Here is a 72,089-nt window from a genome sequence, read left to right as displayed (position 1 = left end):
TTATTGGACCTTATAGCTTTGTATGTTTGTCTTACTTTAATCTTATTCAAACAGGGTATATTACATTTCGTGATAGTTAATCCATACACATACTCGAAATATTTATTAAGTGTGTATGAACTAATATGTACTGAATTTATTTTACACATTTATCATGTTTGACGGCAACTACTAAGACTATAAAGTGACATAAACACTAAAAAGTAATCGTCATTCTAAAGTCTAAACGAATAATTTGCATGTAATTTGTTAATTTTCTTTCTGCATAACCATGTTAGTGCCAAATAATGATAGTCAATATATAAAGGGATAATACCATCGGGAACTAATTTTTCTAAAATGCTCCTCCTTTCCTCCAGTCTTTCCCCTGAGACAATTAATATAAATAAGAAGATGTGGTATGAGTGCCAATCAGACAACTCTCCAACCAAGTCACAATGTATAAAAAGTTAACAATTATAGGTCAAACTACGGCCCTCAACACGGAGCCTTGGCTCACACCGAACAGCAAGCTAAGTCGATACAGGTGATCCTACAAGTAATATCATTTTTTTTGCCTGTTGATTACATTATATAGACTGCTTTTTAAATGAATCAAAACTTAAAAATTCGTTTGGTAATCGAACTTATATCACCAAAACACTCTCTAAAATGAAACGATTGGGACATTCCTAGGTCTGTTTTATGTTCCTTTCACATTTTTCACTGTGCTTGATACCATGATAACTTGTGATAGAATACATACGATCAAAATATCTCTCTCCGTGTAGAATTTTCGCAAGGACTCTTTCCGACGAATGAAGTTAATGAATAATTTAATTTCACATTCTTTTATACAAATTACGTTTTTTGTAACAATTCAGAGTTTGGTGACTTTGCTTGCCTTTAAACTTGAAATCAAGGATATCACAGATAAAGATGAGTCTGCTTTTTACCTTGACCTACACTTAGAAATATCGAGAGCTGTTGAACATTTAATTTTACAACAACAAAAAAAGAAATTTTCGTGTAGAGAACTTTCTTTTTAAATATTTCGGCAGCACATATTCTGGTTATGGATCCTGAGAATGTATTGCCCGTCACTGAATATACATATATATCACAGAAGACAACGGATATGTATGTTTTCTGATAATTTGTTTTTACTTGTTTTACTATTTGTTAATTTATATTTCATATTTGCTGTTTTTGAAATCAATGTGCCGCCCAAAAAAATCATTTAATGACAAATGAAAAGAGAGGGAAAACAGCATCGATAAAATTGTGTTGATAATACCGAACCATTTACTGGTATCTTTAATTATAAAAATAAGAAGATGTGGTATGATTGCAACTGAGACAACTCTCCACAATAGACCAAATGACATAGAAATTAGCAACTATAGGAAACCGTACGGCATTCAACAATGAGCAAAACCCATACTGCATAGCTATATATAGTCAGCTATAAAAGGCACCGAAATGACAAATGTAAAACAATTCAAACGAGAAAACTGACGGCCTTCGATGACAAAGATTTTACGCAAACATATATATTTTGTATATCAAAACTGGGACATGATATATTTAAGTATAATTGTCCCAGATCAGTAAAGAAAGTTCGTGAATTCAATGATAATCAAAAACAAAGTTTACTCCTGTAGTATTTTTCTTTTTCGAGTCTACCACAAGTCAATTTTATGACCAAGTATTGATTTATTGTTTTAACCTTGGCAGTGATAATGTATGTTGTGCATTTTATTATTTCAATCAATATGTACCACTATAATAAAATAAATTTACTATATTATTTACTATTTTTTTCGATTTATTGTTTTATATGCCTTGAGAAACCTTTGACAAACGTTTACCCGATCTGACCCATCCAATTGGTGGCCACAATGGTGTCAATGGATAGTCATAACTATAAGCAGTTACGAGTGTGATAATAGTGTCAATCACTTTTTCAAATTACTAAAAAATTGTGAATTTTTTTATACAACCGTTTACACGAAGCACACGAACAGTATGCAAATATAGAGTTGATTTTTACATGAGCGGAGCTAATACTGCTATGATCGTTGGTTGCTTTCATACACATGTTTATCTTTGATCTTAAATTTGTATGAAGTTGTATCTGGATTTAGTTGGATTGTTCAGACATTTTGACAAATTGTGCAGTACTCATATTTTGTATTTTGCAGAAAGCCGTCTTTATTCAATTATCATTTCAGTCGTATGATTTGTTGACAAATTCAAAACCAACGAAAGATCGGCATTTTAACTAATTTAACACCTTTGATTTCCAAATGAATTCAACATGCCATGGTTATTAAACACCTTTCCTGGTGTACATACTTTCAAAGAATTAATGACAGGTTAAATATATGTATTTATTTGCACGTATTCATTAAGCAAGTAAGCAATGTGGTTTTTTTTGTTGGTTTATTTCTTGCTGGAAATTTGTAAATTTTGTTTATTTTCATCATTTTGTTTCGCTATATGTGTGTACTATGTACATTTTGTCAGTCAAGAATGAAAGGCAATAGATAATATGAGTATTTATGCTTTCCGCCTTCAACCCAACCAAATAATCAGAGGTTTAACACTGAATTTCACTTGAATGAATCAACAAGTAGCTCACGTATTTAATATTCTATTGAGCCATTGGGGCAATACATTAATGAAAGAGAAACAAGAAAGTGGATTGATATATATATATATATATATATATATATATATCCCGGCCAGGGAAGAACAAAAAATTTGCTTCCGCAAATTTACAGATCTAACATTGTTGGGCTGTTATACAGACGAATTATGTATACAGAATGTGTTTTCAGCCTTGTATCACTGGTGATCCGATGGTCACTGGTTCAGACGTACTTATATATATATATATAAACAAGTCTAAATTGAAAACAACGTTCAAACTTATGATTGCGTTGGATAAAAACCGCAATTTTTATACGTGTGCATGCCAAATAAATTTCTTGGTACAGGGGTCTAAATACAGCACAAAAAACATTTTCCAAATGACCAAAAAGCGAAAAAGTATATTTTAACAAAACGCATTTGACTAACAGGTCGAACAACTGATGTTCTTAAACCCTGCTGACTGTCATGGCGATTGCCAAATAAACGTATCACAAGATGTAACAAAATGGATCTTAATTATTAATTTAATATCAAACAGAAAACAATAAACTTGCGGAAAAGATGGTATACCGCAAACATGAGGTGCAAAAATTTGTACACCATATCCGGATTTCGACAATTATTGTCTCTTCAGTGATGTTAGGAATCGAAACGGTATTTGGAAGGCCATATAATTTACCTCAATTTAGGATAGACTCTTGAATTTTGAAGAGTAGAAATAGGATGAATGGATCATATAAACCCGAAGGAAAATATAATACAAGCCCAAACGAATAAATATAAACAAGTCTAAATTGAAAACAACGTTCAAACCTATGATTGCGTTGGATAAAAACCGCAATTTTTATACGTGTGCATGCAAAACAAATTTCTTAGTAGAGGGGTCTAAATATAGCACAAACAACATTTTCCAAAGACCAAAAAAGTGAAATAAGTATATTTTCACAATACGCATTTGACCAGCAGGTCGAACAACGGATGTTCTTAAAACCTTGCTGACTGCCATCGGCGATTGCCAAATAAACGGATCACCAGATGTAACAAAATGGATCTTAACTATTAATTTAATACCAAACAGAAAACAATAAACTTGCGGAAAAGGTGGTATACCGCAAACAAAAGGTGCAAAAATTAGTACACCATATCCGGATTTTAACAATTAATGTCTCTTCATATATAAAGTGCCTAGAAAATCAACCTGAAAATGTTGGAGTAGATCTGATTCTTTACTTCCTCCCCGACCGGGGCTGGAACCTGTACTTTTCACTTCATACTTCTACGACAACACCGCCTAGTATTGCGCAGACGCCTTATCCCCTCCTCTAACTATAGCTGATAATAATAAGTTTTCGTTTCGGGAAGTGTTACCTTCTCGTAGGACTTAAACAAGGAAATCTAACACAATACACGAGGTACATATATACATTTGTCCAACAAGATAATAATGAATGCAAAACATAAAGCGGTAATAAAATAATACAGAATACAATAATACAATAGCTTGGCCTAGGAAAGGGTCAACTAAGCCATATAAAGATATATAAATGCAAAGTGTAACACATGCAACATAAGCATTCAAAAATGGACATAACTACAAAAATACATTTGTAATGGACACAAAGTATATATAAACATCTAACAAACATCAGAATAAAATGATGGAGGGTGGGAAAATTTATAAAATCCCAAAATAAAAATCTTGTTTACAAAACAAGAATGTGTAATAAGATACATTATGTAGAAAATTGACCAATGGTCATCCAGCCAAAAGATCGCAATACAGGGATTCCCCAAAGGGTTAGGAAAATAAACAAATTAATGGTTTTCGTCGTTTGCATAAAATTTGTTATCAAAATAACTTGCCAATATGTTCTACATGTATACATATTTTATTTATGTAAAATCCTGGTATCTTAAATGAGTTTTTACAACAACTGGGCGGTGGACGTTTCGTCACTGAGGGTTTGGTAGTCCGCACTCATGTGCTTGCATGGAATAACACTAATACGGTAATTTTTGTTTAAATATTGTGAGTAAAATGTAATAATAATACGACACCCTAAAGTTATTTTCCTCATAGGCATAGATGATCTAAGGCAGATTGGCACATTTTTTGTTATTTTTGTTTTTGTTTTCAATGCTCTTAAGGTGGTACCTAACACTACAGGGAGATAACTCTGTAAAAATCAGCTAAACGTTTTAATTACGTTGTATTGTTAAGGAAATATTAAGCTTCTCAATGATCAAAATTAGTGTTTGTCAAATTGCTATATAACCAAAGAAAAAAGTGGTTTGTTCAAATTTTTTGAAATTTTTATATTTTTGTCAAAGGGTCAAAGTAAACATTTTGTCAAAATTTTATGAAAATTAAACGAGCCAAATTAATATTAGTCAAGGTGTTGGGTACCACCTTAATTCAACGTAGTTATTGATTGGCCCATACAGCTGTCTATATTCGTGACAAGTCTTGTGTTCCCGAATAGTGCGTCTTGGGTAGAAAATTATCAGCTCGGTATCTCAGATGAGTTTTTTTATTAAATACTTGTATAATACGTGACATACAATGACTACAATGACTTATAAACTGAAAGAGGTTTTCCCTGAATTTAAACGTGCATGTAAGAAAAAATTAAAAATTAAAGAACTGATATCTGACGGATGTCTTTTGAACGTCTAGGTTTCAAAACCTTTTTTGAATTTGACCGTGCAAGTGTTACAGATTCAAGGGAAATTGGTCATACTTCTTTTTTTCCCCAAACCATAAGACAATATCCCAATGTGCAATCAAATAAAATGAGGCTTCACTTCAAAAATAAATTGTGTTGTTATATATATATTACGACCGATGCAAAATACAATGAAAGATATACGTGGTTTTCTAGAAGCAACTTTCCAAGAAGGTGATGTGATAGATTATTATGATTACCCCTTCTGTCTCTTCTTAGCTTGCGCCACAGACGATATCGGTTATGTTCAATAAAAAGCACTAATCTTTTAATATTTACAATCGCTTATCGAAAAAAGCTTATAACATGCAACATAATTAAATTAATGTATTTTATATTTTCACTTAAACTTATTACATGTAATTATATTAGAGGACAGATGAAATCAGTTGTTTACATGTTTTGCTGATCATTTCTCACATTATGAAGACAAGAAAACTCCAATAAGAACTTAACCTAATCCTCCACAGCATTCTAACCAAGATAATATTTTCTGCATTTTATTTTCCGATTCTTATATTTGTGAATATATCAACAATATTGTCAATAATCAAGTTTCCTTTGTATGTCCCCTTAAAGCTCCTCACGTAGCTTGATTTTTGTGAAACAATAAATCTGATGATTTTCAAAATTGAAAACAGCTTTCTTATAATCTAAATATGTACAAAATGCATTAAATCCATTAAGATAATGAGCTTTGCTCTCAATTTCAAATACAAGTTTTTGAAAATTAAAGATCAATTACTGAGGCTACTTACAAATTTAAGTCAATAGTCGAATCTGAAAGTGATCGTTAAAATCATGAAGAGAGTCTTTGCATTGTTCAGATTTTATACAATTCAAGTGTCAGAACTAAAAAAACAATAAAATCTGCAAATTGTTATAAACAAACAGAGCTTGTCTTTATATTCTACAAACAACGCATCGTGTAAACCTAATTCGTAACTAGCAAAATTGATTTGAGTTACAGTGGGAAGAGGTCGTAAATACGGACAAAAGTATTTCGATGTTCGGATAAATCAACTTAACAGTCTAATTTCGTTTCAAGAATGAAAAAAGGAAAACAGCGACTGAATACGAAAAATAAAAGACAGTCGTTCAGACATCAAATTTGAGCTTACTCCAAAGTGTATTTGCAAGATCAGACCAAAATGAAAGTGCTGTAAAAGAAATGCTAATATACTGTGCATATATAAAAAAAGATCCCCATTTCTAAAATTCATTTCAGAGAGCTTAGATTTCTCTCTACAATCATCATTTGAACGGTTTATTCCATATTCTATAGAAAATAGTATTATTTCAATGTCCGAAGAGCAATGGCGAAAACAGATATTGACTGTTAAAATAATATTGCCACTCACACTATGTAATATGTGGTTCAAATAGATTTCTTAACTACTTAAGGTCTTTTTCTTCTAATCAAAGTAGATCATAAAGGAAATCTTGCTATTAAATCCCAGTGACATGGCGGTAATACTTGTACAAATTGATAAGTAAAATGTAGTTGGAACTTGTGAAACGACGTCCTCCAAATGGTTTTTAAGGAGTACAACTTAAAATTCTTGTACTTTTATCAATGTATTTTACCATATTTAGTGATTGGCATTATATTTATTCTGCATGTTTTAAGTCAAAATAACAAGACAGTCATAATGAATAACCTAGAACTGAAGATAAGTGAATGATATAACAAAAAAGTTAAACAATTTTAAAATAACATCTAATTGTTAAAATAAAACACTAAAAAATTACGTAGACAGACAAAACACAAGCTATCAATAACTAAGGGTTGGTGTCATATGATCGATCGTTGACAAAATAGTATTTTTCAGGATGGCATGAATTTATCGCTGATAAAACAAACTAATCTGACCAATGAAAGCGAAAGCCTCCGCATCTCTCGATAATCCGATTCTTACAGATAAACTTAACTACGTCATTACTGTATTCACATAGTCTGTATTCAGTTGTCGGTTCACAAGCGATGCCACCAATGATAGTCATTTTGAACCCGGTTCAACTTTGTAAATTTTCAGCAGTTTTCAAACTTTTGAATCGTGAGATAGTTGACATTGTATACTCTATGAGTCGTAGAGTTTTAACACAGCACTTGGGCTTAAGTCGCAAATTAGAAAAAATGTTGAGTATAAACATATTTAATTTTTGGTAATGATGTGTATGAAATATTTATACATTCCTCCTTTTGAATACGTTTGCCTCCTCAATCAAATAATTTGTGGTACAAAGCCCTATTTTTACTTTCTGCTTTCAATCGAAGGCAACAGCAAATACCTACATGACTATCATTGTCTTTTCTCCGAAAAGTTTTATTACTTTTAAAATTGGCCGCCCAAAACGTCTAACATAAAATAAAAGAAATATTCTAATACAAATCAATATTTTCAATTGCTTTTGGCTTATATAAAACATTCCGTGACGCCTATTCTTGGTACTCACAATTATTTATGTGGTTCTGATATATGGAAAAGGAATATTTGTTTTTTATTTGAACTTGTCTTCAAAGAATGAATGTTATTTTATCTATTTTCATTGCTTTTAATCTTTTAATTTCTTTTTCTTTTTTATTTCATGTTACAACATTTGCCCATTAAATACTTCTGACTGATGCATCGATATTTGCATTCGTCTGTATTTGGGCAAAATGAAATGTACAAAACACATAGATTTCAACCGAATGCTCAAGTTATAATCTCGGAGTAGTGGTTTTGAATCATATAATCTCGTGAAATTAATCGCAGAGCCAGGGGTGACTTTACATCATCAGATTTTACAATTCAGGTATTACCAAATTGCTTGTAAAATTTTGCAATTGCATCATGTCTATGTATAGAAAAAAGACATTGAAGAAGTTCATACACTGTATCTTTCTTTAAAATGGTATTTCAATGGAATTTAGGAATATCCATCTTCAAGACCGCACATCCTTTGCACCTACAAAATTCCATATTTGTTCATTTCAGTTACCCCCTGCTGTTTGTTCTGGTTTTCTTGGGTAAATCAAGGAAACTCTCTTTTGTGTTTGCTTCCAATTGGTTCTGGGTTTTGCTAACATCATTCATTGAACCTGCCAACTGCGGTTTATTTTCCGGTTGAACCTCGTTTGTTACCATCGGAAAGGTCATTCTTCCTGATCGCGTTTCTGTAACTTTGGTTTTTTATGAGGATATGTTGTTGGCCTGTCGCTCAATACCCAACCTGGAAAGCCAGATAATTTTTGCTCTGTGTTTCTTTCCTTTAGTTCAGTTGCCGACAAAGACTGACTAGTCAAACTACTCACATTTTAAATCAAAGTTTTCTTCACTTAGATGAATTACCTCCCAAAGCTAACGACCTTCATCTATCCGGCTATTAACACGTAGCTGGGACAAGGTTAATAAGCGCTAGGGCATATCCACAAGCCGATTGGTCCACACTCTTCATCTCTTAGGTTCTTGCTACTCCGAGATTCTCTACATTTATGCATAGTGCACAAGGTCCGAGTTACCATGTTTTGATAGTGCGGAGGCAATTTACTGACCGGAAAACTTACGCACTCTTCTTTCTCTTTACCTACAAATTAAGCTAGCCAGCGGCAGTGAAAGAGCCATTCTAACTACCACCTCTCTAGAAGCATACACCAATATACAGCATCAGTGTGTTACACTAAAACATTTGCACCTTATGCTAGAACCTGAAAATTTAGAGGTCAATCGCCTTTGGTCGCCATCGAGGAACGCTATTAAACTGCGAATGATAAATGTACTTGTTCAAAATGTGTGCTACCTCACATTGTAATAGTCCACAAAAAGAAACAGACACATTATTATAACCCGAGTCATCCAATCTATGCTCTTACTCCTGAATATCGTGTGTTTGGCGGACACGCAGCAAAACGAACTTGAAAGTTGACAAAATCATGAATTAACACAATTTGAGATCATCATCATTCTTAATACAGTAACAGTAGGAGAAACCCCTTAAAATGCAACAAAACTGAACATGAATGGAATTACTAGGACAATAAAGAAAGATTTGATCAGCACTTTCTGTGTGAACATTTTCATTGTCCATATAAGATGTCGCTTCGTTGTCATTTATCCCATATCCATCCATTTGAAAGCGCTAGTATTAAAGCAAAACCCCTAATTTGTTACATTTGTTCTATATATATAACAGAATAAAACGAAGACGATTACTACAGAACCGGAAACAAATATTTATTAATAAATAATATTGGTTGACGATTAGAGGAGTATCAAATTAGAGTGCCCGGTCTGTGTTTTTATTGCCCCGCTGACTTATAGCGTTATATAGTTATACAGACTTTTTTTTCTTAACGCTCTCACATATTGAGCTGACTTTTATCATGTAAGTCTACTATGATGAGTTACAGATCGAGTTTATGCTTGGGTCCGCTGATTTTTGCCGAAATTGCGGGCTTCGGACTTTGAAAATTTCGACTCCTAAAATGCTTCAAGCTTTTTTTGCGAGCGATCGTTCCGACACATCTAGTTGTTAAATGTTTTTCTGCTTTGTATCGATCTGATGAGTTAAGCCCTTTTCAACTGAATTTTTTAGTTTGTTCTTATGTTGTACTGTTAGGTAAGGGGAGGATTGGCGCCTTCAAACATGTTTAACCCCGCCACATTCTTTATGTGCCTATACGGTATGGGTTTTTCTCATTGTAGAAGGCCATACGGTTGCCTATGATTGCTCACATCCACTTCATTTGAACTTTGGTGGATAGTTGCCTCATTGGCAACATCTCCTTATTTTTATAATACATTTAAAATGTATGTCTATAAGAGGATAAATGATTTGGACTTCGATTTGAGATTGTAACATCAGAATTCAGACGTCGATTAGAAAAAGTTACCGGATCTGAGTCTAACATACCATCCACGGAAAAGGTTCTAAATCTATAAAACAGTTTTACGATAGTTTTCAATGTCCAAAGAAAACTGACCAGATTTTTTTTTCTCAAAACTAAGTTCGTTTTGCGTACAAAGCGGCTCATAGTGGTAGACTGTTCCTGTAACTTTTTGTCATCTTTTCAAAAGGTTTTATCCATGTTTCCATGATATTTGATGAAATTGTAAATTGAGAATTGTATATTACGGCCGCAGAAGTTTGATGCCAACTCAGCGGTAGGTAACGATAAATGCTTTCCGACCCTGAGAATATTTTCAAGTTAATAATTCGTTGAGGTGCAAAGTAAATAATATAATGCGGTAAGCACGACTGCTTGGCGGAACAAATCTTCATATTCCCATAATACGAAGGAAAAATAAATGAACAATGTGTCTGTGTCTTCATTGCAGGTAAACTTTTAATCGCGTATCGTCTCTCATGTGCACTTCCTATGAATAATTTGTTCACGAAGTTAGTTTAATAATTCAGTTATCAATTATATGAATGACAAAATGCATTTCAAAAGAGATGTTTGTTTGATAAATGTGGAATTAAATATCCATAAATCACAATTTCGATTTTCATTTGTTTTGTTATCTATTTCTGTTTCGTTTTAGCTTATGTATTTTATTTTTAATAGTTTTAATTAAAAATAAATAGAAATTTCGTTTGTTTGTGTTCTGTTTGTTTTTCGTTTGGTCCTGTAGTAGAATTTTATGATTATTATCATATTTGGTAATGTGTTCTTTCAAAATTTAATCATGTTTGTTTAATTTGTTTGTAAATTGCTTGAAACACCATTTTAAGTGTTTTCTTTATCGTGAGCTAGTACGCTGCGTTGTTATTTAATGACTAAAAATTCAATTTCCTGCATGGAGATTTCGTTTTGTCTCGCTGGAGTAAAGACGTATTCGTCATTATTATACGCAAAAGTTTATGAAAAGAAGCCTATTTTTTGTCTTTCATGCCTAACGCCAGGTACTAGTATCATTATTCGTTGTCCAACTTTACGGCAGATTAGAATACAAGCGAGACACCTTTGCTCGATCCATTATATTGTGACGGGATTGCTTCCCTTCTTTAGTAAATTCTTAGTCAGCCGTAAGCGATTGAGCTAGGGAAGTACTTCTTTGGCTCAGTCGGTTAGAGCGCTGCCTTGTAACACAGAAGTACCGGGTTCGAGTCCAGGAGGAGACAAAATGATTTTGTAAGACGTCATAGCTGTATTTATACGGAAATAAAATATGATATTGGATTGCCTTGCGAGTGTTGTCAAGCCAATCAGATTCTAATAAAACATACATATATATCGTAATATACAACAGCTATAACTGCACGCGCTTCAAACAAAAAGTGCCTCGGTTAAAGCTTTCACACCCAAATAAAATTATAAAAAGATGCATTAAATTCTTAAATTAAGATTTATCATAACCTATACTCATGCACACGATGTTTATACCAGGTGAAAATGTGTAAACATTTAACATCTACTGAGTGTCACACATGTATGATAGATAAAAGCGATAGTACATGTTTTAGCGACTGACTCGTCAAAATGGCAGTATATAAACTAACCTACTTTAACATACGAGCACGCGGGGAAGTGTCAAGACTGCTATTTGCTGCGGCTGATCAAGCATATGAAGACTGCAGAATTACCTTTGAAGAATGGCCTTCAATTAAACCTAGTAAGATTTAGATTTAACATGTATAATTTACCTTGATTATTTGCGTAATGTTTATGTGTAATTGTACTTAAAATGTCCGTGTTACTACTTTTAAATTAGCATCTCATCTCCACACACTGCATATTATACAGTCTCCATTTGTAAAGAAACGTACACATATCGTTTACTGTGCACATTGTTTTTAATAACAATTGTTGATTTACAAATTCGTTTTATCATAACACCTATTAACCTAGAAAATTAACATCTACATAGTTAACTTTTTTGTCAAGTGAACCGGCATTCTTGTAGTTACGGGACATTATCTTTTTTTCATTTATTGAATTCTTTCCGAGAGTTTAACTTTCAACTTATATATAAAGTAAATTGTATCACTGCCTGTAAATGCCTTTATGGATTTCTATGATTAAAAGTATATGTTAGATATACTTGATGTATGTATTGTCTGAGATATATTTCAATTTTTCTTATTGACAAAGTTAGCTTACAAAGTTAAAACATATACTAGTACACAAGTCCATCACAATCTAACTAATTCAAGACTTCAAGGAAAATCACATCCTTACATTATCACAGCTGATACACAATCTGCCAGTATCTTGACCAACTGACCTTTTTATCAGAAATTTGCTCAAATTTCTGTGTCATTTGGTCTCTTGTGGAGAGTTACATCTCATTGGCAATCATACCATATCTTGATTACTTTCACTCTAGACAAAACAAATAGGCATAACTAAATTGTATTACCCTACACCCCAAGACATCGTTACTTGTCTTAATTACATCTGACAGTTCATTGTTAACTGCAGATAATAAAACTAACCATTTGTCAAATTAGCCTTGCGTCATTAATTTTCTCTGTACACAAATAAACAGTTATAAATCCAAATTAACCAGAGGTCAATATTTACAAAATATAAATATTACAATTGGAACAAACTATAGCTATCAGAAAGTGCAAAATTAAACTCAGCCGACACTGGGACTATTATACTATATTAGTATAATAGTCCCAGGCCGACAACTAATTAGAGGATGCACTCATTCACGAATTGCTCTTTAAAACATTTTTTAATTTAAGCTAAACACACTTAATGTTTTTATCTGAACATCGTCAAATAGTTGAGGGATTTCCGTATCTTGTGAAGATATGAAATTCTATGTTCTTGCATTTTGGGCATCCGATCGAAAATGTTAATTACTACACATAACATGACGTATTCATTTTTCATTTTAGCTACACCACTAGGACAAGTCCCGATTTTATCAGTAAATGGGAAGTTGATTCCTCAATCAAGAGCTATCGAGAGGTATCTCGCCAGAGAATTTGGTAATATAAATAACTAAACAAATCACCGACTAAACCTCAAAATATATTGATAGTTTTGTATGAAATTACATGCAAAATATTATTGTATCATATCATTTATAGTGTCAAATAACTTCCTCAAAAGACTCACACGCTAAACCCTAATTGCGTGTGGAATCTGTGTTAATTTTCCCATCCGGAGATGGTTTATACAAAGAATGTTCATCTCTGGAGCCGTGGCCCTTTAAAAATTCTGACCTACCATAGAGACCACTATAGTTTAAGTTTTACGTATCTAGTTTCTTAACATACAAAATATCGACAGTTCAAGATTAATTACTGATTGATAGTAATTTAATAGATATTTTGTTAGTATGATCAAGGAGGTTATATAACTTTCTTGGTATGATGGACTTTGATTTCAAGGAGCCAGATCATTTAATTTCACACTCAGATGTATTGATGATGTTCTTTCCATTAACAATCCAAACTTTTCTGATTGGGCTCCATTAAAATATTCTCCAGAACTAAAAATTAAAGAAACAACAGACAAGGCATCATCCGCCTCATTTTTAGACTTATATCTCGAATTTGACATAAGCGGTCATCTCATTACCAGAATCTATGACAAACGAGACGATTTTAATATTGAAATTATCAATTTCCTCCACCTTAGCAGCAGTATACCAACTTCACCTGCATATAGGATATACATTTCCCAACTCATTCAGTATTCAAGAGCTTGCAGCTGCTACTCAGACTTAATAAAACGTCACCAGTGTCTGAGCAGAAAGTTGATGAACCAGGGTTATGTCAAAGAACGTCTCGTCCTTTTTCTAGAGAAGTTCATCGGAAGATACCAAGACCTTATTGATAAATATTCCGTATCAACTTCACAAATAATACATGATGGTCTTGAAGTATAGATTCTAGGTACTGACGTTGTTTATCATCTTAGTTACGTGTTATAGTGTTCTTTTATTTGTCTTTATAAAATAAGAAGATATGGTATGATTGCCAATGAGATGTAACTCTCCACAAGAGACCAAATGACACAGAAATTAACAACTATAGGTCATCGTACGGCCTTCAACAATGAGCAAAGCCCATACCGCATAGTCATTTATAAAAGGCCCCGAAATGACAAATGAAAAACAATTCAAACGAGAAAACTAACGGCCTGATTTATGTACAAAATAATGAACGAAAAAAAAATATTATATACAGCAACAAACGACAACCACTGAATAACAGTTTGTAGATTATTAACCTTTACTGATTAGTCTATTTTTGGTAATATCCTCTTGGCGTGGCTCGGTATTTTTACAGCCCGGCATTGTGTTATTGTGCTTTGGTCATATTTTTTTGTATTTTTGTCTTTCATTTTTGCTTATGTGCTTTGCCATTTTGTTTTTCTTTGTTGAAATAGTTGTTTGCTTTTATAGTGATTAAGATTATAACACAATGTTGACTGCATGCTGTATCCCAATTTTTGATATTTTTACCTAATATGTCGGTTTGTTTTGTTCACACATTGTTGTCAATATAATGGAATTTTATGCTACTTTCATGCAAGTGAGATGTTTAGCTACCTATAAAACCAATTTTAATCCACCATTTTCTACATAAGGAAATGCCTGTACCAAGTCAGGAATATGAAAGTTGTTTTCCATTCATTTGATGTGTTTGAGTTTTTGCCGTTTGATAAGGGACTTTCCGTTTTGAATTTTCCTTGGAGTTTGGTATTTTTGTTATTTTACTTTTTAATAGTGTTTTGCTTTAATTTTAGTCGCAAATATTCCATACAAATTCCAGACAAGATTAAAAAGAGGGTATGTTGGATAGGGCAGACATCTTGTTTTGCGATAACCCGCCATACACGTTCGAACAAACCTAATAATTTTTTTAATATGCTTTTCCGTGTAGAGTGAGTACCATGCTCTCTGTTCGTTTAAAAACTCTTGCTTGTTCAAACAACTCTTCGAGGGGTCCAAAAGAAATAAAATTCATATATGGTGAACTTTAATTGTGGGAGTTTGAGCCTTAACCTTTTAAAATTATTCCTTAATTTGTCAACGAGGGATTTCAGAAAAAAAATGTTACAAATCATGTCAGTACAGAAGCAGCACGGACTACGCAGCTTATGCTACCCTCGGGGACTAGCAGTCAACACTTTTTTTCGACCCAGCGCTAGTGAATAAAAACAAGACATATACATTTTGTACACTGTTTTAGGACTTTTGACTGGATCGGAGTATTTGTCATTAAACATTTTTAAAACCACACTCCTTCTTGCTTCAATCCCCTTTGGCAAGCATGTGACAAATGCACTTATATTGCGAAGAGAAGAGGTATGAAATCAAAAAGATAATTTAAAATGGAATAACATATATTTATAACGTTGATTCAACTGTAGATATAAAATAAGAAGATGTGATTGTCAATGAGACAACTCTCTACAAGAGACCAAACGACACAGAAATTAACAACTATAGGTCACCGTACGTCCTTCAACAATGAGTAAAACCCATACCGCATAGTCAGATATAAAAGGCCCCGAAATGACAAATGTAAAACAATTCAAACTAGAAAACTAACGGCCTGATTTTTGTAAAAAATAATGAACGAAAAACAAATATGATATCCAGCAACAAACGACAACCACTGAATTACAGGCTCCTGGCTTGGGATAGGCACATACAGAATGTGGTGGGGTTAAACTAGTTTGAAGGCGCCAACCCTCCCCTAACCTGGGACAGTGGCGTTACAGTACAACATAAGAACACATTATAAAAATCATTTGAAAAGGGCTTAACTCATCAGACGGATACAAAGCAGAAATACATCTAACAAAACATAGAGTGGACTTGGCAGGGTACTTATACATCCCCACAACGAAAAGACACTAAGTACAGATCTGAGTGTACTCGCAGAATTCTTTTTTGGTCCAACCGTATATGTTTTCATACCGAAGTGTTTTTTGCTTGGGTCATAATCAAATGTCATTTGGTAAAAAAAAAAATAAAAGGCAGATCCAATTTTAAAATTCTTTGAAAATTAGCAAATTATACAATGCAAAACAAAATAAAACTTACCATGCTAATACCTAAGAAACAAACAAACCAAACAGATCCGATCTGATTATTTATTGATTTTACACTATCGACTTATTTCAGGTTTATATGGGAAGACTAATATGGAAAATACAATGTGTGATATTATCATAGATACTATTCATTGTGATGTTAGACCAGAACTTCGAAAGTACATTTTTGAAAAGGATGAAGCTAAAAAGGTAAAATATAACAGTTAATTGGGGAAAATATTTTAAATTTTAAACATTTTTTTTCCTGAAATGACATTATTCTATGTGTATTTGATAAAAGATAATATAAATTTGCTACTTCTTTTTCATAGAAAATTTCTATATGAAAATGAGGAGTTATGGCATGATTGTCAATAAGACAACTATCAACCAGAGTTAAAATGAAGTGATAGTAAGCAATTATAGACCACTGTACGGCCTTCAACAATGAGAACAACCTATACCGTATAATAATATATAATAGGCCCCGACATGATAATGTACAACAATTCAAACGAGAAAACGAACCTCTTAATTTATAACAAAACAATTATGACAGACATGAACCAACGACAACCACTGAACTACAAGCTTCTGACTAGGGACAGGCATATAAAGAATGTGGCGGGGTTAAACATGTGTGTGAGTGTTCAACCCTCCCCTAACCTGGAACTTTGGTGTAACAACACAAACATAACTGTAAAAATCAGTCGCAATTGGCTTAAAACTCAAAAGATCGGTACGAGGCACAATACCAACTAACATAAAAGCAATAGACACAAAGCACCGAAATAAGAGTAGTCGCAGTTACTGAAATTTAGTTCAAAGCCAATTACAACTATATAATGAATAAATCATGTTTTCCCAAACTAAAGTATCACTTGTATACTTTCATCGAATTAAGTGTAATGGCGTCATAAATAGTCTGAGAAACGCACGACTTTGTGCAATGTCAAAATATAAATAAACAGTATTGACAGGATGTAGGATCATTCGTTCTCATAACTGTACATATATAGCTATAGATATTTAGTTAATGTTTTAATTTTTCAAAAACAAAATCAATTACATATATGTGATTAAGGTCTGTGTTTACCATTTTTAACATATTTTATGAACTGAAGGAATGTTGAAAATATTTCAGGCAGACATTAGCAAACATCTAGCTGAGGAGATATTGCACAAATTTATGTTATTTATCGAGAAGACGTTAAAAGATAATGGAGGAGATTATCTTGTTGGAAATGATGTAAGTAACAATTAATTTTGTTCTTCAAATATTTTTATTAACTTTACTCACACCAAAACGAACATGAAAATAAACATAAAGTAAAGTTGTTTGTTGCTGTGAAACATATTTGTTTTTCGTTCATTATTATGTACATAAATTAGGCCGTTAGTTTTCTCGTTTGAATTGTTTTACATTTGTCATTTCGGGGCCTTTTATAGCTGACTATGCGGTTTTGGCTTTGCTCATTGTTGAAGGCCATACGGTGACCTATAGTTGTTAATTTCTATGTCATTTTGGTCTCTTGTGGGGAGTTGTCTCATTATCAATCATACCACATCTTCTTATTTTTATGTTTGTTACTCGGATTTATTTTGTTTTCGCTTAATCGACTTATAACTATTGAAAAGCGGTATACTAGTGTTGCCTTTATTTACTCCATTTGTCAATATCACTACAGTATTACTAGTTGATATGATATTGAATGATTGATTGCTTTTTGTTCGCTTAATATCCAGCCGCCAATATTTCATGCATATTCTAGATGAGAAAAAAATGAAGAATGAATTGAAAATATGGATTTGAATATCAAAGCTATACTTCTCGTAATTGCATATTTGACGTTAATGAAAACATGTGTATTTTTTGTTTTGTGAAATCCGACAAAATATTTAAAATATGTTTGTCAAAAAAGACGCTTATATTTCACAAACGGAAAAAGAATGCGAAAATGAAAATAGTGTCATATATTCACCTGACAGCCTATATATTTTTTTTATAGTTTATGTTATAAGCAGTCTACATTTGAATTAAGTTCAATGTATATCGGGTGTTGTTTTTTTTTAGTTAACATGGGCAGATCTAGCCGTATTTGACTTCACACAAGAGGTTTTAGCCGTTTGGAAACACGAAAAACTGACTTTTCCAGAGGAATTCAACAAACATCACGAAAGAATCAAAGCTGTTCCGAAAATCAAAAGATGGTTGGAAACGAGACCAAAGACAGAACGGTGAACCCCGAAATTTTTCACTGATACGTTTATGTTTGGTGTTCAAGTGTATGTCTTTGTTTACATGTACAATTAATGTTACCTTTGTGTGTTGATTTTGTCATTTATCAGAAATCATTGATCAAAATAAAAATTATATCGATCACCACTGGCACTTTCCTCTGTATTTGTTTCTCTTACAAAAGCAAAATTTGAAAATTAATGAAATGTTCTTAGGTCAATTATGAGTACGTCGACATATGGTCTTCAACAATACTCAGTAGACAGGCGGCTAAACAATATTCCTAGCCCTAAATCTTGTCTGAAACATTGTAAAAAGATTGTGAATAAATTAAATAGAGATTATCAAAGAACTACTTGTCAGCACCAAAATGTGCCATGTATGTACATGTTATAAAAAGAAGAGTCTTTTTCCTCCTAAACAAATGGTACCTTGATCAATCTTTTCAAACTACATTGTGTTCAAATTGAAACGGAAATTATAGTTTCGATTCATACATACTAGAACACACATGTTTCGGGGGTCCGTGACTGAATTAAAGTATCTTATTGTGTATAAACCTTATTTTTAGCCTGGATTTTTAGTATTGGTATTGTCATCTGATAAAGTCATGCTGATTATTAGATGCACGGTTTTCTCTGCTTTCAATATATTTCTGTTTGAACCCGTCGACCTGAAACTTATTATTGTACCTACGCCTTATTTTAAGTCTGGATTTTTAAGTATTCGTATTGTCATCTTATAAAGTCGTGTTGATTAAAATAATACAACCGGAAACAATGTGGCAATGATTGAAAAAGTAGTGTCAACCCTGTATAATGACGAAGTTTATGTGTAATTATGACCCGTGTATATAGCAAATCCCAATAGTGCTCCTGACACATGCGGAATGTACGGATTAGGTAATAGGTAACTATTGGTATCGGTATCGGATTCGACCCGGAACTTGTTAACTATTGGCAATACAAGTAATAGCTTTTCTAAAAAAACTTGCCGTATTTTAGCTGATTATATTGAGATAGGTGGTTTGTGGGTATAGGTTTTTTTATTGGAATCTTGCACTCCAAGCAATATGAATATATAGTGGTTTTTTTTTCTCCTGGTTTCTGTTTTTAGTTGTAGTATTGGTGGATCAGGGTTATGATGGAAGGAGGCTTTATAGTCACATATGATATGATATATACATATATATGTTTGTGCTGTATTTAGACCCCTCTACAAAGAAATTTGTTTTGCATGCACACGTATAAAAATTGCGGTTTTTATCCAAGGCAATCATAAGTTTGAACGTTGTTTTCAATTTAGACTTGTTTATATTTTTTCGTTTGGGCTTGTATTATATTTGCCTTCGGGTTTATATGATCCGTTCATCCTATTTCGACTCTTCAAAATTCAAGAGTCAATCCCAAATTGAGGTAAATTATATGGCCTTTCCAAATACCGTTTCGATTCCAAACATCACTGAAGAGACATTAATTGTCGAAATCCGGATATGGTGTACACATTTTTGCACCTCATGTTTGCGGTATACCATCTTTTCCGCAAGTTTATTGTTTTCTGTTTGGTATTAAATTAATTTAATTAAGATCCATTGTGTTACATCTTGTGGTCCGTTTATTTGGCAATCGTCATGGCAGTCAGCAGGGTCTAAGAACATCCGTTGTTCGACCTGCTAGTCAAATGTGTTTTGTTAAAATATACTTTTTCACTTTTTTGGTCTTTTGGAAAATGTTGTTTGTGCTGTATTTTAACCCCACTACCAAGAAATTTGTTTTGCATGCACACGTATAAAAATTGCGGTTTTTATCTAACGCAATCATAGGTTTGAACGTTGTTATCAATTCAGACTTATTTATATTTTTTCGTTTGGGCTTGTATTATATTTGCCTTCGGGTTTATACGATCCGTTCATCCTTTTTCGACTCTTCAAAATTCTTATAATATTATATCATATGTGAGTTTATATATATATAATAGCTAGATTAGCAATACAAACACTTTTCCTTTGTTTTGAGGAATATGATTGTTTACTGTTTATGACAATGCAAGTAGTTTTAAAATGCATACTGTGTCTTGACAGTTATGTAATAGTTTGTGATGTTATACTCAACTTGATAAGAAAAACGTATTACTTACTTTTGAGGATTACTGCTTGACAAAATGGACTACTACAGTAGGCCGTTCAAATATGAGAATATTACATCTTATATGTATAGAAGTGATGAATATCTTATCTGGTTTTTGTCTTATAATAAGCAATTAGTTTTGACGGTACAGGTTAAGTGTTGTTATTACTAATCTCCAGATGTAGTAATACTGTAAGATGTTTTGTGAAAATGGATTTGGAATGAAATATTAATTGCAAATAATTTTCTAGAACATGTTGTCAGCTGGCTTCTTATATCTTTTAATGTATTACGTTGTGGTTTGTAATCTTGACAATGTTTGTGTAATTCTATAGATAAGAGCCTCATATTGGTATTAGCATCTAGTGCTTTATATTTGGTTGCATGTGTAAGCATATGCTTTTGTTAGTTGGAATGTTTATATTTTCATTTCTAATGGCAACCAGTTCATGTAATACATATAGTCAGGATTATTAGTAAGCGATAGTGGTTAGTTTTATTTGTCAAGTTATGTTTATTGTCATGATTGTATTCACCATAATTTTTAAAATAACGTAATTCAAATAACATCTAACTTTTTAAATTTAATCAAAATCATGAAAAATTTCACGCGAGATTCAGATGAATCTCAATTCACGTGAAATTCACATGAAAATTTTCACGTGAGTATCATGTATAAGCTCGTTTGAGGTGAATCGCATGTGAAAATTTTCACGTGAATTTCATGTTTGATACATGTTAATTTCACGTTAGCAAATTTTGCCTGTATAGATGTGTCGGAACGAGACGAATGCCCCCTACCCCTTGTAAATTTAGGAATGAAAGCCTATATAACTGTTATTTTCACGAAATTTCCATAGTCCGAAGCCCGTAATTTCGGCACACATAACGTAAACACGATCTCTAACTCATCATAGTAGACGCACATACTAAAAATCTGCTCAATATGTGAAGGCATTCAGAAAAAATTCGGTATTACTGTTATTTTCACAAAATGTTCAAAGTCCAAAGAAATAAAATTGAGAATGGAAATGGGGAATGTGTCAAAGAGACAACAACCCGACCATAGAACAGACAACATCAGAAGGTCACCAACAGGTCTTCAATGCAGCGAGAAATTCCCGCACCCGAAGGCGTCCTTCAGCTGGCCCCTAAACAAATATATATACTAGTTCAGTGATAATGAACGCCACACTAAACTCCAAATTGTACACAAGAAACTAAAATTAAAAATAATACAAGACTGACAAAGGCTAGAGGCTCCTGACTTGGGACAGGCGCAAAAATGCGGCGGGGTTAAACATGTTTATGAGATCTCAACCCTCCTCCTATACCTCTAGCCAATGTAGAAAAGTAAACGCATAACAATACGCACATTAAAATTCAGTTCAAGAGAAGTCCGAGTCTGATGTCAGAAGATGTAACCAAAGAAAATAAACAAAATGACAATAATATATAAATAACAACAGACTTCTAGCAGTTAACTGACATGCCAGCTCCAGACTTCAATTAAACTGATTGAAAGATTATGTCTTCATCATATGAATATCAGGCACAATCCTTCCCGTTAGGGGTTTAGTATCATAACATATATGAGAAGAACATAACCCGTGTCATGCCAACAACTGGTTTTTAAATAAATGTGTTTAGTGCCGATGCAAAGACCCTATAAGTGAATCAATATTAACGCCAAAATATGCAATCTTTAATGACCTGACAACAGTATCGTAACTATATCCCTTCTTAATAAGTCTATTTAAAGGTTTTGTTAGCTTCAGAGGTGAATACTGACATTTTTGTGATTTATAAAGAATATTTCCATAAAAAATTGGATGTGAAATACCTGAACGTATAAGAAGTCTGCATGTTGAGCTATATTTACGAATGATGTCCTTATACCGATGATAAAATTTAGTAAATGTTTTGACTAGTTTTTTCAGAAAAAATCAATGGAGAGGAACCAAACGTAAACTCGATCTGTAACTCATCATAGTAGATTCACATACTAAAAATCAGCTCATATGTGAAGGCGTTAGGAAAAAAGTCCGTATACCTGTTCGTTGCGGAATGACAGAATGACAGAATGACAGAATAACGGAATAACGGATTGGGATCCGACAACTTTGTTGCGGGGCCATAAAAAATGGAAACGAAGCAATTGTATGTCAGTTATAATATAAAAGAGTTAAGTATCAGATTACATATCCGTTACTGGACGCTCCTCAAGCCACTTTTGTACCCCTGGAATGTTTGCTACTTTTTCCAAATGTTTTTTTCATTTTCGGTGAAGATTCAAATACAGAATCGCCTTTCTTTGCTGTAAGTCTGTTCTTACAAAGAATGCCAAATCTGCTACAGATAGCTATAAGAAAAAAATACATGGGTAACTGTCTACAAAGAAATAATAATACTTTACCAAGTATTCAAAAGTATCACAGTGCAACCTACCCCGACGACATAAACCGTAGGGTCTAGCTTTATTTCGACAATACAGCCTACAACGAAGACAGAAACTGTAGGTAGGCTCTAAACTACAACGAAGACATAAATGAAGGTAAATCCAGGAGGTCGCTTCGCACGCACCAAAACTATATTCTTTTTTTATTTTTTAGCACTGGGTAGAAACCGCTGCTGGATAACTACTAGTCCTCGAGGGTTATCAGCTCAGTAGTCATTGTTCGGAACTGACACGATTTATAACATAACTTTCATCATAAATTTTCCGGGGGAAAATTTAGAAATTTTTCACAAACTAAGGTTCTTACTCCCTCAAGCAAAGTTGACCTTAAGTGGATTTCAGTTGTATATTCTTTTATATCCCTTTTGATCATATAGCTCTTGGGATTTGAGCGTTCGTGATGAAAATAAATTCAGAAAAGCGTTTAGGAACCGAAATTATATAGTGTTAGTTTCATGGTTCAATGCTCGTAGAAAATTTCTGTATATAGTTTTTTGTTATATTAAGCTCTGCACTGTCTCGAGTTTAACAAAAGTTTTGAACAAATTAACCAGAAACTATAAAATAACTAATCACCATTTCATATCTAACAGCAAATGTTATACCTTATCACCAACCAACCATTCTCCGTTGTTTTTGTCTAGCAACTTCTCCAGATGTCCAAGGAATCGTGGATAAATAACTTCCATTAAGTTTTTCTCTATATCAGGCTATATATATATATAAAACAATAAACATGCATTGGTCTTAGTTTAAATTCATAGACCTGAAGGCCATAACTGATGTAAGTTATTAACTTTTGTTAAGTTTTAAAACAAAACAAATAAAAAAAATTATAATGATAAAAGGAATACGTATAATAACCATTTCGACCCATCCATATGAGTACAAATGTATATATCTCTGCCTTTGAATGTTAATTCTCATGTATCTCGACATGTGATTCTAAGACTTATCTGAAACAAAGCCTAATTATGAACTTGTAAATTTCAAATAGTCTAGACTTCAGCTTGCCAACATATTTGGTGATTGTTGTGGGTGTGGTTAAAAATATTCTGCGTATTCCAGAGTATATATATAGTACTACTTTTCCCAACTCTTCTATAGAACACGACATCATAGACAACCATTCAAAAAATGAACAAAAAGTACACTTACAATTTCAGTTTCCACCATACGAATGATATCCTTAAAAGTGAAACTTCATGAATTGACGAATTGCTGGACGACTCTTTTTTTAATTATTTCAATGACCAAAGAAATATGAAGATGTGATATTATTGCCAATGAGATAACTATCCACCAAAGTTCAAATGAAGTGGATGTTAGCAATTACAGGCAACTGTACGGCCTTTAACAATGAGAAAATAAAACCTATACCGTATAGTCGGCTATAAAAAGCCCCGACAGGAAAAATATGAAGCAATTCAATTAAGAAAACTTACGACCTAATTTATAACAAAACAATTTACGAAAAACAAATATGACAGACATGAACCAACGACAATCACTGAACTACAGGCTCCTGACTTGGAACAGACACATATATAATGTGACGTGGTTAAACTAGTTTGAAGGCGCCAACCCTCCTAAACCTGGGATAGAGGTGCAACGGCACCACACAAGATCAAACCATACAAAACAACAAACGAAAAACAAATATGAGAAACAGCAACAAATGACAATCCTGAATTACAGGCTCCTGACTTGAGACAGGCACATATATAATGTGGCGGGGTTTAACTAGTTTGCTGGAGCCAAACCCTCCCCCTAACCTGGGACAGTAGTGTAATAGTACAACATAAGAACAAACTATAAAAATCAGATGAAAAGGGCTTAACTCTTCAGATCGATACAACGCAGATATTAAATATAGTAAGGACACCACAACAGCCTTTATTTGTGTTTTGTGCTTTTAGGATTACTTGTGAATTAACATTTAAAGAGCTGTAAAGTTTAAAAACATAACAAATAAAGACAATAGAAACAAGAATTTTCATATTTCCATACTATGTATTAACGAGATGTCGGGTAACCATTAATGAGACAACATTCCAAAAGACACATATAGCCAAAACACATCTGGATGACAACAATAGGATTGTGTCTTTAGAATTTTATCAAGCACAATCAAAGATCTGCCATTTACATCTAATTTTTCAAATAACGAAAAACATTAAGCTATGACGTACGACAACTTTTGACGAGGTTCATGAAATCGGACTGGCGCAAACAAATGTGATGGGTACATTAATAAACTTTTTTTTTTAAATTATGAACCCTCCCCCTTTTTTATTTCCATCAGCAGATTAACAAATCGCACATAACGGAACATACATTACAAACCAGTACAGAAAAAACATTACAAACCAGTACAGAAAAAACATTACAAACCAGTATAGAAAAATTACTTAAAATAACGGTATAACAGTGTTGAGAATACCGCGGGAGTTAAGACGTCGCGTTTTACCTATTGTATCTAGGGTTGACGTCAATGCGGGACGTAGCCTTAGCAGCTCGAATATATATGAAGTAAACGTTAAACTGTATGGTTGTGTTCTTTCTGTATAACGATAGTTGAGTTAGCCCCGACATTTATGGTGCCGTAACCAAAGGATTACATCGATGGAGAAGTTAAAGAATATTAGGACTGGAAATAGAAGTGCAGTGACGAGACTTTTCCGAAAATTCGAGGAGGCGAAGGAAAACACGGACTTCGACAGAGATGAACTACTTGCAACGTACGATAATCTTACGCAAAAGAAGAAATTGTTGGAAAAACTGAACGAACAGATATTGGAAGCAACGGATTCAGACAACGTTGAAAGTGAAATAGTAGATACAGATGAGTATTCAAATAATTTAGACACTAAACTTAGACATTTTCGTAATTTTATACAAATTGGTCAAAACCGTACACCAAGTTCCAATGTAACACAATCTTCATATCAAGTACTCAATGTAGAAAGCCCTCCTTTCCGCCCGGCAAATGTTGATAACTTTCAAAACGCAACACCATTCTATGCTTCATCCGCCGCTCAACCACAGACAAGCTACAATGGCTCTGATACAGGTCATATTGCTCCACAAAATATAGCTAGTACTAGTAACCATCGTTTACCCAAGTTATCACTACCGAAGTTTAATGGCAACATTTTAGATTGGCAAACGTTTTGGGACTCGTACGAATCTGCTGTACATTTTAATCCTACTTTGACAAACATTGAGAAATTTAATTATCTGAAATCGCAACTTGAAAGCGAGGCATTAAATACGATAACTGGATTTGCGCTTACAAATGGTAATTACATGGAGGCTATAAATGTACTCAAGGAACGGTTCGGACAAACACACAGAATTACGGAAGCCTACTTACAAGCTCTTGTAGATATTGCCCAACCACGATACACCTTAACAAGCTTAAGATTATTTTATGACCGATGTGAAGCCTACGTAAGAGGTTTAGATTCGCTCGGACAACCTGAGACGTCATATGGAACTTTACTGGTACCGATTATCATGAGAAAGTTACCCAGTGAAATCAGACAACACTTAGCCAGAGAACACGGACCGTCCAGTTGGAATTTGAAAGATTTGAGGAAGAGTATACTTAACGAAATTCAAATCATGGAGGCAGGACAAAATACGGGCACTTATCTTGATTCTATAGACCACCAGTTTGCAAACACATCTATAAGTACATTTCACACAGGAAATAATTCACCACAAGGACACATAGAACACAACGCGAAGAAAGGCCAGCCCCGGAATATTAAGGAGAGACCATGTATTTTTTGTAAAGACATACATGCGCCAACATACTGTACCAAGGTTAGTGACCCTAAAGCCCGCATATCTATAGTTAAACGAGACAATTTATGCTTTAATTGTTTAGGGAATCATCATGCCAATGAGTGTAAATCAAAAAGAACGTGTAGACACTGTAACAAGAGACACCATTCCAGCTTGTGTAATGTAGGTAACCATGGTAACAGGGAAACTGTAAGCAACCCAGAGAAACAGAACAATCAAAATCATAATCAATCTACATCTGTCAATATCATTAATAATACTGAAAATAAGGAAGATACGAAAATTTTACATTCTTCGACACAGATGCGCACAAATGTGCTATTGAAGACTGCTGTAGCTCCTGTATGGTCAGGTAGTATGTGTATGGATACTAATATTTTATTTGATGAAGGTGCACAAAGATCTTTTTTAACTGATGATCTAGCGAAAAAATTGAATTTGAAAACTGAAGGAGTTGAAATTGTACATCTATCAGCATTTGGGAAGGATAACACCAGCACGAGAGAACTACGTAAATCCACCGTACACATTGAAACAGAGAATAGGCGTAAATTTCCAATTGAAGTTTTAATTGTACCTACCATAGCAGTCCCACTTCAGAATCACATGCGCTACGTTAAACGAGATATGAATTATCTGAAAGGATTGAGACTCGCTCATACAGTTACTAAAGAAGATTCTTTTGAAATTTCTTTACTTATTGGTGCCGACTATTATTGGGATTTTATTGAAGACGAGGTTATACGAGGAGATGGACCGACCGCGGTAAGATCAAAGCTTGGGTATTTGCTATCAGGACCCTTACAATCAGGTAGAGCACATTCGTCTACGACAGCTGGCATCTTTAACGTACTAGTTTCGCACAAATCAGAAGAATTTAACTTGGAATCGTTCTGGAAACTTGAATCGATAGGCATAGATTCATCCGAAAATCATGAGAAGGAGACAAATTATTTGAAAGACTATCAAGATTCATCAATTGAATTTCTCGGAGATAGGTATTCGGCGAAATTACCATGGAAACAAGATTACGAAGAATTACCGTCAAATTATGATGTAGCCAAAAGGAGAACGGAGAACGTTATCAGAAGAATAGGCAAAGATGAGACCATGCTAAAGAAATACGGAGATATAATAAAGGAACAGGAACGTCGCGGATTTATCGAGAGGGTTGATGAATCAGAACCGACAATTAACAAAGTACATTATATACCACACCATGCCGTTGTCAAGAAAGATTCCAGTACAACACCAATACGCATAGTGTATGACTGCAGTTGTAAGATGTATCAAAATCAACCTAGTCTTAATGATTGCCTAATGAGCACTCCCCCAGAGTTAAATGACTTATCCAAGATCTTGGTAAGATTTCGACTTCATCGTTATGCTATCACTACCGATATTGAGAAGGCATTTTTACATGTAGGACTCAACAAAGACGACCGAGATGTAACCCGATTTCTATGGTTAAGTAACCCTTCAGATGTAACCAGTCCGTTAATGACATATAGATTTAAGGTAATATTATTCGGAGCAACTTGCTCACCATTTATCTTGAGCGCCACCCTATTAAAACATTTGCAGCAAACCAACAGTAATACCGCAAGAATGCTTGAACGGGATTTATATGTGGATAACATTTTGACTAGCATAAACAGAGAGCATGACGCTTTAAACTTCTTTGAGCAAGCAAGAAAAATGATGATTAAGGCAGGATTTAATCTGAGGTCTTGGAATTCGAACAGCGAAAAGGTACGACAACAAGCAGTATCTCAGAATGTTTTAGATACGGACACAGACACGAAAGTATTGGGAATGAGATGGAATAGCCACACAGATTATCTTTTCTATCCACACAAGGAAGAAATTACGACAATACGTGTAACCAAACGAGAAATATTGAGATATTCGTCAGGAATTTACGATCCGCTAGGATTACTGAGTCCAGTTACAATTACGGCTAAAATTTTATTGCAAGAAATATGGAAACTTGGATTAAAATGGGACAGTTTAATAGAAGGGGACCTATGTAACCAATGGATCAGTATACGCGATAATATTGAGACCGCAACACAAACAGTATTTCCTCGATATTACTTCTCTGAGACTACAGGATCAACAAATCACAGTCTTCACATATTTGTTGACGCAAGTACAAAGGCATATGGTGCGGTAGGATATATATGTAACGGACATGAGACAGCACTTGTAATGGCAAAGTCACGAGTAGCACCATTAAAGGAAATTACACTCCCACAACTTGAGTTAATGGCAGCCGTAATCGGAGCACGCTTAGCTAAACACCTTCAATCAACGATGGAGTGCGAAAACATCACTTTTTGGTCGGATAGCCAGATCGTTTTACACTGGCTTAAGTCAACAAAGACATTAAAACGTTTCATACAAAATCGCGTGAATGAAATAAACGAATTGACAAAATCATGGGAATGGAAGTATTGTCCTACAAGCGATAACCCAGCTGATCTAGTAACACGAGGGATAACGACCGAGCAATACACAAACAGCACATTATGGATTAAAGGTCCGCATTGGTTAACAGACCGTTCAACTTACCCAAAATCAACATCAATCGACACGTCTTTATCCGTTTTGTTAACAGAAAATGACAATACATGTATTAGCCAACCAAAGGACGATTCGATTTGTCAACTTGGAATTAACTTTATTATTGATATTGAACGATATTCGTCGTACCAGAAACTGTTACGTATCACGTCATATGTACTACGGTTTATAGAAAACTGTAGAATTGAAAAGACTTTAAGGACACTAGAACATTTAAAACCAAGTGAACTATCCAAATCGGTTGAGGTATGGATTCGAAATTGTCAGGAGACGGCTTTTGCTACGGAATATAACGCATTGAAGTATAACAGTAGAACACGGTACAGTTTACCGAGAATCAGACAATTAAGGTTATTTCTTGACGACAGGAGCATCATCAGATGTGGAGGAAGAATTCAGAATGCGCCCTTATCGGAGTCCACAAAATTTCCGTATATCTTACCTAACGATCATACAATTTCTAAACTTATTGTATTAGATGCCCATGAAAGAATTTGTCATTCCGGAGTAAATGCCACTATCGTACATTTGAGACAAAGTTTTTGGATACCTGCAATCCGACAGTTTGTTCGGAAAACACTCAGGAAATGTGTTACTTGTAGAAAGGTGGTTGGACTACCATATGTAGCACCGGATCCACCGCCACTGCCTAAGATTCGTCTTCAAGAAGCTGACCCTTTTACAGCTACAGGGATAGATTTCACAGGCGCATTACAAGTAAAAGATAACGATAATGTCATAAAGAAAGTCTACATATGTTTATTCACTTGCGCCTCTACGAGAGCGATACATCTTGAAGTCGTTACAAATTTGTCAGAAGAAACGTTTTTACAAGCTTTTCGGCGCTTTTCAAGCAGAAAATCTTTACCGAAAGTTGTTATGACCGACAATGGTTCTACTTTTGTATCCGCTTCAGAAGACATCAAACAACTTTGTAATTCAAAAAAGTTAAAAGAAACATTATCAGCACAAGGAATCGACTGGTTTTTCATCCCTAAACGTGCTCCATGGTTTGGTGGATGGTGGGAGCGTCTTATTGGAATGACGAAAACGAATTTAAAAAAAGTCCTAGGAAAATCACTTGTAAATTTAGAGATTCTTCAGACAATTGTTACAGAGATAGAATCCGTCTTAAATGATCGACCATTAACATATGTTTCTTCAGACCCCGAGGATCTTGAACCACTTACTCCAGCTCATCTTCTTTATGGACGTAGGATAAATACATTACCGTACATGGATACTCGTGAAATTGACATGTTTAATGAGACATTTATGAGCAAAACAAGTTTTATCAAACGTGTTCAAAGACAATCATTACTCTTACAACAATTCTGGAACCGATGGAAAACCGAATATTTAACGTCATTGCGTGAATTCCACAAGAAAACGGGAAGCAATTCCACGATAATCAGAATAGGCGATATTGTTCAGATTCATGACGAAAACCGAAGAATAATGTGGAAAACCGGGATTGTGGAAAACCTAACTAAAGGAAATGATGGACTAGTTCGTTCCGCTATTATTCGAACCAAAACTGGAACTACATCACGTCCGATCGTCAAGTTGTATCCTCTTGAACTTTGTACAGACATCGAAACATCAAAGGACGAAGAAGCTCGACAGAAGGAGGAACCAAGTGCGACAACAAGCCGGATATTGCCAAACCGAGAAGCAGCCAGAAGAGCCAGGGAAAATATTAAAAAATGGACTAAATAATGCGTAACCGATGAACAGTTCTGATTTATTATGGACTTTTACAAATATGCTTGATTTTAATTGACTAATTGCAAAAACAGATTATATGATAAAATTGCATTGACTATGTGAACAGGTGCCAGGAAAATATAGACACTGTTATCTGTGTACGTAATAGACTCATTGTGATTTAACTAAAAGATAACTAATCTGGAAGTTAGTGACTGTGCTAAAGTTATTAAGTTTAAGTTTTGAATTTGAGAGACAGTAATTTTAATTCATTTTTACTTTATTGTAATTTAATTTTAATATTTACCTTTAGCGGCCCGGAGAATGTTGAGAATACCGCGGGAGTTAAGACGTCGCGTTTTACCTATTGTATCTAGGGTTGACGTCAATGCGGGACGTAGCCTTAGCAGCTCGAATATATATGAAGTAAACGTTAAACTGTATGGTTGTGTTCTTTCTGTATAACGATAGTTGAGTTAGCCCCGACATTTAGACAACAAAAAGACAAAATGAATAACAAATTATACTATATTTGAGAATGCTCGAAGTCTCATTAACAGCAAGCTTGAAGTGCTTAATTTGCTGATAAGAAATCATGTCGTCCTCGGATGAATATCAGTTGCTGTACTTCAAAGAAGATTTCATTCAACAACATCATATTAAACAGTCACAACACAAAATATACAGAATAAACAAAAGAAACATTTTGATATTGCTTTAAACTTTAAATTAACGAATTTACATTTATCCGAAATATATTATACGAGACGCAGTGATTGAATAACAACCGTATAATAATAACCTTTCTCAATAAGTCTATTACGCAAAGGACACATATCTAAAGGACAATTCTTAAATTGGTTGGCTTTAAAACAATGTTTTCGTAAAAATATGAGAAATACAACGCCGTTTCTTGTTTATTGTTACGTTTTCATTTACTGTGGGAAGCACAGTTGTGTTTTTCAAATGAGACATCTGTAAGAGTAATTGCTCAGGTTGCTGGAGCAACGGCATTTTGATTCTGTTCGTGACGCTGATTCTTTTATTGTTGTCCCTTTTTGCGGTCATACTTTAAAATACTTTATTCTCTTTTTTTACCGACCTTTTTTAGCGGTCATTGTTGCTCCTTACTTTTTAGTGATATAAATTTGGATTTGTTTTCTTTGGTTTGTTGGTTTGTTGGTTTGTTTTTGTTTTGTTTGAATGTTATACTTTATTCAATTTTCGTACTAAATTTTTTTCCTATTATTTATATATATATTCTTATTTTTAGAATTTTGAAATGTGCGCCTATCAATTTACACATTGAAAATAAATGAGCATAAAAAAATCTCAATGAGAAGGATCTCCACAGTCTGGTTTGTCGCTTATTTAAGCTTATCTTTTTAGTTTCATCCTGTTCAAGGAATGATTTTACGGTTTCTGTGATCACGTCATTAATAAATTCTAATACAACATCACACATTGTATTCTCCATATTATCTTTTCCGTATAAATCTAGAACGTGAAATGCAATTGAGTATCGCTTGGAGCTTGTTCATATTTTCGAAAACAAAACTTGCTTCTTCGCGAGATTTTTTTTTAATAGGATAAAAACTACTGGCTCATTGTCGCCATATCTATACGAAATAGTATTTGCATAGTAATGTGATATGATAATTGTTAAGTTAAAACATGCTTGACTAAAATAAGTAGACTCTACTAATACTGCATTAAATCCAAATAACCAATTGTCTGGAAGAAAGAGAAGACAACGAGAACTAAATAGCCTGATGTTGTACAGTTACAACTTATTCTATGGTATTTAAAGGTATAAAGGCATTTCATAGATTTGAATATTTTGAAGGTTTTATAGTCAAGTTACCGAAATCTCTAGCTAAATATCTTGCTATTGCCATAGACTGAGGTATCTGTTTGTCTCCATGTGTAAGTAGAGGAACCTGTCCACAAGGTGTCTCTGCAAAAGTCCAGGAGTTTCATAATTAATTACGGTATACATCTTCTTTTAAATCCACCAAAATGGTAGAGAGATTAAACAATGAAATATGTGTTTACTGATACAAACAAATAAAAATGTCATCGCTTAGTCTACCTTAATTGTTTTTTTTTCTATTTCCTTTTGCGTTATGTGATCATATTTCAAGTTTATGGCTCGCTTTAGATGTCAAACGAATTTTAACAAAAGTTGATTCAATGCCAAGAACTCTTATTTTATTATTGTTACAGAATTTTTTTATTTTGCTGATATGACCTGTTGTGTTATTCAACAATATGATAGCAATGCTATTAAGAAGAAATGAAATTGATTTATAGCAAAACGGAAGCTACGTCTTAAGCGATTTCAGTTTTCCAATTTTGAACCTTCCATTTCTATGTAGCAACATTCCAGCAGCGCTAGCGCCTGCATATGGAGTATATATCTCCCAGTTGATACGATATTCCTGGGGTTGCGTTTCCTACAATGATTTACTTTGTAGAAGGTTGCTGCTCACAATGAAGATTTTAAACCAAGAGTTCCAAATGGTAAAGTTGAAATCATCCCTTCGAAAATTTAACGGACTCCATCACGGGTTGGTCGACCGTTATATGGAATATCTGTTTCACAAATGACAACTATATGTTCCAATCGTCGTAACGTCAATCCCGTCCTCCTTTTCCGCGTTGTGACCTACCGAATTAGACTTACAACCGGGTTTGTACTTACATGAGCACCACGACGGGTGCCACATGTGGAGCAGGATCTGCATACCTTTGCAGAGCATCTAAGATCACCCCGGTTTTTGGTGGGGTTCGTGTTGCTCAGTCGTTAGTTTAATATGCTGTGTTTTGTATATTGTTGTTTTTCTTCTTGTTTTTTTCTCTTTTTTTTTGCATGGCGTTGTCAGTTTATTTTCGACTTATGAGTTTGAATGTCCCTTTGGTATCTTTCGCCTCTCTTTTGAAATTCTGAAATATACTGTTTATTTAAGAAATAAATGCTTCTTCTTGTAATTTTATTTGGGTGTGAAAGCGTTGACCAAAGTATATTTTGTATGAATAGCGTCTTATACATAACGATCGAGTTTTAACATCTGTGTTATACATTGAAAAAGTATACTTTATATAAAATAAAACAAAGCATCATCGCGGTGCATATTCAGAACCATTGCTCTCCAATTCAGTCGTCGGTAACACTTGCTTTCCGATACGCGTAACGCTTGCTTTCAGATTTTTTCTTACGAAGAAGCAGGAGACACAAGATGGGGGGATGGTGCTTTAATCGGGTGGTATATGGTGTTTTCTTTTGTATCTCACGGAAGACTGAAACTATTTTACTTGACAAAAATGCAATGCATGTCTGTCGATACGAATATTTTGGCATTGCACAATGTCATGTTTTTCTCTGACTGTTTATGACGTCTTTACACTTAATCCATTGGATGTTTGATTTGTCCAATTTATATATCAGTCTTAGATACATGATTTTTTAATTAGTTGTTATTGGCTTTAAACCAGCTTCCAATCACTGCGAGTACTCTCAGATCTGTACTCTGTGTCTTTTGTGTTTTTGTTAGTTTATTTTTGTGCGTTGTATCGATCGGATGAGTTAAGTTCTTTTCAACTGAAGTTTTTATAGTTTGTTCTGATGTTGTACTGTTGCACCACTGTCCCAGGTTAGGCGAGGGTTTGGCGCCTGCAAACGTGTTTAACCCCGTCAAATTATGTATGTACATGTCCCAAGTCTGAAGCCTGTTATTCAGTGGTTGTCGCTTGTTGCTATATATCATAATTGTTTTTCGTTAACTGTTTTGTTCATAAATAAGGCTGTTAATTTTCTCGTTTGATTTGTTTTTTATTTGCCATTTCGGGGCCATTTATAGCTTATTATTTGGTATGGGTTTTGCTTTTACGTCATTTGGTCTCTGGTGGAGAATTATCTCATTGGCAATCACGCCTCATCTTCTTATTTCTATATGGCATTATGAAATTTTTTAATCAGATGATAAACGGTCCCACAAACGCAAATCTGTAAACGATTGAACACAAGAATAAACTGATCCACGTAGATTTTTGTTTTTTAATAATCATACAATCCCTGCTATGTTCACGGAAACCAAACGTAGCATTGTTTAGCGTAAAGCGTACCGTCACATTTTTACGATACTATGTCCAAACGTTTGTTGCTTCAACATAACATTAACTATATTATGGAGTGAAATCAATAAAGCTTGTTCTCAAGTATCTAGAAAATAGAAATTGCATAACAAAAGGTCGCACTTTGACATTTTTAAATACAAACAGTTATTGTAGAAATGATTGGTTTGTAGTGTTGATGTTGGTTTTACAACTATAAAATATTCCATCTTGATATATACTACTAGTATAATTTCTCTCTAAAAGGAAGTGTGGTATTTTGCCACTCAATACTGTGGTACTTACTTGGTTTTCGCTCAGGACATTCCTCTTTTTCAAACCTGTCGTCTTCAAATTTTTTATCGGCTGCAGACAGCATAATACGAGACAGTTCTGCTAGTCCTATCAAGTTGAAGTAACTAATTTTATAAGCCGACATGTTTTCGGTTGTTTTTTTTTCTAATTCAATTATTTGACTATAAAAAAAAGATATTTCTCTTATGAACTCATACGTACGGAATTTATTTTACACATTTATCATGTTTGACGGCAACTACTAAGACTATAAAGTGACACAAACACTAAAGATAAATCGTCATTCTAAAGTCTAAATGAATAATTTGCATATAGTTTGTTAATTTTCTTTCTGCATGACCTTGTCAGTGCCAAATGATGATAGTCAATATATAAGAGGATAATACCATCGGGAACTAACATTTCTAAAATGCTCCACCTTTCCTTCAGTCTTTCTTCTGAGACAATCAATATAAATAAGAAGATGTAGTATGAGTGCCAATGCGACAACTCTCCATCCAAGTCACAATGTATGAAAAGTTAACAATTATATGTCAAAGAACGGCCTTCAACACGGAGCTTTGGCTCACACCGAACAGCAAGCTAAGTCCATACAGATGATCCTACAACTAATATAATTTTTTGCCTGTTGATCACATTATATAGACTGCTTTTTAAAGGAATCAAAACTCGAAAATTTGTTTGGTAACATAACTTATACCACCCAAACACTCTCTAAAATGAGACGATTGGGACATTCGTAGGTCTGTTTTATGTTCCTTTCACATTTCATTAACGATGAAGAACTTGATCTCCTTCACTGTGCTTGATACCAGAGCTTGTGATAGAATACATACGATCAAAATATCTCTCTCCGTGTAGACTTTATGCAAGGGCTCTTTCCGACGAATGAAGTTAGTGAATAATTCAATTTCACATTCTTTTATACAAATTACGTTTTTAATTTAACAATTCAGAGTTTGGTGACTTTGCTTGCATATCTTTCTCCGTGTAGACTTTATGCAAGGGCTCTTTCCGATGAATGAAGTTAGTGAATAATTCAATTTCACATTCTTTTATACAAATTACGTTCTTAATTTAACAATTCAGAGTTTGGTGACTTTGCTTGCCTTTAAACTTGAAATCAAGGATATCACAGATAAAGATGAGTCTGCTTTTTACCTTGACCTACACTTTGAAATATCGAGAGTTGTTGAGCATTAAGTTTTACAACAAAAAAAAAGAAATTTTCGAGTAGAGAAATTTCTTTTCAAATATTTCGGTAGCACATATTCTGGTTAGGGATCCTGAGAATGTATTGCCCGTCTCTCAATATACATATATACATGTATATCACAGAAGACAACGGATATGTATGTTTTCTGATATTTTTTTTTACTTGTTTTGCTATTTGTTAATTTATACTTCATATTTGCTGGTTTTTGCAATCAATGTGCCGCCCAAAAAAAGCCCCCAAAAAATCATTTTAATGACAAATGAAAAGAGAGGGAAAACAGCTTCGATACAAATGTGTTAATAATACCGAACCATTTACCGGTATCTTTAATTATAGAAATAAGAAGGTGTGGTATGATTGCCAATGAGACAACTCTGCACAAGAGACCAAATGACAAAGAAATTAGCAACTATAGGTCAACGTACGGCCTTCAACAATGAGCAAAACCCATACTGCATAGTCAGCCAGCTATAAAATGGCCCCGAAATGACAAATGTAAAACTATTCAAACGAGAAAACTAACGGCCTTCGATGACAAAGATTTTACACAAATATATATGTTTTGTATATCAAAACTGGGACATAAACAAGTCTAAATTAAAAACAACGTTCAAACCTATGATTGCGTTGGATAAAAACCGTAATTTTTATACGTGTGCATGTAAAACAAATTTCTTGGTAGAGGGGTCTCAATATAGCACAAACAACATATTCCAAAAGACCAAAAAAATGAAAAGTATATTTTAACAAAACGCATTTGACTAACAGGTCGAACAACTGATGTTCTTAAACCCTGCTGACTTCAATTGACGATTGCCAAATAAATTGATCACGAGATGTAACATGGATCTTAATTATTAATTCAATACCAAACAGAAAACAATAAACTTGCGGAGAAGATGGTATATCGCAAACATGAGGTGCAAAAATTAGTACACCATATCCGGATTTCAACAATTAATGTCTCCTCAGTGATGTTAGGGATCGAAACGGTATTTGGAAGGCCATATAATTTACCTCAATTTAGGATAGACTCTCGAATTTTTAAGAGTCGAAATAGGATGAACGAAATATTTTTGTTTAAATGCAAGAATTTACGGATGGACATTGGCATAAGGTTTAGATGAAGATCTAACCCAGTCCTTATCTATCGATAATATGTATAAAAGGAAATTTGTGTATACGTCAAAGAGACAACAACCAGGTTTCTATTTTAATGACGCTGCAGTCCACGTGTGAATTCTGTTGTGGTCATATATCATAAATCTTCATGGGGATCACAAATGTATCCTTGGTTGATAGTAATTAATCTTTTCATGAAATGTTTTGAATCTTTTATTCATTTAACATATATGAATTGTTTTTGATATAGGCACCCATAAGCATATTGGTTTGAAAATTGTTGACCTAAATTTTGGAAAAGACTCGCAAGATACTGCAGATTGTTTGCTTTTGTGTGGCTCATTTTATCATACTTTAGCTATTTATAATAACGAAATAAAAAGCTTACCATTAGTCTACTCCAATTAAATACTTATTCTTTCGACTTTTATGTAAAAAAAATTGAGCTAGTGGAATATGTTAAAAAAATAATTTAGATATTAATATTTTAGCACGCGATGCCTGGTGTAAGGTTAGAGGGTGGCTATTTAAAAAAAAATTCTACAACACTTTCTATTTTCAGGAGCGAGAAAACAAGCTTTAAAAAATAAAAACTTTAATTTTCTGAGAATTGAGGGGCGAGCAATTAAATTACTGAAGGGACATGCGAATTGCGCATCTGGAGCACCCCAATCATCTGTTCACATGGTAGTTAACGGCTACATTTCGTTTCTTCTTATGAGAGTAGTACGGCGGGTCTAATTTTTAGCGCCAGATTTAATTTATCTCTCAGCGCACCTAAACTCACGTCAGTTCGTATTGCTCAATTTCAAGTTTTCTATGTATTGTTTTGTCTGTCTGTTTGTCGCCTTTTATATTGTGCCATGTCGTTGTCAAGTTATCTCGACTTAAGAGTTTCGAATGTCGACTTATTATCTGCCGTCTCTTTTATTTTTACATGATCATAAGGTAAATACATGAACTTATTTCTAAACATTGAGCGCTGATGCAGTGCTAATGTAAATTAATCAAGACATCTCTAGTACAATTTTAAGAATGTATAAAAGTTATACCAAATTGCTAATGTTACAGATTTTTATAAGATACAACTTCGGCACTTCGGAACTAAGCAAAGTTGAAATCTCTTATATATTCTTTTTAATATTATTGAATATATATTCTTGAAATACATGTAATATCGTACCGAATACGTTTAAAATCAGCTAAAAAGTTTCTCGATTTATCCGAAAATAACTAGGCTATATCACCAGAGCAAATCACCATAAACGTTTCTTTCAAAATTGATATGCGTTTGCTAGGTAACAAAATTTTCGCTTCAATGATATAAAATAATCTTTGGGTCGTTGACCGTGATTTGATATTTCAAAAATGGCCATTAAATTCATGTTTGAAATATTAGCTACAAATAATGGATATTTTGGGCCTTATCGAATACCGAACTCCAAGGTAAATTTAAGAGTTCATGAAACAAAAAAAGGTTCAATAGTTAAGCCAAACCCGGACAAGCAATTAAGCTATATTTGAATGAGGGAGATACATTCCTTTATTTAAAATGATTCCGAAATTGTATAGCGGCAATTTAAAATAAAGCAATATCCGTAATGTTCATGCTAGTACCGAAGTACTGGCTACTGGGCTGATTATATAATTGCTGAACCTTTCACAACATCAATTGAGCTTAACAATGGTTTGTCTTTAGTTGGTCTTCCACCAGGATAATGTAATTAAATAAGGTTTCTTCATACTAATTGCATCTATTTGACACAACTTTAATACCATCTATTGTTATCTATCATTGCAATATGGAATCTCCTGATGGTTCAATCATTTAACACGCATATAAGCAGTGTAATTTTATTGTTAAATGGCGTTGTTATTAAATCTTTATTTTATTTTACAGTAGCCACCGAAAACCTATTATCTTCCATTTTGGACTATACATGTATACGAATCGAATATATTCCACTTATGGCAGGTAACTCTTCCCATTTACAGTTATTGTCATTGACTATTTAAGGATTTATTCTCACTCAATGGATTGAAATAAGGCTGTTGATTTTTTCCCTATCCCTTATTATTTTCGAATTTCAATTATGTTTTTCCAAATGTCCGATGAATCCGGTGAATTATCTCAAATTGGGTTTCCGAAAGTATGCACAAGATGATATTCTTTATCTGTTTAAGTTATCAGGAAAATCTCAAGCGATATGATTTCGTTAATGGCAGATACAATTAATTTTCAGTTTCATGAGCCGATGTTTTGGCTGGTTGATCTGACTGACTTGTTTTCTAACCTTTTTTTCTGCTACTGACTGTTACATTTTCGCCAATTACTTCCACATACCGCTAAATAACTGTAATCATCTCTTACGTATTCCTTGTAGATCCATCTCCCCCCCCCTTCACCCCCCCCCCCGCCCCCCCCCCCCCCGTAAACAATCCCTTTTTTGGAGCTCCAAAATAAACTTCTTTAAAAAGGAGTTGCGAAAGATACAAAAGAGATAATAAAACTCAATAGTCGAAATCAAAACTGACAATGTCATAGCAAAAAAAAACGATCTAAAAACAAACATCAGTGTACAAAGCACAGAAAAGAAGAGACTGAGCAACACTAACCCCCCAAAAATCGGGGGTGATCTCAGTTGCGTCGGAAGCGTGAGCAGAATCTGATTATTATGTGGCAACCGTTGCGTTCCTCATGTAAGTACAAACCCGGTGGTAATTGTAAAGGTATCTTCATACTGCAACCAGATCGGTCAGTTTTTTATTTTATAAATATCTCAATAACCGAATATGGAATCGAAATAAAATACCATTTCTCCTTCTTTAGATTTAGTTTCTCAATTTTCACTTCCGAAATCCTCTTCAATCAGTTGACATCTTTTAATATCCCTTCAACTGTTTCGGTTCTTATACATCCTTGGCTTTCACATATTCGCCTTTGAGGGCTCCTGGTGAAGGTAGATCCAGAAAAGTGCTTCGGACGCATGAAACTTATAAAGTGTTGTTGTTTTATGTGTCCGAAGCACATTTTTTTCAGATTTGAAAAATTGATTTTTTTTTTAGCTTACCATATGTTATTGACGTGTAACCGGGAGGTCAGAGGATACGGTTGTGCTGGAAAAAATATTCAATAATACCAAGCTTATAATTGTGCACGCCAGACGCACGTTCCGTATACCATCAGTACCTTTCTTTTAAGTCCATATTTTTTTCATTCTGTTTTGTCAGCAACTCTCTTAAAATATTTTCCTAATTTCATACAGGTCATGTCTTTGTTCATCCAAATCTAACAGTTAAGAACTCAGCACCTTTACATCACTTTCAGACTGATTGTTTGCTTCATTATCTGTCACGGCTCTTCTCTTTAATTAGTTAGAGCACTTTTCTTGTCATGTGTTTTTTATTTTATAAATTATCAATCAGCTACTTTCCCTCAAATGTTCTTCCCTTTTGATTTTTTTTTTTGAAATTCTCTTCCCTTGTGACGTTTTTCTTTCTCAAATATTCTTTTTCTTATCAAATCTTAAAATTAAAAAATATTTTTCTGTAATGATCTTATCGATCCTGCATTTTTATCAGGACATTTTTATCCGATGCTGTTGTATATATTTTATCTTTTAGCAGGTCAAAATCATTACATTGATGATGAAAGATTACATTTTCGTACTTATCTACATATAAAGAGAGACGGGAGATACCAAAGAGAAGCGAAACTCATAAGTCGAATACAAACTGACAACATCATTCACATTCGAGGAAAAAAGGACAGGATTGTAGTTACGACAATTGGAACATATCCTTAGTCATCTATGAGACAGATAATCAATAACGGTCAATCAACTAGTGATGGCGTACGTAAAATGTTGGGAAGAAATACCTCAACCTCACCACTTGCAACCATTTTTTTAATAGCTTCATTGTAAGCAGCACTCCTCTATCAAGGAAATCAATACAAGAAATGCAAGCTCTGGAATATCGTATCAACTTCATATATACTCCATTTATATTCATGCGCTGCTGTAATATTGCTACATACATATGGTAGTCCACAATTAAGAATTTGAAATTATCTCTTTTTGTCGTTAAGTTTTGTTCTCAACCGACCCTCATTGTCAATTTCTGGATGTAAGTCAAGATATGGGGCATATTTATCTATATCAGTTGTATTCTTTATCCCAAATGAAATAGTGATTACTTGTGTAAGGAGTAGAAAAGTCAAATATTGGTTATACTATTGCCAGAGGAAAGAGACATAGATTGTATGTACTGTAACGGATCTTTGGAATGTTTTAGTATCAACATCTGATTCACAATTGAAAATTGTAAACACTACACAAAAAGAGTCAATCGCATGGATAAACTACAAAGCATTTTTCTCAGATAGATTTCTAGTCAACGTTAATGTAGAGATTACTGTCATGAAAGCTCTTGAAAACCGTTTATTTCATTCAAATTTCAGAATGACAAAGAACTACTGTCTAATACTACTACTAAGCACCATTTCATATATTCCACGATATTATTAAGATCGTCGTCTGACTAATGAATTTTCGAAGGTCCAATAAAAATACTTTAAGAAATCTACAAGAACAATTTTTGGAAACAATTGAAGAATAATAATCGTAGATAACATGCAAACAATTGAAAATGTTTTGAATTTATCCATTTTCAGGATTGAAAAGAGTCTGTTGTCTAGGGTGTTTAGTCAGTGAACGATATTTCCTGTGTCAGAATATAAATTGATGTTTTATCAGATCATTTTTTTGTTTCTTTCGTTAAAATAGTATTTCAATGGAATTTAGGAATATCCATATTCAAGACCGCACATCCTTTGCACCTACAAAATTCCATAGTTGTTCATTTCAGTTACCCCCTGCTGTTTGTTCTGGTTTTCTTGGGTGAATCAAGGAAACTGTCTTTTGTGTCTGCTTCCAATTGGTTCTGGGTTTTGCCAACATCATTCATTGAACCTGCCAACTGCAGTCTATTTTTCGGTCGAACCTTGGATGTTACCATCAGAAAGGTCTTTCTTCCTGTTCGCGTTTTTGTAACTTTGGTTATATTTATGAGGATATGGTGTTGGCCTTTCGCTCAATACCCAACCTGGAAAGCTAGATAGTGTTTGCTCTGTGTTTCTTTCCTTTAGTTCAGTTGCCGACAAAGACCGACTAGTCAAACTACCCGCATTTTAAATCAAAGTTTTCTTGACTTAGATGAATAACCTTCATTTTTCCGGCTACTAACACGTAGCTGGGGTGTGTACATTGTTAAAGGCCTTACGGTGAACTATATTTGCTAACATCTACTTCATTTGGTCCCTGGCGAATAGTTGTCTCATTGGTCACATACCACACCGCCTTATTCCATATTGTCCGTAAAAGGTATAGACAGAAAGTTGATGTCCCGGACGAGCAACCAAATAGCTATATGTCTAATTTAAGCGACCACACTTTTGTGCAATATAAAAATAAAGGATCTCTCTATAGATGACCGTGTCTTTACAAGACTAGAATAAGCGATCGTATATTTTTGGGTTTCTTTATAGAATATTCAAAAATACATTATTATAACACATTATCGTCAGTAAATTTCAATTCTAAATTAAGAAATTAAACATTCGGATTGTATCTGTTCCGTGACCACTTCACAAGAGATCATTTTACCGATTTCATGAGATTCACGCTGATGAAATGTTTTCTTATAGGTGCTGCTTTATTTTTTATGCCAACAAGTGCAAAACAAAGACCAGAATGTGTGTTACACTAAAACATTTGCACCTTATACTAGAACCTGAAAATTTAGAGGTCAATCGTCTTTCGTCGCCATCAAGGCCCGCTATTAAACTGCGAATGATAAATTTATTTGTTCAAAATGTGTGCTACCTCACATTGTAATAGTCCACAAAAAGATACAGACACATTATCATAACCCGAGTCATCCAGTCTATACCGTGTGTTTGGCGGACACGCAGCAAAACGAACTTGAAAGTTGACAAAATCATGAATTAACACAATTTGAGATCATCATTATTCCAAATACAGTAGCAGTAGGAGAAACCCCTTAAAATGCAATAAAACTCAACATGAATGAAATAACTAGGACAATAAAGAAAGATTTAATCAGTACTTTCTGTGTGAACATTTTCATTGTCCATATAAGATGTCGTTTCGTTGTCATTTATCCCATATACATCCTTTTGGAAGCGCTAGTATTAAAGCAAAAACCCATAATTTGTTACCTTTGTTCTGTATATGTAACAAAATAAAACGAAGACGATCACTACACAACCGGAAACAAATATCTATTAATTTTATATTGCCCCGCCGGCTTATGACTTTTTTTCTTAACGCTCTCACATATTGAGCTGACTTTTATTATGTTAGTCTACTATAAAGAGTTACAGATCGAGTTTATGATTGGTTTCGCTCCGCTGATTTTTGCCGAAATTGCCGGCTTCGGACTTTGAAAATTTCGACTCCTAAAATGGCTTCAAGCTTTTTTGCGAGCGGTCATTCCGACACATCTAGTTGTTAAATGTTTTTTCTGCTTTGTATTGATCTGATGAGTTAAGCCCTTTTCAACTGATTTTTTTTTGTTTGTTCTTATGTTGTACTGTTAGGTAAGGGGAGGGTTGATACCTTCAAACAGGTTTAACCCCGCCACATACTTTATGTGCCTATGCGGTATGGGTTTTTCACTGTAGAAGGCCATACGGTTGCCTATGATTGCTCACACCCACTTAATTTGAACTTTGGTGGATAGTTGTCTCATTGGCAACATCTCCTTATTTTTATAATACATTTAAAATGTATGTCTATAAGAGGATAAATGATGTGGACTTCGATTTGAGATTGTAACATCGGAATTCAGACGTCGATTAGAATGAGATACCAGATCTGAGTCTAACATACCATCCACGGAAAAGGTTCTAAATCTATAAAACAAATTTACGATAGTTTTCAATGTCTAAAGAAAACTGACCAGATTTTTTTTTCTAAAACTAAGTTCGTTTTGGGTACAAAGCGGCTCATAGTAGTAGACTGTTCCTGTAACTTTTTGTCATCTTTTTAAAAGGTTTTATCCATGTTTCCATGATATTTGTTGAAATTGTAAATTGAGAATTGTATATCACGGCCGCAGAAGTTTGATGCCTACTCAGTGGTAGGTAACGATAGATGCTTTCCGACCCTGAGAATATTTTGAAGTTAATAATTTGTTGAGGTGCAAAGTAAATGATATCATGCGGTAAGCACGACTGCTCGGCGGAACAAATCTTCATATTCCCATAATACGAAGGAAAAATAAATGAACAATGTGTCTGTGTCTTCATTATAGGGAAACTTTTAATCATGTATCGTCTCTCATGTTCACTTTCAATGAATAATTTGATAAATGTGGAATTAAATATTCATAAATCACAACTTCGATTTGCGTTTGTTTTGTTATCTATTTCTTTTTTGATTTAGCTTATGTATTTTATTTTTAATAGTTTTATTTATATAAATAAATAGAAATTTCGTTTGTTTGTGTTCTGTTTGATTTTCGTTTGGTCTTTTAGTAGAATTTTATGATTATTATCATATTTTGTAATGTTTTCTTTCAAAATTTGTTTAATTTGTTTGTAAATTGCTTGAAACACCATTATAAGTGTTTTCTTTATCGTGAGCTGGTAGCTCCAAATAACATATTATTTAATGACTAAAAATTCAATTTCCTGCATGGAGATTTCGTTTTGTCTCGCTGGAGTAAAGACGTATTCATCATGATTATACGCAAACATTTATGAAAAGAAGCATATTTGTCTACATACCTAACGCCTGGTATCATCATTCGTTGTCCAACAATACGGCAGATGAGAATACAAGCGAGACACCTTTGCTCGCACCATTATATTGTGACGGGATTGCTTCCCTTCATTAGTAGATTCTTAGTCAGCCGTAAGCGATTGACTCGGTTAAAGCTTTCACACCCAAATAAAATTATAAAAAGAGGCATTAAATTCTTAAATTAAGATTTATCATAACCTATACTCATGCACACGATGTTTATACCACGTGAAAATGTGTGAACATTTAACATCTACTGAGTGTCACACATGTACGATAGATAAAACCGATAGTACATGTTTTAGCGACTGACTCGTCAAAATGGCAGTATATAAACTAACCTACTTTAACCTACAAGCACGCGGGGATGTGTCAAGGTGGCAGAAACCAGTTATTTTACAATAAATCTTTAGAATTTCATGGATTTATAATTTTATTTTCTTGAAAATTCATTCAACCTTATATACAAATAAAATGTATGGTTTCAAGTAACTAAGATGTGTGCGTGCTTATGTGAATATATAGAAAATCTTTAAATTTGTTTAAATTTATAAATGCATTGAAAATAATGCAAAAGATGTGATGCTCTGATACAAATCTAATCCTCACCTGCAGAAATCTGCTAATAGCAGACAAGAATTTGAGGCAAAATTCAAGAGATAAATGATATTCAGTGATTTAGAACCTTGTCCGAACCTATCTTTACCATCACAATCTCAAGATATTTTTGTTTACATAAAACTGAATTTTTTCCCCACTTTGATTGGATGCCGTCAAGTGAGGAGACCACAATTTTGACTTCTGATTGGACCCATATGTGAAGGAAATCCCCAACCTGTGTATGCAACTACTTACTAGTGTAATATAATAGCCTAGAATTTACATTCATTTATTTTTTTCAGTCCACATGATGCAATTATATCCCTCAATGCTTAACTATAACAAAATTTCTGCGTGGGACACATGTTCTGGTTCACCAAAACTGGTACCTGCCACCTTTAACCACTTATTGAAAAGAATATATTTCCATTTTTTTAGTCTGATTGAGTTCCGTATTCATTTACCATTAAAAATACTTGCAGTTCATATGGTTACAGCACAAAAAAAAACCATTAATAGGCTTTGTAAGACCAAATTTATTAAAGCAATATTTGTGTCATTTGCCGTCAAACTGCTTTGAACGCCAAAAAAATAGAAAAAAATGATTGTGTTCATATTTAATAAATTTTATTGTGTGCGTTTTCATGTACAGTGAATGAATTATACAACAGTTCTCAAAAATACTTTAGTTTATTGTTTCATGCATGATATAAAACCACTTATAACTGATCTCAATGGGTATTTTTCCATTGTTTGAGGTATTAAATAGTCTCGATTCTTGTCACTATCACTGTTCTGTTGATTGCAGTGCTGAAAAAGGCTTAGTTATGAATAAAATAATATTTTTGGTACATATGTTTCAATTTGTAGATCTATGGTGCACTAAACTAAGTGTACATTTATTCGCATTCACTCTCATATCTCTTCTCCACAAAAATAAATGCAACAGTAGTATACCGCTTTTCGAAATTCATAAATCGATTGAGAAAAAAACAAATCCGGGTTACAAACTAAAACTGAGGGAAACACATCAAATATAAGAGGAGAACTACAACACAACAGAAACACAACATTAAAATGTAACACACACAGAAACGAACTATAATATAACAATGGCCATTTTCCTGACTTGGTACAGGACATTTTAAGAAAAAAATGGTGGGTTGAACCTGGTTTTGTGACTAGCCAAAGCTCGCACTTTTGTGGCAATGTTAAATATAAAACTAAAATGACACCATTACATGACATGAATACAGTACAACATTACGGACAGAGAATGACGCAAATAAACAATACAATATAGAACATTTGGACAACGAAACAACAGAAACACTGAAGTGAACAAACAACAAACGACAATGCAACACACACAGGAACAAACTATACGATAACGATTGCCATTTTCCTGACTTGGTATATACAGGTGGGTTGAACCTGGTTTTGTGGCTAACCAAACCTCCAGCTTTTATGGCAATGTTAACTATAACATTAAAATGACAACATTACATGACAGGACTACAATACAAATAAATGGGAGAACATATAGGACAGAGAAACATACGAATAATAGCTATCAAAAGGTACCAGGTTTAGAGTTTAATACACAAGACGCGCGTTTCGTCCACACAAGACTAATCATAAGCTAGCTGTGTAGGCCGCATGTTGACATTTTTTAATTGCCACACTATTGCTGATGAGAGAGACCAGTTTTCTTATTTCTGTAGCCTGTCCTACAGTATCAACTATGTAGTAGACCTATAAAAAAAGAAGAATTCATATAATGCATGGTTAAAAAGTAAATAAATAAGAAAATGTCCATATCAGGTGAAATAAATCATTATAACAGGTAAAATAAAGTATAATCAGCTTTTCCTAGTACTATGCTGTGGCTTATTTTACTTTTTTCTCTCTTTGTAATTGCCTTTTCTATATTTTTCATGATATAAAATCATTGTTTGGTGAACATAATTATTTTAAAACTAATCAATTAAATGTCATTGTTTGTCATAGGATACAGAGTTATCTCTCTTGATATTTGATAATTCTTACAATCCATGTAAAAACTATTTGCTTGCAAACAGACTTATACATTGACTGTGAATAAAAGAAATATAACTCCACACACCTGTAAGAACTCTTAAAAAGGCACATTATGTGATATGTTAAAATCATGTTGAGGCTTAAGGTGGCAGAAACCAGTTATTTTACAATAAATCTTTAGAATTTCATGGATTTATAATTTTATTTTCTTGAAAATTCAACCTTATATACAAATAAAATGTATGGTTTCAAGTAACTAAGATGTGTGCGTGCTTATGTGAATATATAGAAAATCTTTAAATTTGGGTGTCTGTCAAGCATGGAGATTTTCAAATTTATAAATGCATTGAAAATATGGCAAAAAATGTGATGCTCTGATGCAAATCTCATCCTCACCTGCAGAATCCTGCTAATAGCAGACAAGAATTTTAGGCAAAATTAAAGAGATAAATGATATTCAGTGATTTAGAACCTTGTCCGAACCTATCCTTACCATCAAAATCTCAAGATATTTTTGTTTACATAAAACTGAATTTTTTCCCCACTTTGATTGGATGCCGTCAAGTGAGGAGACCACAATTTTGACATCTGATTGGACCCATATGTGAAGGAAATTCCCAACCTGTGTATGCAACTACTTACTTGTATAGTATAATAGCCTAGAATTTACATTCATTTATTTTTTCAGTCCACACGATGCAATTATATCCCTCAATGCTTAACTATAACAAAATTTATGAAGACTGCAAAATTACCTTTGAAGAATGGCCTTCAATTAAACCTAGTAAGATTTAGATTTAACATGTATAATTTACCTTGATTATTTGCGTAATGTTTATGTGTAATTGTATTTAAAATGCCCGTGTAACTACTTAATTGGCATCTCATCTCTACACACTCCATATTATACAGTCTCCATTTGTAAAGAAACGTACACATATCGTTTACTGTGCACATGGTTTTTTAATAACAATATTGTTGATTTACAAATTCGTTTTATCATAACACCTATTAATCTAGAAAATAAACATCTACATAGTAACTTGTCAAGTGAATCGGCATTCTTATAGTTACGGGAAATTATTTTTTTTCTTCATTTATTGAAATCTTTCCGAGAGTTCAACTTTCAACTTAGATATCAAATAAATTGTATCACTGCCTGTAAAAGCCTTTATGAATTTCTATGATTAAAAGTATATGTTAGATATACTTGATGTATGTATTGTCTGAGATATATTTCAATTTTTCTTATTGACAAAGTTAGCTTACAAAGTTAAAACATATACTAGTACACAAGTCCTCTACAATCTAACTAATTCAAGACTCACGTCCTTACATTATCACAGCTGATACACAATCTGCCAGTATCTTGACCAACAGACCTTTTTATCAGAAAGTTTGATTACTTTCACTCTAGACAAAAAAATAGGCATGACTAAATTTTATTACCCTACACCCTAAGACATAGTTACTTGTCTTAATTACATCTGACAGTTCAATGTTAACTGTAGATAATAAAACTAGCCATTTGTCAAATTAGCCTTGCGTCATTAATTTTCTCTGTACACAAATAAACAGTTATACATCAAAATTAACCAAAGGGCAATATTTACAAAACATAAATATTACAATTGGAACAAACTATAGCTATCAGAAAGTGCAAAATTAAACTCCGCCGACAACTTTAAGGATGCACTCATTCACGAATTGCTCTTTAAAACATTTTCTCATTTAAGCTAAACACACTTAATGTTTTTATCTTAACATCGTCAAATAGTTGAGGGATTTTCGTATCTGGAGAAGATAAGAAATTCTATGTTCTTGCATTTTGGGCATCTGATCTAAAATGTTAAATACTACACATACAATGACGTATTCATTTTTTATTATAGCTACACGACTAGGAAAAGTCCCGATTTTATCAGTAAATGGGAAGAAGATTCCTCAATCAAGAGCTATCGAGAGGTATCTCGCCAGAGAATTTGGTAATATAAATAACTAAACAAATCACCGACTAAACCTTAAAATATATTGATTGTTTTGTATGAAATTACATGCAAAATATTATTGTATCATATTATGTATAGTGTCAAATAACTTCCACAATAACTCACACGCTAAACCCTAAATGCGTGTGGAATCTGTGTTATTTTTTCCACCGGAGATGGTTTATACAAAGAATGTTCATCTCTGGAGCCGTGGCCCTTTAAAAAATCTGACTTCTACCATAGAGACCGCTATAGTTTAAGTTTTACGTATCTAGTTTCTTAACATACAAAATATCGACAGTTCAAGATTAATTACTGATTGATAGTATTTAATAGATATTTTGTTAGTATGATGGACTTTGATTTCAAGAAGCCAGATCATTTAATTTCACACTCCGATGTATTGATGATGTTCTTTTCATTAACCTCCAAACTTTTATGATTGGGCTTCATTAAAATATTCTCCAGAACTAAAAATTAAAGAAACTACAGACAAGGCATCATCCGCCTCATTTTTAGACTTATACCTCGAATTTGACATAAACGGTCATCTCAGTACTAGAATCTTTGACAAACGAGATGATTTTAATATTGAAATTATCAATTTCCTCCACCTAAGCAGCAGTATACCAACCTCACCTGCATATGGGATATACATTTCCCAACTCATTCAGAATTCAAGAGCTTGTAGCTGCTACTCAGACTTTATAAAACGTCACCAGTGAATGAGCAGAAAGTTGATGAACCAGGATGTGTGAAAGAACGTCTCGTCCTTTTTCCAGAAAAGTTCATCGGAAGATACCAAGACCTTATTAATAATTATTGGGTGTGAGTAAAGTTAATAAAAAATATTTGAAGAACAAAATTAATTGTTACTTACATCAACGACAACCAGTGAATTAAAGGCTCTTGACTTGGGACAGGCACATACATATAGAATGTTTCGGGATTAAACATGTTAGCGGGATCCAACCTTCCCCCTAACTTGGGAGAGTGGTGTAACAGTACAACATAAGAACGAACTATAAAAAACAGTTTAAAAAGGGTAAAATCATTAGATGGATACAAATAGAAATACATCTAAGAAATACACAGAGTGGACGTGGCCGGGTACTTGTATATCCCATCAACAAAAAGACAATAAGCACAGATCTGAGAGTACTCGCAGTTACTAACAGCTAGTTCAAAGACACAAACAACTAATAAAACAAATCATGCATCCAAGACTAAATTATCAATCAGTACATATCTAACATCCAATGGATTTAGTGTAAAGACGTCATAAACAGTCAGAGAAAAACATGACCTTGTGCAATGCCAAGATATGTTTGTTTTGTTCACACATTGTTGTCAATATAATGGAATTTTATGCTACTGTCATGCAAGTGAGAGGTTTAGCTAGCTATAAAACCAGATGTAATCCACCATTTTCTACATAAGGAAATGCCTGTACCAAGATAGGAATATGAAAGTTGTTTTCCATTCGTTCGATGTGTTTGAGCTTTTGATTTGTCCGTTTGATAAGGGACTTTCCGTTTTGAATTTTCCTTGGAGTTTGGTATTTTTGTTATTTTACTTTTTAATAGTGTTTTGCTTTAATTTTAGTCACAAGTCGAACACACCTCATAACCTTTTTTAACATGATTTTCCGTGTAGAGTGAGTACCATGCTCTCTGTTCATTTAAAAACTCTTGCAAGTTCAAACAAATCTTCGAGGGGTCCAAAAGAAATAAAATTCATATAAGGTGAAATTTAATTGTGGGAGTTTGAATCTTAACCTTTTAAAATTATTCTTTAATTTATCATCTGGGGATTTCAGAGAAAAAAATGTTACAAATCATGTCATTACAGAAGCACGGACTACGCAGCTTATGATACCCTCGGGGACAAGCAGTCAACAATTAGGCAATGGTTTCGACCCAGCGCTAGCGAATGAAAATCAGACAAATACATTTTGTACATTGTTTTAGTACTTTTGACTGGATCGGAGTATTTGTCATTAAACATTTTTAAAACCACACTCCTTCCTGCTTCAACCCCCTTTGGCAAGCAGGTGACAATTGCATTTATATTGCGTAGGGAAGAGGTATGAAATCAAAAAGATAATTTAAAATGGAATAACATATATTTAGAACTTTGACTCAACTGTAGATATAAAAATAAGAAGATATGGTATGATTGTCAATGAGACAACTCTCCACAAATGACCAAACGACACAGAAATTAACAACTATAAGTCACCGTGTGGCGTTCAACAATGAGTAAAACCCATACCACATAGTCAGCTATAAAAGGCCCCGAAATGACAAATGTAAAACAATTCAAACGAGAAAACTAACGGCCTTATTTATGTACAAAATAATGAACGAAAAACAAATATGATATCCAGCAACAAACGACAACCACTGAATTACAGGCTACTGACTTGGAACAGGCACATATGGAATGTGGTGGGGTTAAACTAGTTTGAAGGTGCCAACCCTCCCCTAACCTGGGACAGTGGCGTTACAGTACAACATTAGAACACACTATGAAAATCAGTTGAAAAGGGCTTAACTCATCAGACGGATACAAAGCAGAAATACATCTAACAAAACATAGAGTGGACTTTGCAGGGTACTTATACATCCCCTAAACAAAAAGACACTAAGTGCAGACCTGAGAGTACTAGCAGAATTCTGTTTTGGTCCAACCGTATATGTTTTCATTACCGAAATGTTTCTTGCTTGGGTCATAATTAAATGTCATTTGTACAAAAAAATAAAAGGCAGATCCAATTTTAAAATTCTTTGAAAATTAGCAAATTATACAATGCAAAACAAAATAAAACTTACCATGCTAATACCTAAGAAACAAACAAAACAAACAGATTTGATCTGATTATTTGATGATTTTACACTGTAGACTTATTTCAGGTTTATATGGGAAGACTAATATGGAAAATACAATGTGTGATATTATCATAGATACTATTCATTGTGATGTTAGACCAAAACTTCGAAAGTACATTTTTGAAAAGGATGAAGCTAAAAAGGTAATATATAACAGTTAATTGGGGAAAATTTTTAAAATTTTAAACATTTTTTTTTTCCTGAAATGACATTATTCTATGTTTATTTGATAAAAGATAATATAAATTCGCTACTTCTTTTTCATAGAAAATTTCTATATCAAAATGAGGAGATATGGCTTGATTGTCAATAAGACAACTATCAACCAGAGTTAAAATGAAGTGATAGTAATCAATCATAGACCACTGTACGGCCTTCAACAATGAGAAAACCCATACCGTATAATAATATATAATAGGCCCCGACATGAAAAATGTACAACAATTCAAACGAGAAAACGAACCGCTTGATTTATAACAAAACAATTTACGAAAATATGACAGACATGAACCAACGACAACCACTGAACTACATGCTTCTGACTAGGAACAGGCTCATACAGAATGTTGCGGGTTTAAACATGTGTGTGCGCGATCAACCCTCCTCTAACCTGGTACTTTGGTGTAACAGCACAAACATAACTGTAAAAATCAGTCGCAATTGGCTTAAAACTCAAAAGGTCGGTACGAGGCACAATACCAACATAAAAGCAATAGACACAAAGCATCGAAATAAGAGTAGTCGCAGTTACTGAAAGCTAGTTCAAAGCCAATTACAACTATATAATGTAAAAATCATGTTTTCCCAAACTAAAGTATCACCAGTACACTTCCATCGAATTAAGTGTAATGTCGTCATGGATAGTCTGAGAAACGCAAGACTTTGTGCAATGTCAAAATATAAATAAACAGTCTCGACAGGATGTAGGATCATTCGTTCTCATAACTGTACATATATAGCTATAGATATTTAGTTAATGTTTTAATTTTTCAAAAACAAAGTCAGTTACATATATGTGATAAAGGTCTACGTTTACAATTTTTAACATATTTTATGAACTTGAGGAATGTTGAAAATATTTCAGGCAGACATTAGCAAACATCTAGCTGAGGAGGTATTGCACAAATTTATGTTATTCATCGAGAAGACGTTAAACGATAATGGAGGAGATTATCTTGTTGGAAATGATGTAAGTAACAATTAATTTTGTTCTTCAAATATTTTTTATTAGCTTTACTCACACCCGAACGAACATGAAAATAAACACAAAATAGACTTGTTTGTTGCTGTGAAACATATTTGTTTTTCGTTCATTATTATGTACATAAATTAGGCCGTTAGTTTTCTCGTTTGAATTGTTTTACATTTGTCATTTCGGGGCCTTTATAGCTGATTATGCGGTATGGGCTTTGCTCATTGTTGAAGGCCATAAAACGACGTATAGTTGTTAACTTCTGTGTCAATTTGGTCTCTTGTGGGGAGTTGTCTCATCAGTCTTCTTATCTTTATTTTTGTTTCTCGGATTTGTTTTGTTTTCGCTTAATCGACTCATAACTATTGAACAGCGGTATACTACTGTTGCCTTCATTTACTCCATTTGTCAATATCACCACGTTATTACTAGTTGATTTGATATTGAATGATTGATTTGCTTGTTGTCCGCTTAATATCCAGCCGCCAATATTTCATGCATATTCTTGATGAGAAAAAATTGAAGAATGAATTGAAGATATGGATTTGAATATCAAAGCTATACTTCTCGTATTGTATATCTGACGTTAATGAAGACATATGTATTTTTTGTTTTGTGAAATCTGGCTAAATATTTAGACTATGTTAGTAAAAAAAGACGCTTATATTTCACAAACGGAAAAAGAATGCGAAAATGACAGAAGTGTCATATATTCACCTGACAGCCTATATATTTTTTTTATATTTTATGTTATAAGCAGTCTACATGTGAATTAAGTTCAATGTATATCGGTTGTTTTTTTTTGTTTTTTTTAGTTAACTTGGGCAGATCTAGCCGTATTTGACTTCACACAACATGTTTTAGCCGTTTGGAAACACAAAAAAACTTTTCCAGAGGAATTCAACAAAATAACCGAAAGAATCAAAGCCGTTCCGAAAATCAAAAGATGGTTGGAAACGAGACCAAAGACAGAACGGTGAACCCCGAAATTTTTCACTGATACGTTTATGTTTCGTGTTCAAGTGTATGTCTTTGTTTACATGTACAATTAATGTTACCTTTGTGTTTTGATTTTGTCATTTCTCAGAAATCATTGATCAAAATAAAAATTATATCGATCATCACTGGCACTTTCCTCTGTATTTTTTTCTCTTACAAAAGAAAATGTTAATGAAATGTTGAAGGCCGTACCTTGACCTATAATTGTTTTCTTTTATAAATTGTAACATGGATGGATAGTTGTCTCATTGGCACTCATACCACATCTCCCTATATCTAGTTAGGTCAATTATGAGTACGTCGACATATGGTCTTCAACAATACTAAATAGACGGGCGACTAAATAATATACCTAGCCCTAAATTTTGTCTGAAACATTGTAAAGATTGTGAATGAATTAAATAGAGACTATCAAAGAACTACTTGTCAGCACCAACAAATGCCATGTATGTACATTTTATAGAAAGAAGAGTCTTTTTCCTCCTAAACAAATGGTACCTTGATCAATCTTCTCAAACTACACTGTGTTCAATTGAAACGGCAAATATAGTTTCGATTCATACATACCAGAACACATCCGCGACATCGAGGGGTCCGTGACTGAATTAAAGTATCTTATTATGTATAAACCTTATTTTTAGCCTGGATTTTTAGTATTGATATTGTCATCTGATAAAGTCATGCTGATTATTAGATGCACTGTTTTCTCTGCTTTTAAAATAATTCTGTTTGAACCCGTCGACCTGGAGTTACTTATTATTGTACCTACGCCTTCTTTTAAGTCTGGATTTTTAGGTATTCGTATTGTCACCTTATAAAGTCATGCTGATTAAAATACTACAACCAGAAACAATGTGGCAATGATTGAACAAAGTAGTGTCAACCCGGTATAATGAAGAAGTTTGTGTGTAATTATGACCCAAATACACCGTTTGGTGGTGCTCCTGACAGATGCGGAACGTACAGATTAGGTAATAGGTAACTATTGGTATCGGTATCGGATTCGAACCGGCACTTGTTAACCATTGGTAATATTAGTTATGTGGAAAACAATACGGTCTGGAATGGTGTAATTTTAATCAACATCATTGCACTATATTAGTTATATATAAAGTTGAATTCTTTGATTCGTCATTTTTACCCCATGCCGACTAACAAATTGGACCTCGTTATTTTAGTATTATAGATGTCTCTTATTTCCTGTACAGTGACGGACAATCAAACGAAACCACTGAGTATTTGTATGAATTTGTAATAAAAATGCACATTTTGATATTTTCGGTTGTCGGATATAACCTTGAAATTGGCTGACTTTCTCTGTAAATTTAGCACAATTTATGAAAAGATAACTATAGGTTGAACAAAATGTAAATGTAGCTTGCAAATATGATCTGTTTTTGTTTCTTAATTATAGTATTGCCATGTACGGGACCAAAGAAATGGTTCAAAATTGAAGGAACCGCTTTTGTAACTGATGTAAAAAGCAAATACAGGACCGTTGCTGATGGGACGTTTTATGGTAATCCAATGTCCCTCCATCTATCCGCCCGTCAACACTTCGTACGATAACCCTGTATTTGTTGTAAGCAAAAGAAGAAAACTCTCTTCTGATGTTTCGTAATTTTCGGTCTTGCCGTTCCAGAGTAACCGGGACTTTGATCATCTGAATTAAGGCATTTTTTTCCAATTTTTCCAATATGCCTGGATTGATAACATTAAAATACCTCCAAAACCACACGTACAGTTGAGATACCTGCTCCGTAGCAAATTGGGAAACCTTTAGATACCCCCCCCCCCTTTTCCCAAATCCCCCATCCCCCGAAAGAAAATAAAATAACACAAAACAAAACAAACAAACACGTAATCATAAGCGCGCCGATGACTAATTTTTATAGCTAATTACTCTCCGATAGTAAGAAAATAAAACGAACAGACATGCAACTTTTTACACTCATGAGATAAAATTTTCTAAGTTTACCGTATATATTTCGATTTTGACATGTTGACAGCGCAAAAAGTAAATATTTTCTTTTCCAACGAATATGGTGAAAAAAATTAGAGAATATAACTTTAACTGTAAGGACAATAAGTCACTGTGCGTTTTGACCCTTAATTCAAGCAAACATTTCTACGCTAGGACTATGTTAATACAATGGTATTATTCCCTGGCAATACCCATGGAAGGCTTGATATAAAATCAAGGTAATTTGCAGATCGGTATTTAGCCGTGTCTCCAGGGCGCACCGTGCCAGGTGTGAATGTCATTTCGAATGGATTATAAGACAGAAGGTCTTAAATACAAATAGATTGCCGTAGAATATTAAATTATAATTACAGTTAGGTCCGTTGTTAGCCAAATCATGATATTGATATTATTTCATATACATGTAGGATGAATAAATCCGATGTTATAAAAATGGTAAATAATGTTCAAATTAAAGGAGAAGTTATTAAAATCAAAATTTATTTGATCAGTTTAAAAACGAAGAAATAATCTTTTGGAAACTAATAATCAAGTGTTATGATCAGAGTATATCATTTGACTGAGCAAAACGAAAAGAAAACCCAAAATTTTATAAAATTGGTGTATCTAAAGCGCGTTTGATTTACCTTATACAGTTAAAAAATGTACGAAAACACTCTAATCTAAATATTTGAAATCTTGGTATGTGTTACCTGGTCAAAAGTTGTTTAAGCAATATCGGAAACGATCTAAAGTCAACTTTGCCTAGTAGAATCAGAGACATGGTCTCTGGTAGAATGGAACCAAAACAATACATAGTTCGCCATGGAAAATTTTTAATACTTTTGCTTCAATGTAAATATTCACATATATAAAACATTCATATATAAACATGTATAAAACCTCGTTCACACGATGAAAAAGAAACGAAATCACACAAAATCATTTAACACCGAAGTAAGTTTTAGATATTCAACGGGAGCTCTTTTGGTGGAACTTGGCTGTATCTGTCCGTTCTTCGGGCTACTTCAGCTAACGATCTTCCTTTATTTATCCAATAGAACAAACTGTTTTTGATTTCAGAAATCTTTTATGACTCAAAACGGTTAGATATTCATTGGTTAAGAAAAAAAACACTGTAACTGTATTACAATCAACTTCAAAATAAGGAGTTTACTTTAGTAATAAAAACGGAAGTTTTCATGATTCGAAAGGGTTATGTTTTTTATATTTTTTTCAATTCTAGGTCTCGAATATAAATAGGAAATAAAACTGTAAAGGTGGGTGTAATTATAAATGTTTTAAGATCGGCTAAACGTGTTAATCATATATTATTCAGTGCAAGTAGACGTTTGTGATTTGTATTTAAGACAGACTGGAGGAATCGGATTTTTCTGTGCTTTATATATTGTACCTTTGCAAGACTTGTCCTTCATATTCTTCAGTAGGACACATTATTCCAACTCTAGACAAGAATACTCCTTAATAGCGGACAAGCAGTAGTATTTTAAAATTTCTGTGATTTAATACCAAGTAAAAAAAACCACTCAATATGTTTCCTTGAAAATAAACATATTTTCATTCGGGCTGAAAATAACATATGAATTTGGTATACAGAACATTCAGAAGTGTTAATGTCATTAAATCTTGTTATATCAGAAAAAGGGTATTGAACGCCATTATAAACGTGAACCTGTATACGTAAGACCTCATGGGACGGCACCTTACCATATGCAGGTAATATATATGTAGCTCTGTAATACCCGGAAATGTCAAGGTAAATCACTACCTATACAGAATGTACCATGTTAAAGAAGAAATTTAAAACAACAAAATATTTAACAACTGTTAAGGAAAGTTTAATCAACAAATGGGAACGCATGGAAAATGTAAAAAAAAAACACCATGGCTCTATCAATTAACTTATCTGTCACATGCTATATAAAGGTAACAGTAGTATACCGCTGTTCGAAATTCATAAATCGATTGAGAAAAAAACAAATCCGGGTTACAAACTAAAACTGAGGGAAACACATCAAATATAAGAGGAGAACTACGACACAACAGAAACACAACATTAAAATGTAACACACACAGAAACGAACTATAATATAACAATGGCCATTTTCCTGACTTGGTACAGGACATTTTAAGAAAAAAAAGGTGGGTTGAACCTGGTTTTGTGGCTAGCCAAACCTCCCGCTTTTATGGCAATGTTAAATATAACATTAAAATGACAACATTACATAACAGGACTACAATACAAATAAATGTGAGAACATATAGGACAGAGAAACATACGAATAATAGCTAACAAAAGGTACCAGGTTTAAAATTTAATACGAAAGACACGCGTTTCGTCCACACAAGACTAACCAGTGACGCTCAGATCAAAAAAGTACGAAAGCCAAAACAAGTACAAGGTTGAAGAGCATTGAGGACCAAAAGTTCCAAAAAGTTGTGCCAAATACGGCTAAGGTTATATGTCTGGGATAAGAAAATCCTTAGTATTTAGAATAATTCATACTTTTGCAAACAGTAAATTTATAAAAATGACTATATAATAGATATACATGATAACACCGAAGTGGTGACTTAACTACAGAATAAAAACGGATACATAAAACAACATAAACCAGCACATAAAACGATGCAAAAATGTGATATATAAGCCATTTTTGTATACATATAAGACATATAAGTACAATTATCATTTCGATTCATCCAAACCTATCTAAATATGTTATTGTAAATAGTTTCAACATTGTCATTTATTCAGTTTGCTCCGGTCTTTTCCGTCAATTTAATAGTGCGTTTATTTATGGGAACGGCAAATAATGCCTTCATCTAGAGCGCTTCGATCCAAAACAATTGTCGTATTTGTCCTATTAGAATCGAAATAATTCATGGGGGCTTGAATATATCGTGATTTTACCACGGGTTGTCCCTTTATGCCGATATTTTACCCCTCGCTATCGCTCAGGGTAAAATATTTGTCATAAAGGGCCTACCCGTGGTAAAATCACGATATATTCAAGCCCCCATGAATTATTTCTTAAACGTCACGATCTGGTAAACGTCGGCAACAAACTCGAACATTAATTTGCTTGCGATCATCAATCACTGAAAGAAATATTATTTGTTGATAATACATTTAGATTCGTAATAAATATTTAAAAAAAATAACGTGCATACATGACTTAATTTAGTATATATGTATTCATTGGTTCAATAATTTCGATAATATTGAAATTACAAGAAACTCATTTTATATGACTTTAACAGTTAATATTTTCAAAATGTACAGTTGTGTGTTCGAAATATCTTTTAATCAGTAAGGTTATAGACGTGAACTATTGATTTTGTTATCCATAAGAAGAGTTATTTTTCTATTGGTACCGCTGCACCAGTTCACCGACGTTTTAGTCTTAAATTGTTATTTTGCTCATTTGCGATCCTGTCTCATCTCACTTCTTTAATGTTGAATATACACACCTTTCAAACAGATCACTTGAGATATTATACAGGACTTTTATTTGGCAAAAATATTGTTTCAAGAAACTGATACTGATAAGTCTTATGTAGACGAAACGTGTGTCTGGAGTCCCAAATTATAAGCCTGGTATCTTTGATAAGTGGTTACATCCACTGTGTCGGTACCACTGCTGGTGGACTTTCGTCCCCTAGAGTATCACCAGCCCAGTAGTCAGCACTTTTGTGCAGACATGAAATATCAATAATATGTTCTTCTTTTATAAATTTGATATTTATATAATGTTGAAATATTCGAAACACTTAGGTTTGTCGTCCCTAAACCCCCCCCCCCCCTAAAAAGGTAGATTACCATAACCGTATTTGGCACAACTTTCTGGAATTTTCGGCTTTTAATTATCGTCGAATTCTTATTTGATTTAGCCTTCAACCCGTTTTACATTGAGCGCCACTGATGGGTATTATGTAGACAAAACATGCGTCAGGTTTACCAAATTATAAGCCTAGTATCTTTGATGAGTGTTTGTTGCTTTTTTCATATATGGTTGCTTTCTCACCATAAAATAGACAGTTTTATTACTGTTTCTAAAATTCAAGAAAACGTCAACACTTAAAGCTAAGCGCTTATTTCCAAATATTGCAAACAACTATATTAATAATTGTGCCTAAATTTATTGGCGGAACTATTAGAGCTCACCATAACAGGTTATTTGATCGTATCGACTTGTGTATTACCTCTCAGTTTTTATATTATAAACAAACATTTTTAACATTTCTTCATATCAAAATGTATTCATTATGTAATATTAATAGGTAAGTTGCAATGCCTGTTTTGCAACATGATTTATGCATGATGAGTAAAGAAGATATTTGAATGACAGAACATCTATTATGTGTTTGATTGTTTGTCTGCGTTTCATTATTATCTCTTACTTTAATATAATATATCAGAGCTATAATTATCGAGAGTAATAAAAAATACTTTTTATATAATATTTTAACAACGTAACACCAAATCAACTTTAATTAAAAAAAAATACCTGTAATTGAAACTAAGCTACCTCATATCTTGACTTACATCTAGAAATTGACAATGAGGATAGGTTCAGAACAAAACAGGAATATATCAGCTTCACATAATTTGAATTATTTATGAATATATACAATTGAATTATGTTTATTATTACACTGAAACGAAATACAATCAATTACACTAAATGCAGTAATTACCTAAATGACAATTATTCGCACTTTATGAACCTTTAAAAATTAACATAAATAGAACTAAAGATATTTAGCATCTGTTTATAACTACAGTCACTAAAGTGCCAGCTGCGTCGCTCACCTTGGTCTATGTGCATGTTCAACAAAGGAAAAGACACTCTCCAACATTGTAGATGAGAATAGAATTCATGACAACAATCTCTTTTTTGTTTATCTGTTAATGCTGATCATTGAATCTGTTTAGTTTCTCTCTATCTTCTTTAGTTTTTGCTCAAAACACCAAAGAGGATAAAAAAATCCTCATTTAAGCAATCACTCCTAAAAAGAGTGACAGTCTACTAACTATATCAGCAAAAAATGACTTGATAGTAGATCTTGCCTTGCTGGTCATTTTTGAGATTTAAAGTGTCTATTTATCTATTATAATTTTTATAGGCAAAACGCAAAAAAAATGGTAAAAAATCGTCACTGAAGGGCAATAACTCTAATAAGTAGTCAAATGATGATTTCGACCATTAGACTTATTTGTAAAACTTGTTTTGCTGATCATTTCTGCAATTTAAACTTTCTTTTTATCTATTATAGTTTTTAAGATAATAGACAAAATTGAAAACAAAAATGGTAAAAATTGTCATTTAAGGGCAAAAAACGTCTGACAGTTTTGACGTATATGAACAATTGGTAGAGCTCAACATTCTGAACCTTTTTTCTCTGTCAGATTTTCCCTTTTCATAACGGTTTTCAAAATGATAGACAAAACTTGCATTTTACCCCTATGTTCTATTTTAAGCCATGTCCAACAGTTTCAGAGGAGAAGATTTTTGTAAAAATTAACGGACTACGGACGACGAACATCTGATGAGAAAAACTCACTTGGCCCTTTGCACCAGGTGAGCTAATGATATATTACATGTTCTTTGTTTACCGGAATATGTTGTTATACTATTTACTGACTGTTTATTTCAACATTTACAAGAAACATTGATTTGTTTTGATATTTGTTCCCATATATCTTTTTGAAATATAATGTTTGACGAATAAGACAGATAAAATAATGTACATGCCTTTCCGTTCATATTTCCATGCACTACATATGTCCAATAACAATATGGCTGATGCATTTCAATATTTGAAATCCAGGGTAGAAATCCACCACCATAAACATCTTCTAACCATAGAAAAGGTACTTCCTTAGTTGTGTCATACATTTTTCTTATGACATCGATGGACATAATGGAGGAATATCCATTACAGTATGGTGGAAACGTTGGAAACGGATACTCCATTAAAGACGTTTTCCATTTGGATTTTTGTCTCCTGGGTTTGGTTTCGGAAAGCATATGACATTCTAAAACATTCGTTAACAAATTGCCTTTTGTCTTTTGTCGAAGATGTTGAATTAATAATGGGATATTGATAATAATGTCATCGTCAACTTTAGCTACAAATTTTGCATTACTGCAAAAGTTGTTGACCCAAAACAAACTAAATACAAGTTTATATGTTAAATTTCTGTATGAATCTACAAAATTACCTTGCACAATATCCATATATTTCTCACTTTCGTCATTAATTTTCTGTTGGATTCTTGTATTTGTGGTTTGTCCGAGCACAAAAATATATTCAATGTGTTCATTTTCATAATCCGAAATTGATCCATATGTTAAACGAATCAGTTGGCGTTCCAAGATATTGTCTGCAGAACTATGTACAAAAACCAATACAAAAACACCTTTTCCTTTACATTTTATATTATTGTTCAATAATGCTCGATACTGATGCTTGTGAAGCAAAGGATCGTCCAAATTGTCTTCGGATATGTTCCTGTAAAAGTATTCAAACTCTGTAGAAATATTTGTTCCTTTATATAGTGTTTTGTTAGATATACCTTTTCCTTTAGTCAGTTCCTTGCGTACAAATCTTTGGGAATTTGGCATTTCTTTTGAAACAGTAAATGTTGGAATTCTGCTTTGGTTGGAAAAGTTCGATGTTAATTCATTTGTTCCAACCAGAAGATCAAAATTGTTAGTTTTATAAATTCTTAAAATCAACCATGATACTGTACACAAAAGTGCTAGAGTTATAAATTTCTTCTCAATTTTTTTCATGGTGACATCAAATGTGTAACATCTAGTAGTGTTTGATATCGTGGCAGGTAAAGTAACATTTGTACTTCAAATCATATATTTGCTTTATGTAATTTTTTTCAAATGAATGATCTTTTCAGTAGTAAATGTATGACAAAAAATAATCAATTTGTTCAGAATAACATATTGATATTTTGATGAGTCCATATAATTTATTTGCTTTTGCTTTGGAAAAGATAATTAGCTTTCATTTCAATCATTTCAGATATTGGTAATGTGATATTTTTTCAATGAAAAAGCTAAAGTAATTAAAATTAAAAAATGAATATCTATGTATTCTTAAAGGGACATTGGCTGTCAAATTCATGTTTGCCGATTTAACCAAAATTCTCATATTTTATTCATAACATACTTAAATGTATATTCAAATTTCAAAAAGTCAAAATGAATCAATAAGCACTGTAAGGGTTCTGTATGTTTCAGCATTTCGTACTTATTTTAGACCAGACGCCATCTAATTGTCCTTCGAGATGACCCGCGAAGACTGCCAATGGTCATACAATGATAAATACATATTCCTTTACCTCTGACCGTGAAACATAATAAAAATGTCAATGTTTAATTTATTTATAATGTTACAAAGATACTAATGATTTTATTGACATGCGCAGAATTATGGATTGAATAATTTCATATGATAAAATTGAGAATGGAAATGGGGAATGTGTCAAAGAGACAACAACCCGACCATAGAGCAGTCAACAACCTAAGGCCACCAATGGGTATTCAATGTGGCTACATGTTTTATTAATAAAAATTAGAAAGAAATCGTATGGATTACGTATTATAGATACAATAAATAAGCGTTGATTCTTGAGGAGGGCGAATGGTTTGTTTTTCATGAATCAACGCTTATCATTGTATCTCTAACTATTGTGTTGATGTCTTTTCAAAATTAAAGCATTTTCTTAATTAGTAGGTATTGTGTTCAGCGTTGCATTAATAAATATAAGTTCACAATTAATTAGTTAGAGAAATACAAATATAACATAACACGTCTGTCTTTAAATTATCAGGCATCTGAATAATATCCGAAATTTTCAAAATAAGACATATTCGAACTTATTTCTAAGTATATATAATATATATTAATAAGAAGATGTGGTATGAGTGCCAATGACACAACTATCCATCCAAGTCAAAATGTGTAAAAAGTAAACAATTATAGGTAAAAGTACGGCCTTCAATACGGAGTCTTAGCTTGGCTTACACTGACCAGCAAGCTATAAAGAGCCCTTAAATGACTAGTGTAAAACAATTCAAACAGGAAAATAAGTATGTTACCGAAATTTCTAGCAAGAAGGTTAATTTTAGGCACCTTACGATTTACTCTCATAGGGATTTGCGAATAAACATTTATAAAGATATGTAGTAAAACAGATGAAATCACACTATATTTATAAAACAAAAATGGACAAATTAAATGTAATCCTTTTCTTTTCAAATATGTGAAATAGCCAATAATAATCCATAAATAAACGGGAAAACTCGCTGTTATTCCAAAAATATCCACAATAACATACATAATAAGAAAAACGGAAAAACTAATGAATAGGGGCAACAAAGAGAATACAAGGATTCGAACCTAAACCGACAAGTCTCTACCTATAACAAGACTCTTTAAATCATTGATCTTTACCATGTTAACCTCGCGGCTACCAACTTATACTATACGATTGTCTATTATGTATATATAAAGGTACAAGCCCTGTATGTCCGTTGTACCGATGAATATCATATGTTCATTTATTTATATATATATATATAGAGAGAGAGACATCTAAATTAATATTGCAACCCATAGGAAGCCGAGAGATTTCGTCGATGTGTTGATGTCAGTCACACATAACAGTTTTCAAGTAGGAGTTCGATTCCCAGTGAAGGCATATACAAATTACAAAAATTAAAGGTAAGTTTTTAAACTCACTCCATTAGTGAACAGAAATAAGTAAATTAGCCAATTCAAACTTAATGAAATAATTTGGTGAGCTCATTTCAGCTAAAGAATTGGGAAGCGTTAATTCTAGAAAAAGAATCCACGGTAAATGAATAGGCTGACGTCACGACAATGGTTTAAATTAAGATAAATTGTTTATGGCCGACTTATAATCATGAAATTATTCTTAAATCTAAAATATTAGAAGAATATTTTCTTGAAATCAGGAAATTCAATGTGGACATTATTAGTTAAACAAATCTGTTTCAAAACATTGAGTGGAAAGAGATTTCGTGTTATCAAGAAATATTTTAACTGAAAAACTAATATTGAAATAGAATTACTAGTATACAAGAACAACGAGAATTTTATCTACTTATTACTGTTGATTCCAAAAAAAAAATTGTGTTTTCATTTAAAATTACTTTGCATTTTTGACTTTAACATATCATACTACTCAATACAATTTACGACATTTCCTTTAAAATATGTTAGGAAATCAAAATTACAATTCATTCTAGTGACGTATAAATCCAATTATCGGCCATTTATACGTTTTCCCTTTTATCTTACTGCCTTATATTTTCAAGATCATGAACAGGACTTGATACTCGAAAATATTAGGCAATGCCATCATGTATCAGTGCAGCAACGTCACGTGTTCATGTTCATCGCGTCAATTTATCAAATGAAATGCACGCAACCTCATTCATACAACCGAACAACTATCACAACGTTTTGTACGCGTAAAAATAGTTTTACTAACTAATCTATTTTATTTCATATTCTCAACCAAAAACATATGATTAAGACAAATTGCCGATAAAAAGAATGATTGCATTTTATTTTTTGATACTGATTTCATTTTCCTGCTAAGAAAGTCAGTATTAAAAACAAAAATGCAATTATTCCGCATATATTTATCTGAGGAATGTGAATTTTTTGTTGTTGAACTGATCTCACCATAGCCTGATATCACTGAGTCACTCCTCTTGTGTATGTCTCAGCAACAGTTGCCCTACCTCATGGAAAATTCGACGTAACGCTGCTTATTCAATTTGAACGTCTAGAAGAACGGCGACAAACCTCCAGAAGAGTACTGTTAACATGTCATAAGAATCGTTTTAGTTCCCCTTACTTTAAATGTAAGTCGTAATCCTAACCCTTATATCAATTTCCTTATTCTTATATATTTATTTATTCTTATACTTATACTTCAGATGATACTTAATTGTATAACGTTAAATATTAACTGTACATAAACCAAATGATTATCTATCAAACATAAATAAAACGCTTTATCGATTGTGTCCTATTTCCGGATTGTGATATTTTGATTAAGTAGTATCGATTTGCATGACAGGAGATGCATGTATAGCAAGACATGCTTACCCTATCGACGTACTCGTTCTTGCTTCTTTTGGAGTTCATGCAAACCCCTCAGTTTTTGTGTGTTACCTTGATTTGTCTTCTTAATCGAGTTATGAGATTTGAACATTGGTAAATTACTGTTGCCTTAATTTATCTGAATTGTATTCTATGCTGTAAGCCTTGGACACACAGTAGATTTTAGAGCCGTGTCAATGTCCTATGGTTTAATTGGTGGCGAAAAATGAAAATGGATCAAAATACCAGCAATATCTTGCAAACCAGTACTCATTATCAGTTTGTATACAAAGAATGTCTGTGTTGAGAGTGGGAATTAAAGTGATTCCGTTGATATGTTAACTATACATTACTGGAGCCAATATTTTGACTGTCGTTCTTCCAAACGTGCAAATTAAAAAGTCAGAGTGACATTGAAATTTCCATGACATATAAAGCAGTTGTTGCAAAAATAAACGATCAAGAGGAATAAATGTGTAACATCAAGGCTAAGACGGGGTACTAGTCACTTACACACCACAGGCATAGGTATCTTGGAATTATCAAATACTGAATAAATCCTTTTCTTATAGTTCTTTAGCTACTAGAAATATAATGTACAGCATACAAAATTCTATGTAGCGAATTTACGATGTATGATCACAGCTTACAATATAACTAACATTTTAAAATATCAATAATTGTGTGTCATTTAAGATTTACAGTACATTAGGTTATTGATTATCTATTACATATGTAGGACTTGGAGGCGCAATGAGCACGCTGAAGTACGATGGTCACGCTAAAGTGCGATGATCTTTCGCTGATTTGAGATGGTCTGTAAGACGTGTAATGGCTAGTTTAAAATTTACAGATTATTAGTACAAATTATTATATCATTTCTGATAATAGCTTACTGTTTCCGCCATGGTTTACGAAGTACAATTTTTCCTCGTCGCAGTAAAAATAAATGGACGAAAGATACCAAGTCTTTATTTAACATTCATAATTCGAAGTAAAACGGACAACGTAATGGCAAAAAAAAACGAAAGACGATAAAAAAGATAAACAAATGATGAAAGTCAACGAAACTGTACATAAGCTTAAGACTGAGCAATACAAACCCCAATAAAAACGGGGGTTATCTCAGGTGTTCCGGAATGGTCAGCAGGTGGACAATGAAAGGTAACAATGAAAGACAAGTGTGAAAACAGAGAAAAATAATATTGCTCCAATATCAGAAGAACAAGCTGGCGGTAGCTCCTTTATAGTACTGTTTAAGATCTTCTCAGTAATGGGTAGATATCTTTTTTCTTAATTTTTTATTTCATACTTTTTAGAATTTCTAAACTAAGAAAGTAAGTGAGAAAACTACTTGCTGATCTGTTTTGCATCGAAAGTTAATAGATAACAGTAATGTGTGATTACGGAGGTGGCTATATATTTTCCAAAAATAAATAACTTACAAAAAGAAACAAAAGAGGGCAAACCTGTCTGATATGGGTCAGTTATATTCTCCGATATTTATGCATCTATAGTTCATCTAATTTCATGTCCAACATTAGACGTGTAAAATCTTTTGGAACTTGCTTTCGGTGGATGTCCGCATTTGGCCCGAGAACAGTTATTTCGTAGTGCATTTCTTTTAGACAATAAATTCAAATTAAAAAAATCGCACCTGCTCTATCTCAAAAAGATTTTTACAGTTAAGTGTAGTAGTATTGGGACATATAATATCAAAGTTATAGAAAAGTCTACCATCTATTACTCAAAATATTGACAATTCTGTGTAAAGGGGGTCTAAAATTCAGTTTGACAGCTTCAGACATACTAATTTTTGACCTTTTTTAGTCAGGACCAAATCACTAGTTAACATAAAGATTCAGCACCCAAATATTTTTAACATGTAATTTCATCCACTTACTTAATATTTCATGCATAAAATATAAAGAAATAAACTTGGAAAGTGTATAAAAAAAAATTGCAAGTTATACACTGTCCACACTAGGGACTATATTTGTAGACAACGAAAATCAAAAGACGATAACTGTGTCTTCGGACCATTAAGTTGTAGACGGTTCAAACTGCATGCTAAATAACATGGTTTGAAAGTCAAAAGGTCGGATCAATTGCATAACCCAGTTCGGCTTATACTATTTGTTGTTCATAATGAATCAAAGGCGGTGTCTCAACTGACTAGAGACATGTTTTTGCGGTCTTAGTTCTTCATATACAAGTATAAACGTCTGATCTGTTATTTTACTTATTGTGCCCTATTCCCAATTGTGACATTTTGACCGAGTGAGAATTTTGGCGCATGGCGAATGATGCATGCATAGCACGAAACGCTAACCCTGTCGACGCACCCGGTCTCGCTTTTCAGTTTTTGTATGTTACCTTGATTTGTCTCCTCCTTATCAATTTACCAGATCAGAATATCGATACAGCACTACCGTCGCCTTAATATGTTGTCCGCTTAAGAAAAAATTAAGTGCTTTTCAGCAGGCAAACAGAACAAACAAATAAAGATTCATATTAGTACAAGTTATAAAAAAGTAATATCAGACAAAATATCGAACCACTTCAACAATTACACATATTGAGTCACAAAAATGTCTATTAAGTGCCCGGACTAATACTAATAGCTCTACTACACTTTAACAAACCAACGATAGACTGCAAAGTGTCTTTCTTCTTACCAAAATCAAACATGAAATTATTTGTGGTCCATATTTGTTTTAATTTGTTCTCCGACATTTTTCACACCATCTTCATTATAAGGCAACGAAAAGAAAATGCAGTACTACATTTACAGACTTGTTTCTTCTCGGCTAGTGGAGCTCTTACTTCGTCACAATTTTTTTTCAAAAGCTGTCATCATCAATCGACAGTCATGTGTATTTGTTTAACCAGCAAATCAAAATCATCAAGGTAGTATTCAATTAAATAGTAATCAGATTTTAATTCGATGCTGAAAAGTCAAATAGTTAATACTGATCAAAGTTGATAATGACTTTCTATTCAAACAAAAATACGTCGAACTCGGAGGGATGAAAAATCAGTAACGGGAAATCTGAAAGAACGTCAATCTTGACTACATCTGCATTTTTTTAAAGAGAAATTCGCAATTTTTGACTTTTAACCTAAGTATGCTAATTATAACATAAAATACATATTAACAAAGTTTTATCGATGTATGTGCAGTAATAAACTAGAAAATCAGTAATCATTATTTTTTATTGATTACTTCCTGTAGTACTGACTTTAACTACTACTATTACATGATTAATGGGATTTGAAGTACAATCATTTAAAGTCTTTTTCTTTAATCATTTTCAACGTAATTATAATCGCTGATGACTGATTTTCATAGCTAACTGCCCTCCAATAATAAGAAAATAAAACGAACAGATATGCAACTTTTTGAACTCATGATCTAAAATGTTCTATGTTTACCGTATATTCAGATTTTTGATATGTTCACAGTGCAAACTTTAATCTTTTAATATGTTTTTTTATATTTATTAATTTAGAAAATAATTAAAGTATACAACTAAAACTGTAAGGACAATACATGTACGATTATTGATCTTTTAATTAAAACAAACCTTTTAACACTATGACTATGTAAATACGATATGTGTAGTATTCTCGGAAGGCTTGTTAAAATCAAGGTCATTTCCAGATCGGCATTTAGCCGGGCCTCTAGGGCACACCGTGGCAGGTGCAGATGTCATTTCGAATGGATCATACGACATAAGGTGGAGTTTAATACATAAAGTTAAAAATACATATTAAATACAAAAATACATATACAAGGTTGTGGCAGATACATAGATCGCCGTCGAATATTTAATTATGTTTTGGGTTAGGTCCGTTGGAACTAAATATTGACATTGAACATAAATTTCACATATATGTTAGATGAATTGATCAAGTGTAATAAAAATGAAAGATAATGTTGACATTAAATCAAAAGGAACAGAAATTGAAATCAAAGTGATTATTCTTATTTCATTAATTTAAAAAACCAAGAAATAAACTCGGGGGAACTAATAATCAAGTGTAAGAATAAGAGTATAAACGCAAATCAGTGAACTCATGGATAAAATCCAGAATTTCATAAAATTGGTTTATATGAAGCATTAATTCATAACACTGTCCCACCCAGATCCTCCCTTATTATGCTGTATATATGTCAGTTGTACCAATAACCAGTCTGCTATGTCTTTGGTGCCCTGACCGAATGCTGAAGAGTTACAGTGCAGATAAAGGCACCTGATTTACACTTAACAGAGTTCAGTAATGGGACCAAGAAATGTCAACTGGTTATAGTATAAAGAATAAAGTAAACAGACACAGGTTTGGGAGA

The 72,089-nt window shown here is 33.2% G+C and overlaps 1 protein-coding gene and 1 pseudogene across 1 annotated transcript; one reads left to right on the top strand and one right to left on the bottom strand.

The window, feature by feature from the left end:
• The first annotated feature begins 11,733 nt into the window (after positions 1-11,733).
• Positions 11,734-63,430, top strand: LOC127721228 (glutathione S-transferase 1-like). The gene is made up of 6 exons (XM_052228237.1): positions 11,734-11,962; positions 13,200-13,292; positions 16,448-16,566; positions 17,501-17,605; positions 55,407-55,457; positions 63,410-63,430. The coding sequence occupies exons 1-6, from the start codon at positions 11,830-11,832 to the stop codon at positions 63,428-63,430; spliced, it is 522 nt and encodes a 173-aa protein (XP_052084197.1). The 5' UTR covers positions 11,734-11,829.
• LOC127733991 (glutathione S-transferase 1-like) lies at positions 22,919-35,837 on the bottom strand (annotated as a pseudogene).
• Positions 63,431-72,089: the final 8,659 nt, after the last annotated feature.

Source organism: Mytilus californianus, unplaced genomic scaffold (genome assembly GCF_021869535.1).
Source record: "Mytilus californianus isolate M0D057914Y unplaced genomic scaffold, xbMytCali1.0.p SCAF_1, whole genome shotgun sequence".
NCBI lineage: Eukaryota > Metazoa > Mollusca > Bivalvia > Mytilida > Mytilidae > Mytilus > Mytilus californianus.
This window is presented reverse-complemented; position numbering and strand designations above follow the sequence as displayed.

Bases quoted from the DNA above. Each gene is read 5' to 3' on its own strand.
- LOC127721228 (XM_052228237.1), top strand. From the start codon at position 11,830: ATGGCAGTATATAAACTAACCTACTTTAACATACGAGCACGCGGGGAA. The intron at 11,963-13,199 runs GTAAGATTTAGA...TTTTCATTTTAG, and splicing joins ATGGCCTTCAATTAAACCTA to CTACACCACTAGGACAAGTC. The intron at 16,567-17,500 runs GTAAAATATAAC...AAAATATTTCAG, and splicing joins AAAAGGATGAAGCTAAAAAG to GCAGACATTAGCAAACATCT.